We start from the raw sequence: 72089 nt of genomic DNA, 5'->3' as shown, positions 1-72089 counted from the left end.
GCCCAAATTATTACAGAAGAGCGCAGAGTCCTCACAAGGAGCTTGCACACTGTCCTCGACATTCACCAGCTTTTCAACCTTCACAAGTGTAACTAGATGGCTCGAGATCCAAGGATGTATAGCGAAGAGATTGTGCGGGAGTTCTACACCTCATATGTTGCCACTCTCCGTGGGTCGATCTCCAAGAAATCAAAGCCCTTAGACCAAGATCCTCTCACATCCACTATGGTCTAAGGTTGTCCGGTAGATATATCACAGGCTACCATCAACCGCTTTCTCTATGGGCCTACCAAATGTCACACTTGGTCACTAAACACAACAAAGTTTGATTATAGATGGGATATCGTGCGGAGCGGTGCTTTCCAAAGGAATACTGAGCAGCGAGAGGCTGTTATACTATGGTTGGCTCAGTATATCACTGCTGATGGCGACAGTGCGGAGTGGGTCCCCACACCACGGTTGGGTATCCAATAGGCCACATTAAATTTTTCGGCCAAGTTCTTCTGGTTGTTGGTGCGTAACAAGGTGTCGCTGACAAAAGCTGAGAACCAACTCACTTGGGACAGAACGGTCATGGTTGCAGCATTAGTAGCAGGAGTGGAGATTGACTTTGCCCGCATGCTGCTGACAGAGATTCACGAGATGGCATTCAAGACCTCCACTACTTACCCCTTTCAATGTTTGATTTTCCAATTGTGCAGGGACTCTGGAGTGCCGATCTTGGATTGTGATAGGTTGATCCACCCTACCGGGGCTTTGGATATAGGTCTCATCCGAGATGAGGCAAATATGGCGACACCTTGCAGAGAGCCCCAGGTTGAGGTACCTCAATTGGAAGCAGATCTTGCAGACACGGTGGGGCAGGAACAAGGCGGTGACCCCATTATACTAGATCACTCTGATACTGTCCCAGCCTCCTCTTCCCAGGCCCCTAGCATGGCTCCTAGTTCATCCCAGTCCACGCCACAGTTAGGAGCTACTGTTGTCCCATTGGCCAGAGTTCAGAAATTAGAGGCTCAGATGGCAACATTGTTGCATCACATCCAGCCTTGGATGCAAAAGTCTATAGCCGAGTTCGAGGCCAGAATGGAGCGAAGGATGGAGGGCATGATGGACCGGAAGGTCCAGACCGTTAGTAAGCGTCTTCATGCTTTTGAATTGCGAGTCCTCGAGCGACCAACCCCGGCTATAGACCTATCCTTTTTTAAGGCTGAATTAGCCAGTCTCCGGGCCGACGTTGATGCCATTCTTGCCACCCCTACAGTTGAGCCTCAGGCTACACCTATTACATTGGTTGGTGATATGGTATTATTTGCTTTATTCAGTGGGACCCCCGAGGAGGAGTCTGTGCCTACACATACCAAAGGTAAGAGGCACCGTTCTAGTCGCACTGAGAAGGAAAAAGCTCAAAAGAGACACCATAGGTAGGAGAAGAAAGCTAGGAAAGCCTTGATTTTAGATGAGGAGTTGCGTCAGCGGAGGGTGCATGAGAGTATTGCAGGGGAATCGAGTTCTACCCCAATTGTAGAGGTCTTGCTTGTTGTGAGGGACGTTGTGAGCACCTTTACTGGTGCGGTAAGAGTGGTAGAGAGCACTACTGAGGGTGGTATGATGGATGATGTGGGCACTACTGAGGGTGACCCAACTATTGTTCTAGCGGGCTACGGGAAATCGGACCCACCCGCTTGTTGATGATTCGCTGGTGCTATGCGCCACAGGTTTGCTTCACCCAATCAACTTTCTTTTTCTGCTTTTGTATAAATTGGGAAAATCACATCTATTTTTGTTGGGGGTGGGGTAAATGGATTGTAGTGATAGGGTGAAGTCTGAGTAACCCAACTCATAGATCCTCTCTGGGGTTTTCTTGCCTGTGTTCTTTTTCCCCAAGAGATTGTTTAATTTATGTTGAATCGGTACGTGTTAGGATCTTTTGTGTAGAAGCATGAAATAGAAAGAAACATGCTGGCTTAAAAAAATAAAAAATGATACCCATCAGATTTTGTGATGTGTGCTAGAATTTGTAGGTTACGATTAGCTGAATGTGTTGGCTCTGTGTATGACATGATAATGAATCAACTTAGATGACATGACTTAAGCTGAAACTTGAGTTGGGTAATATGATAATCTGATAATGAAACTATGTGCCAAGAGTGTGTGAGAATAGTTGAGTGTTCAAATAGTTTTTGTGCAAAACTAGAACTTTCCCGGTTAGTCCTGCTAAGACTCAACAATCTAGAGGTTAGGAAGTGATCATTGGCCATTGTTCTGATAAGTCAGCAAATTGCCTGAAAGAAGGATCCGACTAAATGAAACAAATGCTCCCTTTGATCCAAATACTTTGAGCCTAAAATAATACCATTTCTTTCTAAACCTCGAACTTACCTTCCTATAATCGACTATGTTGGCCCCGGTCCCTCTTTGGACATGTGCACCTCGACCTAGGCCAAAAGCCTAAGTTGAGAGTGGGTAATGTAAAAAAGTAACTTCAATCTTGGCCCTAACCCGACATCGGGTATTGTGCACCTCAACCAATGGAAAGTCTATAAGTTGAGGGTGGCTATGAAAGAGGAAACCAAAAGAAAGTGGGTATGAAAAGAGTTTGATGTTGAAAAAGAGAGGAAAGGATGTGACTTGTTGAAAGCTAAAAAAAAAAAAAAAAAAAAAAAAAAAAAGAGCTACAAATTTTAAAGTCACATCCATGGTTGAAGAAAATCAAGGGAAAGAAGGTAAAACGATAGGATGGCAAAAATAGGGAAAAAAGAGGTTGAAAGCCTAGTGTAATGTCAAGGAGGGTAGAAAGTCACTAAGAAGTACCCAAATGTACCAAACCTGACCCTGAGCCTACGTTACAAGCCAAGAAAGTCCTATAGTGATCCTAGAGTCTAGTTTGGACAGTCTAAGCAGTGAAAATAAGGGCAAGCCTATGGTACTGAGCACTAACTGTACTTGAAGTTATTTCTGAGTGTGAGTGTTGAATGAATCCTTGTACTCAAATTCATCAGTCATTGTGTGAAGGAAAAAAAATGGGGATTTCGTTTGAAGTAAGGGCACTTAGTACATTGTCGGAGAGTTGGTACCTTGGTGATAGTGAAAAAATGTATGTTGTGTGTTGGATGGTCAATCGTTGTCATGGTTTGATCCGCATGAATTAGCTTATCGAGTCTAAGAGAACAAATTTTGTACCCACAAAGAGAGTGGGGTAGAAAGCCATGTGATTGCTTGTGTTTGAAATGCTTGCTTCTATACAAGTGTCGTTTAGAGTCTTAGTGCGTTGCTTGGGGACAAACAACGAATTTAAGTTGAGGGTGTTGATATACCGTGAGTTTACGGTATTTCTAATACATCTCACTTACAAGTTGTGTGTGTCTAGGGCCTTTTTGGAATGGTTTTTATGTGTTTTTATCATGTTTTGCAGGAAGGACGTTTAGGCGCGAAAGTAAAAGGACAACTGAAATAACTGCAGAAAGGGCACCTACGGAGGTGATCTATGGACCGTAGGTCCAATGACGCTTCGTAGGTGATGGCCGTAAATTAGCAGGCAAGCCATGGAAGGCAAATCAGGGAAATCTGACAGAGTGTGGAACCACGGTGGCCATTGACGGTCCGTAGATTGATCTACGAACCGTACTGTTGATCCGTAGATTAATACTGTGAGGGTTCCAGTACCTGATTTTTAAAGATTCAAAGTATGGAGCTACGGAAGGGGATTGATTGATCCGTATTGCAAGTCCTTTGTTTGCTTCAGACAAGCTGGTTTTTGGAGGCTGAAATATTTTCTAAGTCCTGGCTGACGGAAGGGACTCACAGACCGTAGATCCATTGACGGTCTGTGAGTCAGTCTCGTGGAATGAAGACGCGTTCCTGAACATACTTTCCTTAATTTGTTCCCCTTTTAATTTAAGACTTGTTTTCTATAAATAGGGCATGTAAACCTCATTTTTGGGGGTTAGACTTTATTAGTCTTGTTTTACCTTGTGACTTGGAAACTAATTTTGCTACCCGAGCAATTCTTGATTTTCAAAGGTTCGTTTTAAATATTTTTTTGAAATTTGAGTTGAATTTCTGGGTTTATTTTTCTCAACTACGTAAGTTCCTAATTCTTTCATCTAAAACAATGAATTGTGTTCATATGATTATGGGTAACTAAACTCCAGAACTAGGGTTGTGGGATCCACGAGCGATTAACAAAGTATGAATAGTAAATATGCAATTCTGGAATAGTGTTTTGCATGCATTGATAATTCTTTCGTTCAAAAGTCTTTTTAACGAGTGCACACGCTAGAAATTGCCTTGTTGCTACTTTCCGGACCAAGGAGGTAATCAACAAGAAAAGAATTATCAACATAGATTTAGTGTGATACTATCTAATAGGCTAGTGTCGGTTGGTGCGAAGTAATAACTATGCCAAATATCGATTATGATGTCTAATGTGAGGTAAGGTAAGGGTTAGTAAATTATACACACGTAGCCGGACCAAGGTGCGGGGTGAAATTCTCTAGATGCCGGACCAAGGATTTCGAGATACCTAACTTATCACTTTGCATGTAATACACTAGGACATGATTTCTATTACTAGGATTACTGAGTTATCAACTTATGGTGAACACGTATACCCTAGTTAATTTTCTCATCTTGATAACAACAAAAAATGACTTTTGTTTACTGATTACTTACTGAATTCTTACTATTTGTTTCACAAATTCCCCCCTTTTTATTACTTGTTTCCGGAAGTACTTTGACTAAACAAATATATGTGTAAGTTAAAGTTAAGTCTAAACCAGTTTCCTCATGGGATCGATCCCAACCTACAAGTTGGGTTCTTTACTTGATAACGATCGCTTATGCTTCTTTAGGGAGGTGTAATTTGAGCCTATCATCAATCCCCAAGTCAAAAGTGATTTTATAATGTAGATGTAGAATATTTATTTGATCTGCATAAAACTCAATCGCAAATGGACTGTTATTTACATATGGAGATACAACAATATCTTGGAAATTCAAAGAATCACACTAGTAACCACTTCTTCAAATCATGCAGAAATAATATGGATCAATGAATTAAGTCGGGAGTGTGTTTGGTTGGAATCATGATCTATCATATTCAAAACATATGTGATTTTTCTTTTGAAGAGGATATTCCAGCCACCATATACGAAAATAATATATAGCTCAACTGAAGGGAGAATACAATCAAAGGAGATCGGACAAAGCATATTTCACCAAAAGTCTTTGTCACACACGATCTTCAACAAAATGGTGAGATTGACGTTCAAAGACCCATTCAAGTGATAATCTTGTAAACTTATTCACTAAGGATTGCCAACATCAATATTTGAGAAGTTGTTATATAAGATTGGAATGCATCATCTCCAAGATATCAAGTAAATATTTTATCAAGGGGAGAAAAATAAGCGTTGTACTCTTTTCCTTAACCATGGTTTTATCCCAATTGGGTTTTCCTGGTAATGTTTTTAACGAGGCAATATTCAAAGCATATTAAAAGATATGTGTACTCTTTTTCCTTCACTAGGATTTTTTCCCAGTAAAGTTTTAATGAGGCATATTATCTATGGACATCCAAGGGGGAGTATTATAAAATATTATAGTGTGGAAGTTCACTACACTAAGAAGTTACTCTCACCCATTATCTTCATCACTTTCCTACATTTTGAAGATAACCATAACCTCCATAACCTCCAACTTTATAGCCATTATTCTTGTAACCTTTCACTTCTATAACCTCCTCCATTAATGTCATGTTTATGACTAACATTTTGTATGCCTCTAAGTTACACTATAAATAGAGGCATAAGAGTTCATAATGTATACACTTGAAGACTTGGAATAATAAGAAAAACTCTCATCTCCTGTCTCCCTATTTTTATTGCTTTCATCTTCTATATTTCTCGTCTTATTTTCCTTTAGTTTTACAACAAAATAACATTTCTGGTATAGGAGAGGTGCAACACCACTTTATATATATATACACACACACACATACAAACTACCTTAAAAATATAACTCCCTAATTTGAATGCTAAATTACTATAATACCCTTAACTTAAAACACTCAATTAATTATTCTATATTATTTATTTATTTTTTATATCTTATATTAAAATCTCACACCTTTTCACATTCATGGGTAGTAAATTTTTCGAAGGATTGTGATATTTTCGATGAGTTATGACATTTTCAAAAAATTGTGATTTTTTACAGGGTTATGACTTGTCTGATAAGGCATGTTGAACACTTTTTCATACTATCCTTTGTTGTCTATAATTAGAGAGGTTCTCTCACACTTTTAAACTATTAATTTTGTCTAGGATGCCATCAACTCACCCTCTATCTACGGAAGACCCTGTTGTTTCACATTAATCAATGTTGTCAGCTGGCGCTCGAATCTATAGTAGGAAAAATTATATGCGGCATGTACCATGAGTACCAAACAACACGTACCCAATAGGCATCATAGGCCGACTAACTTTGGAAAAAAAATATGTAAGCGAGGAAATATATGGTAGCTAAAGGTAATATAAATGGAAAAATAATAGAAAGTCTAACTATACAACTCAATAATCTAGAAGGAAAGAAGTGGTAAAGTAAAGCAACTACCTAAAACTTAACTAGACCCTTATAATTCAAAAAGGTACACACGTGTGAAGTTGAAAGGTAAACAACCCAAACGGACCTGATAAGCCCGGTGAGTACATAGACGAGATAATGATATCCCTGTCTATGACTAAGTATAAACTGAAACTGAAATAGTCGACCCTGGCTCGAACCACGATGAAGACACCCTGAAGAACCAATAGAACCAAGATATTAGGACTAAAAAATTACTGATAAAAGTGTGCTAAGACTCAAACCGCGGCTAGAAAAAGTGTGCTCTAACCTCAAAACGCGGCTAGTGAAAGTGTACCCAAGCCTCAAACAATGACTAGTAGAAGTGTGCCTGGACCTCCAACTATGGATAGTACACTTTGTAAGATTCCATATTCACACATTCTTCATCATATGGGAATAAATAATAGAAAGAGATCTCTTTCAGAATCACAAGGGACCCACTCAAGCTAACAATGAATGTCTGATCCAATGTAACCAATAAGGCCCAAAATCACAACTGAAAAATGTTGGGGCCATAGCATAGGGAAGTTATGGATAAAAGTCCAAGAAGAGAAGAGTTGTCATTGAACTAAGAATTCATGCTACCATACTCACGTCTGATACATCGGTCTTCAAGAAGTTAAAACCATCCAAAAGGGCGTCATTGGATTTCTAAGACATAATAGCTCAAAATAGAAACTCTAAGACAATCACTATCCTACTCCTAGGCTAAGGCCAAGAATAAGTCACATTTAACATACACAAAGGATATAGCTACAACATGACATGATACATCGAAACAAACAAGATAAACATGCATTGTTGCCCCCAAAACTACCCCCAAAAAAGGTTAAGAAAAGATTTATATCAACCAACTATGAGACATGCTAACAAACCTTCCAAAAATAGCTAAAAAAATCTAAATAAAAACACAAGCTCAATCGAAGATCGGTAAGTTGTAGCAAACCTCAATGTCGATCGCGTGTGCTCCAAAATCTACTAAAATAAAGCTTTAACATGATGAATCACATCTGATTGTTGCCTCGCTAAAAATATGATGATGATGTCAATATGGATGTTTTGACACCCAATTCACAATAATTAAATGGGGGGGGGGGGACTATAAATTAGTCAAAATGGCATTGTTGGACCCATAAAAGGAATTCAAAAATTAACTCCGTCAATAGGTTCCATTTGTCTCAGGAAGCTCGTGCCTTGAAGATGGGCACAATTTGAGTACATATCAAGCCAAAATAGTTAATTCATAAATATGCGAGGGAAGGAAACTTACCGGCTTAAAAACGTAATCAACGAGCCTATATAGTTTAAAAAATGACCAAACATGATAAACTTCTATTTCTAAGGTTCAAAGTCAATTTTAGAGAGCTTTAAACCTCCATTTTAGGTGATTTCATGTGTCGTGAGTTTAGAATTAGAGTGTTTGGGGATTTTTGAGGGATATCAATTGGAGGTGAATTTCATCCTAAAAGGGACTTCGTAGTTTTTAATTTTGTTTTTTCTATGTCAATTGTTGCATATTGTTGTTTGTTTTCTTCTGAGCATTGAATTGTGTGTTAATTTTGGACACAAGCTCGGTCAATTAAATTGGACCTTTTGACATTGTCAATTTTAGGATTCTCAAAGAGGGTCTCATATTCCCTTAGTTTACCTGATTTTGGATATCTCTCCAATTGTTGTATTTTTGGTGTCAAATTGTTTGTTTTTATTTTTTAATTGTATCGTTAGTAGAATGGTAGTGATTGGAGGATATTTAGAAGGGAGCTCCAGAATCGTTATTTTTTAGCGTGTGCGATTTGCATTTAAGTAGGCTTCGACTTTTTGGTTTTTAGATTGAGCTTACTATTGTAAATTCATATTAAATTGCTGAAATTAGGGTTGGGTTATTTTGTTAGAAATCATGCTTTAGGCCTTATTTCCCTTTTTTAAAAGACTTGTGTATGATTATTCTTGTATGTGTTCATGCCTTACCTTTTGGGCATCTATTTCTAGTAAAGTTGTGATCTTGAATAACTTGTTATTGGCTTTAGTGTATGTTTACACTATTGTTTCCTGATACTTGTGTTTTGGAGCTAAAATTCTTTAGAATTGACATGACATCGCTACGGATTGCTTTGCTTCCTATAGGCTATTGTAGCAGAGTTTGGTCTTATAGTGTGATCCTTAGCTAGGAAACAACTTAACTCTTATCAACTTTTAATCCATAAATTACCCTTGTAATCGACTCAGGTATATTCATGGGTCAATTTAGGCTTTATCCAATATTTTATATCGAGTCTTGGAGTTACAGCTGGACGGGATCCTTGGCAATTCTGGAGGTGGTTATGTGATGTGGTTTGGATTAATACTGACCTAGCAAAGGAAAATTAGGGATATTTGAGTTCTTTTAAACGGTTCAAAGTACATGTACCCTTTTTTTTATCTTGAGTTTGAGTCCCTTATGTACTTACTTCTTAGCTAGGGTTGAGGCCCAAATGTATATCCTTTGTCACGGTTTGAGGCCCTGACTCATCTTTTGGCCTTGGTTTCAGTCTTGGCACACTTCTTTTTAGTCGGGTGTGAGTCCTAACTGGGTGGTTCAATTTGGTGTTCTTTGGTTTCCTTTGTGGTGGTTCGAGTCTCAAGAAGGCCATGCTAGTTCTAGATGTGTTCTCTAGTTCTTCTAGTAGTTCTTTAGATCTTCTATGTATCCTTCAGGCTTATGAGGTCTATTTGAGTTATTTTACTTTAAATTGCCCACGAGTGTACCTTTTGGGCTTATGGGGTCCACTTAGGTTTTAGATAGCTATTTACATCATTTTTTTGTTCCTTGCATAACTTGTTTATTTCTTTGTTTGGATTTTCTTTACTATATTCTTTTTGTGGCATTTAGTCTCTTTCCTTTCAAGTTTTATACTTTCCAAGGTCTGACGGCGTATAACGCCTACTGACTAAAATTTCATTTGGTACTCATATTACACTCGACAACTATTTTTCTAATATAGGTCCAAGAACTAGTCACCTGCTTTGATATCGAGTCTCCACAACCTAGGCTACATTGTACCGATTTTCTTTAAGAGGCCTTAGATCATATAAGAGTTATTCAGGTTAGGCTTAGGTTTACTCAGCGTAGGCGTAAGAGTTCTGTTCATCGCAGGTGTGGATATCTAGGCTCTTAGAATCTTCTTGAGGCCTCCTGTGGAATTTTCCTTTAAATGATTTTTAAGTTTGGGACCTACTTTTCATCGAGACAACCTTTGTTGAAGTTTCGACATCTTTGTTGAGTCTGTAAGAACAAATTTGTTGAGGTGGCCTATCTCCTTTGTGTGCACGGTGTTCTAAATGAATTTTGAGAACCATGCCGAGGATTTTCAAGTTGGGAAAAACCATCTGATGTGCTTTAGCTGGTGCAACCACTTTTGGTCTTCACGTTTGTAGGCTACATGCCACATCCACAGTGACCAATGGACCAGATCTCTATATTCACGGGGGCTTAGGGTTTTAATCTTTGCAATCGCGGTCCCTAGGCTATATTTGCGAAGGTTAAGGAGGTTGAACCTCTGCATTCGCAAGCCTAGCTCCATGTTTGCGAAGGTGTTTATTGTCTAGTCTCTTAAATATAGTCCACGCATGATCAACTTCTATTTGTAATGTTCAAAGTAAATTTTAGAGATCGTTACACCTCCATTTTGGGTGATTTCAAGTGTTGTGGGTTTGAAATTAGCAGGTCTTCAAATTGGAGTGTTCACGGATTTTCATGGGTGCATTGAGTGGATGTAATATTTGCCCCAAATAGGACTGCCTAGTTCTTTAATGGTGTTTTACTTCATGAATTGTTGCATGTTGTTGTTTGATTCCTTTCAACATTTAATGTTGTCCCATTCTGGGATACAATCTCAGTGAGTTATATTGGACCTTTTGACAAAGTCAATTTCGGGATTCACAATACATGTTTCAAACACTGATTTTTTTATTGATTTTGGGTCCATCTCCAATTGTTGGGTATTTTGTGTCAAAACATTCATTTTGATATTATGATTGTGTTTTTGATAGTGTGGCATTGATTGAAGGACATTCAAAAGGGAAAATCTCTGGAATCATGATTTTGGAGCACACACAGTTTGCATCGATGTAGTCTACGACTTTCTGGTCTTTAGATTTAGCTTACGATTGTAAATTCATGTTGACTTTCTTCAATTGGGGTTGTGTTGTAGTTGATCATGCCTATTTTGTTTGAAATAATTATTTAGGCCTTATTCTTAGTGTTTCAGGGATTTTTGTATGCTTATTCTTGTAAGAGATCATGCCTTACCTTGTGGTTGTCTATTTGTAGTTGATTTGTTATCTTAAATAACTTTTTAATAGCCTTAGACTAGGTTTATGCTACTATTTCCTTAGGCTCGAGTTTTAGAGATGACAGCTTACAATTGCTCTGACGTCACTTTGGATTGCTTAGCTCCTTGCAGATTATTCAGCTCTTATGACCTTTATATCCATAATTTACCCTAGTGACAGACTCGGGCGTGTTTTTGGGCTTATTTAGTCCTTATCCAACTATTTGGTATCAAGTCTTGGAGTTGGAGTGTGTCCATAACAATTATAGAAGAGGTTCAACATTGCGGCTTAGACCGGTTGTAAGTTGGCAAAGGAAAATTAGGGATTTTGGAGTACTTCTCCACGGTTCAAGGTCCATGCTTCTTGATATATTGGGTTCGAGGCCCTTGTGCACTTACTTCTTAGCTGGGTTAAAAGCCGTGGTATACTTCCTATTTATTCGGGTTCACAACCTAGGCGTATATGGAGTCATGGTTTGAGGCCCTGACTCATCTCTTACCCTCGTTTCTAGTCCAGACATACCGTTCTTAGTTAGGTTCGAGTGCTGACTGGTTCTAGGATGCCTTTACCGCTGTTAAAGTCCGTAGAAGGTCGTGACTGATCTATATGAGTTCTCAAATTCTTCTAGTAGTTCCATAGATCTTTTGTGTATCCATTGGGCTTATAGGGGTTTGTTTGGGTTATTTTACGTTTAATTGAATGCGAGCTTATCTTTTTGTCTTATGGAGTCTAGTTAGGTTTTAGATAGTTATTTACTTCATTGTACGTTCTTTCGATAGATTGTTTTCTTCTTAGTTAGGATTTTTGTTACTATTTTATTTACATGTCTTTTAGTTACTGCCTTTTCCACTTTTCATTATTGTTTTTACTTCCGAAGCTTAGTTGGCCTATAACTGCTATTGAGTACATGTTGTTTTGGTACTCATACTGAACTTTGCATGTGCTTTCGTAATGTTGGTTTGAGTACCAATTACCCGCATTGATATCAAGTTAACAACAGGGACTTTCAAAGGAAGGGTGGTCTTATGGCGTTCTGGATCATGCCTAACTCCTTCTGTTTAGTTTTTGCTAGTCTTTTGCTTTCTGAGACTAGTCTGTATATTTTTTGTGCACTTTTGGGACTTGGTGCTCTTTTGTAGTAGCTCTGTACACGTGACTACCAGGGTCTGGGTGGGATCTCTTTTGATATGTATGTATAGGGATTATGTTCTTATCTTCCACTATTTAGTTTAATGTTTTATATTTTATTTCCAATTATTTGTTGTATCTACCATGTATTCCTGTTACTAGGAATTCTGGGCAAGAGATTGGCTGATGTACTAGTCGGTTATAGTAGGTGCCATCATGACTCGAGTTTCAGTTCATAAAAACACGTGAGATACACACCCAGGAAAATCAATTTTCATAATGACTATACTTTTAATGTAGAATTGAGGGTCTTAAAGTTTTCTATCATCATTTGCAGACTAATTGACTATTCAAAAATTTAAGTTATTTCTTAGTATGTGTTATATTAAAGGTTTTTAATTAAGTCTTCATCCATATTATTAGTTTTATTTAAATATCACAAAAATTAAACACATAGACAAAGAACATATTTTCATAAAAAATATTCAAAATATCACAAATCATATGATCACTTGGCTATATTACATGTCATCTTTCTCATTACGTTGGTGATGCGGATTTATAACACTATTAGCCAAAATCATAGCTAGATTGTCTATAGGAGAAGATTGATAAGAAATGAGGCATAGGGCAGGTTCTTAGAAGCCAATATTTCTTTAATTAAGCTTATATTTTTTTTTTCCTTCCACTTGATTTTATGTGCATACATATATGTCAAAAAATCCCTATTTGGACCAAGACGAATATAAATGCTAATCATTGGTGTCATCCAATGATCTGTGAGAGAAAAGAAAAATATAAATAAAGCTTCTAGATCCAAGACCCATATAAAATGGGAAGTCAATTCTTCTCATTTCATCTTAATTAGATGAATATATTCTTGTATGGAAGAAGACGGGTCCATTTTGATCTGTTTTAGTTCTTCATATTTTCTTATCCCTTCCCTCATCCAAGCTCTTTAATCCCTTAAGGTATTTTTGATAGATCTTGGAACATCATTTCTAATGATTTCATAATCAACATCGGAATCGTTACTAGTTATTGTCCTTCGTCGACAAACTCTTCTATGTTGTCTTCTTTCTTGATTGTTAGTACCACTCACAATTTTACTACTTCAAGTCTGTCCCCGTCCCTTTCTAATCATTTTAAAATTAGAAAAATAAAACAATTAAAATATATATTCATAACCATATAATAGTTGTTAAAACAAAGTTGTTTCCACAAAATTATTTTTATCAGCTAGATTGGGAACATAGTTAAATATATCATTCCATCAAAGTCAAAACATTCAACATTTTATATATTCCTACAAGTCAACCTAGAAAACTATCAAATTGGGTAACTTCTTTTCACCTAAGCTATGAACAAGGTCTTTGTGGCCCTTTCAAATTCTCTCTTTAATAAACATTAATGAAATATTTTGTCTTTTGAAATTTTGGATAAATGAAAATAATCTTTTCAGATATCTTATATTTAAAGATAAAGATCTTATATGAGTTAAAAAAGAGCTAAAACTAAAAATTATAATAACAATGTAGAAAATAAATAGAAAAATTCAGGCTTTGATACGATTGAAAAATGAAATAGTAACACGACCATCAACTGTACCTGTTAATGATAATAGATTCTTCTCGAGAACCAAACCAAAAATTCTTGGCACCTCTTTGACAAATAAAAGATCTTCTTCTATTGATGAAAACAATATTGTGATGTTCATTTTTATGTAAAAACCATGTATATTCACCTATATTTATAGTGTGTCCGGTCTTGGCCATATTATAAATAGTTTGACTCATTGATTATTCTTAAGGATATTATATTTCTTATATTTATGTTAGTAATCATTAATGATTTAAATTAATAGATATTGTAACAGTTTTAATGACCCTTGACGTCATTTATGTATTTTTGCATGATTTTATCATTTTGTCACTTTCTTATACCTTCTCGAGTTCAACTGATCACAAAAGGTGTCTCAAACGGTGCTACACAAGACTCAATCATGAATGAGCACAACAAGACTCAAGTTACTCATGCAAAGATCAATTGTGTACTCAAAGATTTAAGTGGTGACACACCATTACCAAAGATTCTCATGTTCGCAATACTTGCTACTTGTGCAAGTTCAAGCTTAACAAAAAGTATCTAAATGACCTCACGTAAAGAATGATTCCATATTCACACATAGTGGTCTATTAATTCAAGATCAGGAATCAGATGCAACGCTCACACTCAAAAAGAGGAACATAATGCGTGTTTTCACCCATAGGTTTGAGTAAGGTCTAGGGTTCATCCAGGTTCTTCCAAAGAAAGGTAAGGCTCAAAGGGTGTTCAAAAGAGTTTCACACGCTCACGGGTAGGCCACAAAAGAGTTATATGTCAAATTTGGCTCACACTCTTTAAAGTTGCCTAAGATCATTTCAAGAGCACACCTTTCTAAATCAATCAGACTAACGGGGTAAATTCTGGGTTTATTCATGCATGGTTCAAAGTAAGATAATCACACAAGGCATCGACACTTAAGTCAAACAAGACTACACACTGTTGCTTCTGTGCAACAGTCATTACAAGATATTCAATTCGATAAATGACTAATCACAACGAGATGCAAAGAGTTCACATATTGTCTATGCAACTTCATTTGGCCTCGTCGTAGCCGTGCATTCATGTTCGTTCGATTGATAGCACTATTCAAGTCATCAATATTGATAGGGACTGAGACTTAAATTTTGCAAAAGAACAACCACTTTCAACACATGAGAGGTGGCAAAAATTTTCGAAAAATGAAACTTTATTTGGAAGGGTCAATTTTTTTAAAATTTAAAACAAAAGGGATCCATGAGTTCAAACATCCATAAAGCAGTATTTAATATAATTTAAAACAGAACAACCCAAATATATAGAAAGCATGAACACAAACAGAACACAAAAAATGAGCCTCACCCCACCACAAATAAAAACATTTATCCTCAAATGCAAATAAAAGTGTGTAAAAGTAAAAATAAATAAGATAGAGAGAAGTAAAAAAAAAGTCATGTCTATGCAATCTCTCTACTTGTCGGGGTCTGAATATGGGCATCAGTGCCCAGTACATCTATTTGGTCAAGGGTCTCAGTACTAGGAGTAGCCTCAAACGAACTAACAAAGCCATATCTGCTAGGAGCAGCAGTGGACATCTCAGCCAGCACTATCTGAGTTACCGACCGCACAACCATCTCCATAAGATTCAGCAAGTCTCTGAATATGTTGTCCTCTTCGGTTTCGCTCACTACCTCATCGTGCAATGCTATCTGCTCCTCATCGGTATCTGTCTCCGACTCTACATGTCCTGCATCATCCCTCTACACATCTCTGGTAGTAGCCAGAGGTATCCTCGAAGTCTCAGGAGCATCCCTGTCATATGCTCCTTGAATTAGTGTACTGAAGTCGGTAGCCTTCAAATAGGCTACGTTCTTCTTTAACTCTATCATTTCAGCTTTTAATGTTGAAACCTCGGGTGTCTCCCCTTGTCTGCTCTCACAAGCAGTGACTCCGACAGTCAGATCATCAATAGTGGTCCTAAGTGGGGCCAGTGCAGTCAAGATAGCATTGTCAATCATCCCTGGGATGGATCTCTTCAATAGCGTTGCCAACACATCTGCTGAATAGGCTAGTTTCCCCATCTTCAGGATCATTTCATGAGTGATACTGGTGGGCTGGGAAGAATAGGATGTACCTGGAGTCTGGGAAGGAGAAGAAGGAGCGGGTATACCTGAAGGCTCCGAAGCTAGAGTAGATAAGGGTGCCTCTGCTGGCAATGAGTCAACATCGACCTCTGGAGAAGTATCTGTCGGGGCTGCTCTCCTCCTTTCAACCTTCTCTCATTTGAAATCAGCATCTATACGCCGGATATCGGTTGAAAAAGACAGGGTGACCTTTATATCACTGGCAGGATCCCGGGGTACTCCGACACGCCGACATAACTCGATGATCAGAATAGGAAAAGGCTGAGATGTCTGCATCTACTTTGTTCTCATAGAAATCTCGTGTGAAACCAGCAGTCCAAACTCGATCTGCCTCCTAGCTATGATAAACCCAAGGCAAGCCGCCTTCGAATGACGAAGAATGGATTCGTTCTAGGATGGCATGATAGTGTTGTTGATGTAACCAAACCAGTACCGAGAGGCAATGTTCATATCCCTCTTCTCAATCGGTGCTCCTGCATCTATCCACCTTTGGGCAGTGTTAGAGATCATTCAAGCTAACCAACCTTTCAAATCATCCAAGGATGGAACAATAGGTAAACCCTGGTAGGGCAATATTGAGTACAGCGGTTGACCTAATACCGCATTAATATGATCGGTGTGACACTCCACCTCCTTTCCTCTAACCATTACCAACTTCACTGATCGGAACTCACTAGCCTTCTTCTTATTCTTTGGGACCAACTCTCCATATGCTAAGTAAAATTCCTGGACCAGGAATGAATGTAGGGGCCCCGTGGCCTAGTGAACTGCTCCAATATATGATATTTGAGTGTGTCAAGCACCTCAGCGTGGTTTCCTTCCAAGACCTCTACAGATAGTAACTTTTATTCTAGAATGGTTCGCAAACCATCATCTTTTAATCTATTTAGCAACCTAGGTGGAGGTAGAGCTACGGGGATTGTAGGGGCCACTGGAGGTGGTGCTGGAGTTGGTACTTATTCAGTGGTCGGGGTAGTGGTGACTGAAGGGGTTCCGGTAGATGTTGTCTGAGCTCTAGCCCTGAGTTCATCCCTTCGATTCATCAAAGCTTGCTCATCCTATGGCTCAGAAAAAGCTGGTTCAACATTTGTTCCCTTCCTAGCTATGTGCTTTTTTGTTTGCCTTTATCTCCCGATTGGAGGTCATCCCTTTTTCTCTTTGGAGGGTTTGATCCTGCTTCATTGATCGTAATGCCTTTAGAATTTTTCTGTGGTTGCTCAGTTTAATTGGTGCATACCACATCTGCAAAAGATTGAGAAAGGATAAGAAAACAACTTAAATTCAAGCACAATGACTTTCTCTATAGATAGATTCGTCGATCATGTTGGCGAGTCGCCAAACCAATTCGGCGAACTAAATTGAACTCGCCGACGGATTGGCTAAACAATTAAGGCAAGTCGGCGATACAAGAGTCCTTTCGGTGAATCGCCGACTACTTTCGGCGAGCAAGGGTTGTCTGCTGAAAGTTACAGTGCATAAGGGTCTCAGGGGTGGCATATAGAGAACGATCAAGAGTATTTTCGGTGAGTTGCCAAGTGCATTCGGCGACCCATGGCTTCTCGCCAAAAGGTAAAGTCTCATCCAATTTGACCTGATACAAAGGGAGAGATGGAGACATTGGGCGAACTGCCGAACGATTCGGCGAGCTCGACCCAGCTCGCCAAATGGTCCAACGTGCCCATTTTCAATCCATCTTCTCGAATTCAATCCCGTAAACCCTGAAAGCAAAATCAAAGCATGCACTAACGAAATTCAAACAAGACCCATACTACCCATCACCCCGGAACACTCAGATTTCTCCCAAACTTCCCGCACTTGGCCATCTGACGATATTTGCTCTTAAGATTGGTGCCACCCTCTCTATCACTGAGCAAATTTTTAACATTTAGCACAAACGTGGGCTACTCAGACTTCACCAAAACAAGCAAAACAATATGCAACCATGACCCAACTCATAAAAAAAATTAAAAGAACTAAGATTACGAGCATTCAACAATCAGATAGCACATGCAAGAATTTCGAATCAAAATAGGCATGTAATCATTCTAATCCTATTAGAGAGGCCCAACACACATCACTAAGAGACAATTATCGCAAATGATCACAAAACTTTCAACATAAATTAAGGGTTTTAGGGACTAACCTTTAATGTCTATCAAATTTGCTTTTGAAATGCTAGGCAGCAAGGAAATCCAACCCAAGCACTAATTATCAACTACTATACTAATGGTAAGAAAAAATCTAGGAAATAATACTTTTGGTGTGTTTTTGAGAAATTTGAAACGAGGGAAAATGAGGAGTTCAAAAGTTTTTGACCTTTTGCCATTATATAACCGTTCAGTTCTTGTGCATTTGGTGGTATTAGTTTCACACGCCGACCCACTCGATGGAATGCCAAGCGGTCATTTATTTCACCTTTTCTATAAAATAGTCAATATCTTAGGGGGTTAAATCGGCGTACTAAGTTTAGATCACCGAACAGGTTGGTGATTCACCGTGTTTTATAGGCTCTGTATAGCACTTGCATTAAGCCAAACGGCGGATCTAGTTGGGCTCGCCGACCAGTTTGGCAACTCGCGGAATGGGACTCGTACTCGCCAACCTGAAATTTTCCACAGTTTCCTCATTTTAACCTGCAACATCAACACACTATTATTTATAAAAGTAAAATCCTAAACATTTAAAACCTTGGGTTGCCTCCAAAGAAGCGCCTTATTTTACGTTGTGGCACGACGCGATTCTGATCTCATTCTCCGGTATTGGGGTTAGCCCTAGTATCACTAAACAGTCCAAATATGTCATTTGGGTGGAGATGTGACACTGTAAAACTCAGGAGTGACCTAATTAATTGAAGTGATCTAGAGTGGGATCCAATCATTTGATTCAACACTTCAATATTCTCCTTCATTTCCTCCAACAGCTCATCTTGCTCGGTGATCTTGTGGAGAATGGTTTGAAGTGTGTCCTCGACATAGTTGTTCTACCTGCATCTAGACTATTTCCTCTCATGGGGAGGTATGTTTCTCCCTTGATTCTTGCACTGGTTTTCCACCTCTGTTATTTTGGTGGCCAACTCGTGCAGCTGGGTTACCAGTACGGGTAATGTGAAGTCCTTCTCGACTTCTTGCTTCATCTCAGTCGAGTGCCTTTTTCTGCATTTCCTTCAGCTATCTCTAAACTTCCGCGCCTGAACACCTTTCCTGCAAAACATGATAAAACACATAAAAACCAATATAAAAAGGCCCTAGACACACACAACTTGTAAGTGAAATGTATTAGAAATACCGTAAACTCACGGTATATCAACACCCTCAACTTAAATTCGTTGTTTGTCCTCAAGCGACGCGCTAGAACTCTAAACGACACTTGTATAGAAGCAAGCATTTCTAACTCAAGCAATCACATGGCTCTCTACCTCCTCATTGTTTGGGTGCACAATCGTTCTCCTAGACTCGATAAGACAACTCATGTGGATCCCATCATGACACAGACCAACCAACTGACACACAACAGACACCTTCTCACTGTCACCCAGATACCAACTTTCCAACAATGGAACTAGTTCCCTTACTTCAAACGAAATCCTCTTTTAGCAAAAATTTGATTTCATTCATGGTACAAGGATTTATTCAACACTCACGCTCAGAAGTAATTTCAAATACAGTTCGTGCTTACTGCCATAAGCTTGCCCTTATTTTCACTGCTCAGACTCTTCAAACTAGATTCCAGGATCACAATAGGACTTTATTGGCTTGTAACGTAGGCTCAGGGTCAGGTGTGGTACATTTGGGTACTGTTTAGTGACTTTCTGCCCTCCTTGTCATTACACTAGGCTTTTAACCTCTTTTTGCCCTACTTTTGTCATATTATTGCTTTAACCACGGAAGTGACTTTAAACTTTGTAGCTCAATTCCTTTTTATTTCATTGCTCCTTTCTCTTTGAATAATTCACATCCTTTCCTTGCGTTTCCCCCAAATTTTTTTATTTATTTATTTTTATTATTATTTTTTTTTTTCACTCTTTTCATCCCTATTTTTTTTTCTTTCAGTTTCTTCTTTCATAGCCACCCTCAACTTATGAATTTTCCATTAGTTGAGGTTCACAATACCCGATGTCAAGTCAGGGCCAAGATTGAAGTTACTTTTTACATTAGCCACCCTCAACTTAGGCTTTTGGCCTAAGTCAAAGTGCACATGTCCAGGGAGGGACCGGGGCCAACATAGTAGATTATGGGAAGGTGAGTTCAGGGTTTTAGAAAGAAATGGTTTATTTTTAGGCTCAAAGTTGGATCAAAGGGAACAGTTATTTCATTTGGTTGAATCCTTCTAGGCAATTTATGGGTTTTTTTCAGAACAATGGCCTATGATCACTTCCTATCCTCTAGACTGAATTGTCTTAGCAGGACTAACCGGGCAAGTTCTAGTTTTGCACAAAACTGTTTGAACAGTCAACGATTCTCACCCACTCTTGGCACAAGTTTCATTATCAGATTTTCAGACTACCCAGTTCAAGTTTTAGGTTTAATCATGCAATCAAGTCGATTGTTACTATGTCATACTCAGAGCCAACACAATCAGCAACTCGTAGCCTACTTCTAGCATACAACCCAGAATCTGACTGGTATCATTTTTCCTAAGCCATCATGCTTCATCTGTATCATGCTTCTACACATACAATCCTAAGACATGCCGGTTCAACAAAAATTAAACAGTCTCTTGGGGTAAAAGAATACAGGCAAGAAAACCCCAAGAGAGGATACATGAGTTGGGTTACTCAGGCTTCACCCTATCACTCACGATCCATTTACCCCACCCCCAACAAAAATAGATGCAATTGTCCACAATGCATACATATACAGTAAAAGTGAATGGATTTGAGTGAAGCAAACCTTTGGCGCAAAGCGCCGGTGAATCATCAACAAGCAGGGGGATCCGGTTTCCAGGAGCCCTCTGGAACATCAGTGGGGGCACCCTCAGTAGTGCCCACCTCAGCACTCCTAGCACCTTCAGTAGTGCGCTCTATCAAACGTTTCGCACTATCAGTGGTGCTTGCGACGCCTCTCAGAATAGGCTGATCCTCTGCAACCGGGGCAGAGCTCGATTCCCCTGCAGTTCTCTCACGCACCCTCTACTGGCGCAACTCTTCATCTGTAATCGAGGCCCTCCTAGCCTCCTTCTCCTGCCGACGCTGTCTTTTCTGCGCTTTCTCTTCCTCCGTGCGATGAGAGCGGTGCCGCTTGCCCTTGGCCTGTGTCAGTGCAGGCCCCTCCTCGGTGATGCCACTAAATAGGGCATCTAGCACTGTATCATCAGCCAGCGCAGAAGGGCCAACCTGAGTCTCAACTGAAGGTGCAGCAGGAATGACATCCACATCACTCCGGAGGCTGGCTATGTCAGCCTGCAAAGCAGATAAGTCGGTGGCCGGAACTGATCGCTCGAGGACTCGCAACTCAAAGGCGTCAAGCCGCTTATTCACCGCCAGGACCTTACGGTCCATCATCCCCTCCATCCAGCGCTCCAATCTAGCCTCGGACTCGGCAATTGACTTTTGCATCCAAGGCTGGATGTGATGCAGCAGTGTGCCCATCTGTGCCTCTAACTTTTGTACTCTGGCCATCGGGACTACCATCGCTCCCAATGGTGATGTGGACCGAGAAGAACTAGGAGCAACACTAGCTGCCTGAGAAGAGGAGCCTGGGACAGTGTCAGTGTGGTCTGGGGTAATGGGGTCACAGCCCTGTGCCTGCCCCACAGTGTCCGCAAGATCTGAGCTCAAGGGGGGTACCTCAATCTGGGGCTCTCTGCGAGGTGCTGCCACATTCGCGTCATCCCTAATAAGGCCGATGTCCAATGCCCCTGTAGGGTGGACTAGCCTGTCACAATGCCAGATCGGCACTCCAGAGTCCCTGCACAAGTGAAATATCAGACAGGGGAAAGGGTAAGTAGTGGACGTCCTGAAAGCTCTTTCGTGAATCTCTACCAGCAGCATTCGGGCAAAGTCGATCTCTACTCCCGCCACCAATGCAGCAACCATCACCGCTCTGTCCCAAGTGACCTGATTGTCAGCTTTTGTGGGTGACACTCTGTTGTGTACCAACAGCCAGAAGAATTTTGCAACGAAATTCAACGTGGCCTTCCAGATGCCCAACCGTGGAGAAGCGACCCATTCTGCTCGCTTTCCATCTGCCGCAATGTACCTTGCCAGCCATAGTATCACATCCTCTCGCTGTTCAGCATTCCTCTGGAAAGTGCCACTCCGCACGATGTCCCAGCAGTAATCAAATTCTGACGTGTTAGGAGACCAAGAGTGGCATGTGGTAGGACCATAGAGAAAACGGCTAATGGTGGCGGGTGATATGTCTATCGGACACCCTCGAACCAAGGTGGAGGTGAGCGGGGCCTGCGCTAGTGGCTTTGACCTCTTGGAAATAGACCCGCGGAGAGTGGCAGCATAGGAAGCATAGAACTCCCGGACAATCTCCTCGCTATATGTCCCTGGGTCTCGAGCCATCCAGTCACACTTGTGAAGTTTTAACAGCCGGTGAATATCTGGCACAGTATGCAAGCTCCCCGTACGGACTCTGCGCTCCTCTTGAATCAATCAGGCCATTTTTTGTTTATCATTCACCATATTTGCATCCCTGTAGATTTGCCATTGACCTTCGACACACCACCTATTCAGCTCCCCTGCTACCGGAGCGGGTTCATCATTCCTTAGTGCAGGAATGGCCTCTGAACTAGTTGCCTCATCAGACGAGGCTGCTTGGTCATTTTCTCCAGACCCTATGGACGATTTGGCGTTGGACCCTATAGCATGGACAGACTCTGATTGTGATGATTGGGAGCCTGAAGCATGGGTAGACTCGGATCCGGACATGGGTCCCTCCGAACTAGAAGCAGCCCCAGTTGGTGACCCGATCAGTGTGTGCTCCTTATCAGACTGGGAGACAGTGACTACGTCGGGGATCACCTTCCGGGGGATGTTCCTGGGTGCTGCGCGAGAGGCCCTATGGTTGAGAGGCACATATGCGGGGTCAGAGTCGTTCTCGGTGTCCTCATCAATCAACCGAAAGCTAGGGGCAACCGATTTGGACTTGCCCCGTTTCGAGTAGGTGACCATCTTCTTGGGTGCCATCGTACCTGCAGGAACGTCATTAGTGCCAAAACTAACCATATGCGGCAAAAGAACTTATTTAGAGTTGGTAACGACCCAAACTAAGTCCACAAAAAAAATATGACAGATGCTACAGAAGTCATCCACGGAGGAGACCTACGGTCCGTAGACTTATCTACGGTCCGTGGATCTCTTCCGTGGATCAGGATGCCTGAAATATAGGTCGCAGATGAAAACCACAGAAGTGCAGAACCATTCGTAGATGGATCTACGGACCGTAGTCCACATCCGTGGTTTTACACTTGCTGAAAATTTGCAGGTGCAATCAAATGACGAACCCCATCTACGGTCCGTAGATGGATCTACGGCCCGTAGACGGGGTATCGTGGAAGCAATCAGTGCCAGGTATCATACATTTTTGGTATTTGGTTTCAACATTAACACAACCTAGTCATGCATATACACAATTGAAATATGCTAGTTCGTCATTCTTAAGATTCCTACCGATTATTATGCCCAACAATTTAGACTAGATGTGGAACCCTAAGTCGAGACTAGCATATAGTATTTACGATCACATAAACTCACATCACAATTAATGCTATACAATCACTATCTATCATTCCAAGGGCATTGTACTACTCAAGTTTATCATGCAATATCATCTAACAATTACCCAAGGTCAAGAACCACTCCCGACCCTCTATATTCAATCTATGAATTGAAATTCAAGGTGAAGAGAAAGTCTATTACCTTACAAGCAACAAAGAGTGGGGTGATTGCGTGATGGTACTACGATTTAGCAAGATCAAGGAGTCACCTTTTCGTCATTGACCAAACACCGTACCCTTTTTTATCAGATTATGGAGTGGGTTGATTATGGTATGGAAAGGGTGTTGGGAATATATGGAAGGGAGGATATTATGTGGTGGTTATGGAGTTATTTGGGGAGTTTAAAGGGTGGGAGAAACGGTTGTGGGAGCAATGGAGGGAAAGGAAATGATTTGAAACAATGGGGGTTAAGTAATGGGGGTCCGGGTTGGGTCAGTCAACTGTAAGGTGTGGACTCACGAGACCCCGTCTACGGTCCGTGAGTCGATCTACGGTCCGTAGATCAGGACCGTAGATCACAATTATACTACGACAATGATAAGGAATTACTTGGGATCTACGGATACCATTGACGGTCCGTGGATAGATCGACGAACCGTCGATGGGTCCCGTAGACCTCTGCACCAGACCATTTTCTGCAGATTTCTTGCATGGTGTACCTGCACATGAAGCAACCAATAGGCTATTTTTTTTTACATTTTCTGGACACTTTTTAGACACGGACCCTATATTACTTCTAGCTAACACTAAGAACTAAAATACTGAAACCCCTACCTACATTGATACAAAAACGCAGTTAATCAAAGAAAGCTAAACTACATAATGTACGACAGAACCCTATTGTTGGCTAGATTTTACATTTTGGGTTGCCTCCCAAGCAGCGCTTGATTTAACGTCGCGGCACGACGCAGGTATCTTGATTATTCAAACTTCATCAAGATTGCAGGCCTCAATCACTTGTTCCATCCTTATTTTCAAGCTCAACCGCTCCATGCGAGAGCACTTTTGTGAGCAAAATGGCCCAGTCCACTTGGACTTGAGTTTGCCTAGAAACAAGCGCAACCTAGAGTTGAACAGCAGAACATGATCACCAACCACAAATTCTTGCTTTTCAATTCGTTGATCATGATACCTCTTTATCTTCTCTTTGTATAAGGCTGAACTTTCATAAGCTTTTAGGCGAAACTCATCAAGCACTTTCAAGTCGTTCATCCTTTGATTAGATGCAGTGCCCCAATCCAAATTTAACTTCTTCATTGCCCACATAGCTTTGTGCTCTAACTCTACTGGTAAATGACAAGACTTCCCATATACAAGTTGGTAAGGCGACATACCTATGGGGGTCTTGTATGCAGTGCGATATACCCATAGAGCATCATCAAGCTTCCTTGACCAATCAGTTCGATTGGCGTTCACAGTCTTCGCCAGTATCTGCTTTATTTCTCTGTTGGACACCTCAACTTGACCGCTAGTCTGTGGATGATAAGGAGTGGCTACTTTGTGACGGATGCCATATTTCTCAAGTAGTGTTTTGAACAACTTGTTACAAAAGTGAGAGCCTCCATCACTAATAACAGCCCTTGGTGTACCAAATCTGGAGAAGATATTCTTTTTCAGGAATGCGGTGACACTTTTACTTTCGTTGTTGGGGAATGCTACCGTTTCCACCCATTTCGATACATAATCAACCGCGACCAGAATATATTTCATCCCATATGAACTCATAAATAGGCCCATGAAATCAATGCCCCATACATCAAACAATTCGATCACCAATATGGGATTCATAGGGAGCTCTTGTCTCTTTGAAATTCCTCCATCTCTTTGGCACCGATCACAAGACTTGGCGAAATCATGAACATCTTGGTGGATGGTAGGCCAATAGTACCCACACTGCAAAATCTTATGTGCAGTCCAAATACCACTATGATGCCCACCAACGGGTGATGAATGACATGCTTCAAGTACACTCAGCATTTCAACTTCAGGCACACAGCAACGAATAATCCCATCAACACAACTACGATACAAATAAGGTTCATCCCAAAAGAATTTCTTCACATCATGCATCAATTTCTTTCTTTGGTGAAAAGACAAATCGGGTGGCGCAATGTCGCTTGCCAAATAATTAGCAAAGTCTGCGAACCAAGAAATCAAATCATTAGATGCAGCCAATACCTGTTTATCTGGAAACGCATCATTAATTTCAGCCCCATCTCCAAGCTTTAGCATGGCCTCTTCCTCTAATCTGGACAAGTGGTCGGCAACTTGATTTTCGGTTCCCTTTCTATCTTTTACCACAAAATCAAACTCTTGCAGCAACAATACCCATCTGATCAATCGTGGTTTTGCATCCTTTTTCGCCATCAAATACCTCAATGCAGAATGGTCAGTATGCATGATGACCTTAGTACCAAGCAAGTAGGAGCGAAATTTTTCGAATGCAAAAACCACCGCAAGAAGTTCTTGTTCGGTCACTGTATAATTCTTCTGGGCCACATTCAGAGCTTTGCTAGCATAGTAAATAGGGTGAAGAATATTTTCACGCCTTTGACCCAATACTACACCAAGCGCTACTCCACTCGCATCACACATTACCTCAAACGGTTGTTCCCAATCTGGTGAAATAATGATAGGTGTTGTAACCAACTTTTCCTTCAACTCTCCAAATGCTCTAAGACAAGCATCATCAAAGCAGAACTTATTCTCCTTCTCGAGCAGTTTGCACAAGGGATGTGCAATTTTTGAGAAATCTTTGATAAATCTCCTATAAAAACCTGCATGCCCAAGAAAACTTCTAACACCTTTTACAGAGATAGGTGGTGGAAGCTTTTCTATTACCTCGACTTTAGCTCTATCAACCTCAATACCTTTCTCTGAAATTCGATGACCCAACACTATACCTTCTTTTACCATGAAATGACATTTCTCCCAATTCAGCACCAAGTTGCAGTCTTCACATCTTTTGAGCACCTCGGCCAGATGTTTTAGACAGTGATCAAACGAATCACCTACCACTGAAAAATCATCCATGAACACCTCAATAGTGTCCTCCACCATATCAGAAAATATCGACATCATACATCTCTGGAAGGTCGCTGGAGCATTGCACAATCCGAATGGCATTCGTTTGAACGCAAAAGTCCCATATGGGCAAGTGAAGGTGGTCTTCTCTTGGTCTTCTGGAGCTATAGAAATTTGATTGTAGCCCGAATACCCATCAAGAAAACAATACCAACCCTTGCCTGCAAGTCTATCTAACATCTGATCCATGAATGGTATAGGGAAGTGGTTTTTCTCAGTCCACGCACTCAACTTGCGGTAATCCATGCAAACTCTCCATCCAGTGACAGGCCTCATTGGAACAAGCTCATTTCTTTCATTTGGAACCACAGTTATACCACCTTTTTTAGGTACACACTGCACCGGACACACCCAATTACTATCTGAGATGGGGTAAATAACTCCCGCATCCAGCTACTTGATGATCTCCTTTTTGACTACCTCTTGCATAGGTGGATTTAATCTTCTCTGGTGCTCAACACTGGGCTTATGATCTGGCATGAGTTGGATTTTGTGAGAACAGATACCGGGGGGAATCCCAATAATATCTGCAATAGTCCACCCAATCGCTCGCTTGAACTTCTTTAATACAACGAAACACTCTACTTGCCTTGCATTCAAATCTGCTGCAATGATGACCGGCAAAGTATTTTCTTCGCCTAAATATACATACCTCAAGTGCGGTGGTAGAGCTTTAAGCTCCAATTTCGGTGCCTCCACAATAGATGGTCTTGTGAGTGGGGACTCGCGATTCTTCATGTCTAGCTCATACTTCTTTGGTTTGGACCGGTATTCACACTTATCAAGTGTAGCTACCAACTCATCATATTCTTCAATACCATCACTACTAAAATTCATCATGACTGCTGCTAGTGCCTCAACACCTAATCGCTCTTCAATTTGCACTTCTGACCCACTGTCCACTCTATAAGTTATAGCAGATACTGTTTGTAGCTCACCATTCTGCTTCATGGATCTACAGATATTGAAAGTTGCTTCTTCATTATTCAGTCTGAACTTCATCTGTCCCTTTTTAATATCAACCAACGCACACCCTGTGGCAAGAAATGGTCTCCCAAGGATGATGGGAACCTCAAAATCAACCTCACAGTCAAGGATCACAAAATCCGCCGGAAAGATGAAAGACTCTACTTTCACCAGCACATCATGGAGCACACCTATGGGCCTCTTCACAGTTCGATCAGCCATTAGTAACTGCATTGCAGTGGGCTTTGGATCCCCTAAACCCAACTTCTTGTAAATAGATAAAGGCATGAGGTTTATGCTAGCACCAAGATCACACAATGCCTTAGCAAAGTGTAATAACCCTATAGTACATGGGATCGTGAAAGCACCAGGGTCTTCCTTCTTCTGCACCAGAGATCTTGTAGCAATAGCACTACAATGCTGCAATCTATCATCATCTTCAAAACTCACAGACCTTTTCTTTGTCACCATATCTTTCATGAATTTTGCATATCCAGGCATTTGCTCCAAGGCTTCTATCAAAGGGACATTGATAGAAAGCTGCTTCAACATAGTGATAAACCTGCGATATTTCCCATCTTCAGTCTTCTTCACTAACCTTTGAGGAAAATGTGGTGGAGGTCTAGGTATGGGAACCACTTTTTGAGGTACCTCCACTTCTTGTTCTGTCACAACCTCTAACTCCTCTCTCACTTTCAGCACATCATCTTCTTTTCTATTCTCAACTTCTACCACAGACGGCATAGGTGAATCTATGGTTTGCTTACCTCCTCGAGTGGTAATTGCCATATAATGCCCATCATTCTTTGGATTCTGAATGGTGTTGCTAGGAAGAGTGCCAGGTTGATGCGGGTTCACTGTAGTAGACAACTGTGTCATCTGTTGCTCTAGATGTTTTATTGACACTGCATGGGCATCAACCTTTTGACCAATACCAGATAAGTCGTTTCTCATCTCCTTCACATTCTCATCAGTAGCATCAAACCTTCTCATTATCTTCTGCAGCATATCTTCAATACACGTCATATTACCTCCAACTTCCCTAGCACCAGATTCCCAATTTTGAAGTGGAACATAGGGTCCAACCCGGTCGTTTCTATTGCCATAGTTGTTCCTGTTGTAGTTGTTGTCGCGATTGAAGTTCCCATCTCGGACATAGTGACCCTCTCGGTTGTAATTTCCATAGTTCCGACCTTGGTTCCCTTGACCTTGGCGCCAATTTTCCGTGTTGGATCCTTGGGCGTTTGGTCGGAAACCCCCCGTCTGATCATTCACCGCATAAGTGTCCTCTTCATAGTAACACTCCTCAACTGGTGGTGGAGTTCTAGTTAAGTAATTTACAGCATTTACCTTTTCTGCTCCTCCACTCACATGCTTCAATACCAACCCCAACTCTGTCCTCATTTGAGCCATCTCTTCACGAATATCATCTGCAAAGTTAACACTAGCATTATGAACAGCAAATGTGTTTCTCTCGGTATCTGACCTTCTAGTGCTCCACGCTTTATTGTTGCGAGAGATCCTCTCCAATTTTTCAACAATCTGTGTGCGTATGTACAATCACCATATGAACCTCCAGCAATAGTGTCAAGTACAGCTTTATTGTTATCATCCTGTTCTCGATAGAAATATTCCTTCAGTGACTCATTATCAATACGGTGATTTGGGACACTTCTTACGAAAGCAGTGAATCTGTCCCACGAGTTACTCATAGACTCTCCAGGTAATGCCACAAAATTGTTGACCCGATCTTTGTGATTGAGCTTCTTAGATACTGGATAGTACTTTGCTTTAAATACCTCTGCTAGTTGGTCCCATGTGAAAATTGAGTTATAAGGAAGCTCTGTGAACCATACTGCAGCATCACCTGTCAGTGACAGAGGGAACACTCGTAACCCAATGACGTTCATATCCAAGTCTGGTCTGCCTACACAACTTTTGCAAACCACCCTGAGCTTGGCTAAGTGAGCATGTGGATCCTCCGATGGCGATCCTGAAAATAAGCCTCTTGCTGTAAGCATCTGCATCAAACTACTAGTCACCACAAATGTGTGCCCTGGAGGTAGAGGAGGTAGGATGATGGGTCCATCGGAATCTGCTATGTCGACGTTGCCCCGATAGTTGTCATGGTGTTGTGGGCCTAGTGGACCATGCACTCTCATTGCATCTCCCAATTGATTTTCAGCTAGACCCCGGTTTTTCCCACCGACTACTCTTGACTGATGTAACTCAACTGCTTCATCTAGATTTCCTCCGATAGGATGAACTGGAAGTCCTTGATTGTTCATTCTCCGCAAAGTTCTGTTCAACTCTGGATCGTACGGAGTAAGTGGCTCGCCTTGGCTCCGTGTACTTGGCATACACTAGAGTCTGAACCTGAGAGAGACAAAAACAAAGAAGAAAATAAAATTAGGAAATATTTGACTAACGTTCAATATTGTAGTTAAAACTAAATCTAAAAGCCAGATTCCCCGGCAGCGGCGCTAAAATTTGATACGCTCAAATTACACCTCCTTTCAGAAGCATAAGCGATCGTTATCAAGTAAAGAACCCAACTTATAGGTTGGGATCGATCCCACGAGGAAAATGGTTCAGACTTTACTTTTAACCAACAATTATATTCGATTAGTCAAATTATTTCCAGAAACAGGTAATAAAAAGGGGGTTGTGCTTGTGTAAAATAAATAGTAATACGTAATATTGTAATCAATAATTAAACTCAACTTTGGATGTTATCAAGATAAGAGAAATAACTAGGGTATACGTGTTCCCCATAATCTCATAACGCAGTAAACCTAGTAATAGCAATCTTTTTCTAGTGTAATACATGCAAAGTGATAAGTTAGGTATCTCTAAATCCTTGGTCTGGCATCTAGAGAATTTCACCCCGCACCTTGGTCCGGCTACGTGTGTATAATTTACTAACCCTTACCTTTACCTCATATTAGACATCATAATCGATGTTTGGCTTAGTTATTACTTCGCACCAATCGACACTAGCCTATTAGATAGTATCACACTAAATCTATGTTGATAATTCTTTTCTTGTTAATTACCTCCTTGGTCCGGCAAGTAGTAACAAGGCGAGTTCTAACGTTGGCCACCGTTAAAAAGACTTCTAAACGAAAGAATTATCAATGCATGCAAAATACTAGTCAAGAATTGCTTATTTACTATTCATACTTTGTTAATCGATCATGGTTCCCACAACCCTAGTTGTGGATTTAGTTACTCATATTAGCAAGAACACAATTCATAATTGTAGATGGAGAAATCATGAACTTACGTAAAGAGAATAATAAACCCAGAAAATTAACTTGAATTGCAAAGCCAAAATCTTCAAAACGAACTTGGGAAATCAATAATTGCTAGGGTTGCAAATTAATCTCCAAAGTTACAAAGCAAAAATAGAATAATAGTGTCTAACCCCCAAAAACGAGGTTTACATGTCCTATTTATAGAAAACAAATCCTAAATAAAAAAGGAAACAAATTAAGGAAAGTTTTGTTCAGGTACGCGTCTTCGATCCACGAGACTGACTTACGGACCGTCGATTGATCTACGGTCCGTAAGTCCCTTCCGTCACTCGGGACTTAGAAAATATTTCAGCATCCAACAATCAGCTTCTCTGAAGCAAACGACGGACCAGCAGCACGGACCGTAGATCGACCTACGGTCCGTCAATCCCTTCCGTAGCTCCATACTTAGCATCTTCAAAAATCAGGTACTGGAACCCTCGCAGTCTCACTCTACGGATCAACAGTACGGTCCGTAGATCAATCTACGGACCGTCAATGGGCACCGTGGTTCCACACTTGGTCAGATTTCCCTGATTTGTCCTCAACACATTCCTGCTGATCTACGGTCATCACCTACGGACCGTGAATGGACTTACGGTCCGTAGATGACCTCCGTGGATGCCTTTTCTGCATTTCCTTCAGCTATCTCTAAACTTCCGCGCCTGAGCACCTTTCCTGTAAAACATGATGAAACACATAAAAACCAATATAAAAAGGCCCTAGACACATACAACTTGTAAGTGAAATGTATTAGAAATATCGTAAACTCACGGTATATCATTGTGCTTATTGAACAATGCAGCTCCCCTATCAAAAATAAGTTTCCCACCAAACTAAAAGATTCGGGTAGCTTTACGGTTCAGATCACTATAGCGCAGAGCATTCATGCGTGAGGATTGTTTGATCTAGGATCTAGTATAAACTTGATGCCAATTTCGTTGTATAAAAATCTGGAGTTGGGTAGTCCAAAACCTACTACCATTATCTTACAGTTGGCTGATAGATCTGTTACTAGGCCTGAGGGTGTAGTAGAGGATGTCTTAGTGCAAGTGGGATCGTTGATATTCCCAGTAGACTTTGTTGTGCTAAATTTTGAGCCAGATCCTGAGGTCCTATTCATCTTGGGGAGACCTTTCTTGGCTACTGGGCGTGCTATGATAGATGTAGCAGCTGGGGAACTCACTATGCGGGCATATGATAAAGTGGAAGTGTTTGATGTGTAAAAGGAATTAAAGATACCAGCTATATTGCATCCAAGGACCCATTAGAGCGAGTGTTGGTAGGAGATGATATCTATGGGGATGTTGAGGCACAGGAAATAGTGCAATTTCTTGATGTGGCACTTGTAGGTACATTAAGAGATTGATGGGAACCTTTAAATAGGGTGTTGGGTCCTCCACCCAAACTCTCCATTGACGAAGCACCCCAACTGGAGTTAAATATATTGCTAGCCCACCTCAGGTATTTATTTTTGGGTGAAAATAAGACCTTACTAGTTATTTTGTTTGCAACATTATCTGATACTCAGGTGGAAGCAACATTAATCATCTTGAGGAAGAGAAAAGTAGTCGTGGATTGGCAAATATTCGACATTCAAGGAATTACTCCCGCATTTTGCATGAATGAATTCTACATGGATGAAGGGCATAAGCCAAGTGCACAGCATCAACAGGGACAAAATCCAGTGATGAAGGATGTTGTGAGAAAAGAGGTGATCAAGTGGTTACATGCAGTGATCGTGTACCCCATATCAGATAGTAAATGGGTAAGTCCAGTATAATATGTTCCCAAGAAGGGCGGAATGACCATGGTAACTAATGAGAAGAATGAATTGATCCCCTCAAGGATAGTAACTAGGTGGCGTATCTGGATGAACTACAGAAAGTTGAATGATGCCACTAGAAAGGACCATTACCTGGTGCCTTTTATTGATCAAATGTTGGATAGATTGGCAGGTCAGGAATATTACTGCTTTCTGGATGGCTACTCAGGGTACAATCAAATTGTTATTGCACCAGAGGACTAGGAGAAAACTACCTTCACTTGTCCGTATGGCACTTATGTGTTCAAGCGCATGCCATTCACATTATGCAATGCATTGTCGACATTTCAGAGATGCATGATGGCAATCTTTCGTGATATGGTGGAGGATTTTATTGAACTGTACATGGATGACTTCTCGTTGTTTGGTAAGTCTTTTGAACTTTGTTTGACTAATCTTGACAGGGTCCTTGCTAGGTGTGAAGAAACAAATTTGGTGTTGAATTGGGAGAAGTGTCACTTTTTAGTTCGAGAGGGAATTGTGTTGTGGAACAAAATCTCCAATAATAGGCTGGAAGTTGACAAATCCAAACTGGAGGTTATTGAGAACTTGTCACCAACCATTACAGTGAAGGGAGTTAGAATATTTCTGGGACATGATGGATTCTAGTGGAGATTCATAAAGGACTTCTCTAAGACTGGAAGACCCATGTGCAACCTGTTAGAGAAAGCGATGAAGTTTGTATTTGATGAAAACTGTTTGCAGGCATTTGAGCTATTGAAGAAGTAATTGATACAAGCACCTATTCTAATTGCTCCAAACTACGAGCTTCCATTCGATCTTATGTGTGATGCCAGTGATATAGTTGTTGGGGCAGTGCTGATAAGATGTTTCAATTCATCTACTATGCTATCAAGACACTTGATGCAGTTCAATTGAATTATATTATCACTGAGAAAGAGATGTTGGCATTAGTGTTTGCATTTGATAAGTTCAGGTCATACTTGGTAGGAACCAAGGTTGTAGTGTAAATTGATCATTCCATAATCCGATATTTATTTAGTAAGAAGGATGCCATGCCGAGGCTAATTAGATGGATTCTGCTATTGCAAGAGTTTGATCTAGAGATAAAAGATATGAAGGGAACTGAGAACCAGATAGTTGATCATCTGTCTAGATTGGAGGACTAATCTCATGTGAAGAATGAGGGGCAGATTCACGAAGAGTTTCCCAATGAGCATTGCTTGCCTTGGACCTTGCTCAAGTGCCTTCATATGTCGACATTTTTAATTTTTTGGTGAGTGTTTTATTTCTTGTTGGGGCATCCACACATCAAAAGCGGAGGCTGAAGTATGATGCACACTTCTATATATGGGATCATCCCTTGGTATTCAAGTAGACACCTGATCATATGGTGCGAAAGTGTGTAGCTGAACATGAAGCGGTGCAAGTGTTGTAGAGTTATCACTCTTCACCATATGGTGGACACCACGGGGGTGAATGCACTACACATAAGGTATTGCAATCTCGCTTCTTTTGGCCTAATCTTTTTAAAGATGTTGCTATGTTTGTGAAGGGTTGTGATCAGTGTCAAAAAATGGGCAGCATTTCTAGAAGGCATGAGATGCCATTGAGCAATATACAGGAAGTTGAAATCTTTGACGTCTGGGGAATAGACTTCATTGGACCATTCCCATCGTCTTGTCATAATCAATATATCCTAGTGGCAGTGGATTACGTGTCCAAGTGGGTGGAGGTAGTTGCATTACCATCCAATGATGCATAGGTGGTAGTGAACTTCATCCAGAAACACATCTTCACCAAGTTTGGAACTCCAAGGGCCATATCAGTGATGGAGGTACGCACTTTATTAATAGTTCTGTGTACAACTTGTTGGCTAAATATGAGGTAAGACACAAGGTAGCTACAACGTATTAACCCTAGACTAGTGGGTAGGTGGAAGTGTCTAATAGAGAAGTCAAGCAGATCCTCAAAAAGACTATGAATTCCCAAAGGAAAGATTGGGCTAACAAGCTAGATGATGCTTTGTCAGTATACCAAACTGCATACAAAACACCGATAGGGACTTCTCCTTATCGAATGGTGTTTGGAAAAGCATGTCACCTCCTGACTGAATTAGAGCACAAGGCATATTGGGTGATCAAAAAGTTAAATTTGGATGTTGAATTAGCTTGAAAGAAGAGGATAACGCAGCTGCATGAGTTAGAAGAATTCAGGCTCCACGCCTATGAGAATGCGAAGCTTTATAAAGAAAAGACCAAGAGACGGCATGACAAGCATATTGTGTCACGCACCTTTGAGCCTACTGCTAATCAATTCAAAATTGAAGTTGTTCCTCGAAAAGCTTTGGTCTAAGTGGAGTGGACCTTTCAAAGTTGTGAGGATGACCTAACATGGTGCGGTGGAGCTAAGGAACAAGGATAAGAGCACTACTTTCCTTATGAATGGGTAACATGTCAAACACTATTTTGGAAATGATGTTGATCGTGAGTTTGAAGTGCTCACATTGAATGACGAATGAGTCATGAGATGGGTCGTGCTGTGGCGTTAAATCAGGCGTTGCATGGGAGGCAACCTGACCTCTTGTAATAGTTAGGATTTCTATTCTTTTGTTTTGTTATTTCAATTAATAGGAATTAGTAAAAAAAATGATAAATAAAGAAAAAAACAAAAATATGAGTCGTGCCAAGACCAAATATAAGACGCTGGACGGGAGGCAACCCATAATAAATGTACTAATGGGTTTTGAGCTTAAAATGTGCAGGAATCAAGAATTTCGTCCCATGCCGCATTGTGGAGAGGGTTTTTAATTTTGACTCGCTTGGAATTAATTTTCCAAGTCGAGACAGAACGGTTCGTGAAGTAACCGCATCGTGGAGGCAGGCCCAAAACTTGATTTAGACGGTAAGTTATTTTGTACGTCAACAAGAAGGCAGCTCCGTAAAGGAGCCGCGTCGCGGAGCGAGGTACACATTTTTGCCTCTCCTGGAATAAATTTTCCAACATGAGGCAGAGGAGTTCGTTCCAGAGCCGCATCGCGCCCCCATGTAAGAACTCTCGCTTTAAATGAAATGGGTTATACCTATTTTACATTAAAATACCTGACCCAATCCCCTTTTTAACCCCTAATTTCTGTCCCCCAAACCCATTTCACTCCAAATTCATGTGATATTCCCCTCCCCTTGGCTTGTGCGAATTCTCCCATTCTCCTTTGTATCACGAAGCAACATCCATTCTTCTCCCCTCTGATTTTTCTGCATCTCCATGACGTCAGGTACGTATTTTCCTATTCTTGTCAGTGAAAATTAGGGCATTTTGGAATGTAGAACTGTGTGTCACTGTTTGCGTGATCGTGTGTGATGTTTCGAATATAATGGTCGTGTTAAGAGTGGTGTGTGTTGTGTTGCTCTGGGTGTTTTTGAATTCTTGAGTAGAAAATCTATTATTTATTGTTGGGGTTTGGAATCGGTCAGGTTGTGTGTTTTTCATGAATGTGGGGGATTTCTTGAACATGTTTGGCTAGAGGAATAAGGCAATAGTTTGGTTCTAATTGTGGAAACTTTGTAGTTCTTATCCGGTATTCGAAGTCTGAGTAGAAATTACCTCTAATTGCTAGTGTGGGAGTTTTTGTTTCATCTTTGAAGGGGATAGAACATCTTATTCAGATTATTGAAGAGTTTGTTGGTTTATTGATGTCGTTTCCATCATGATAGCTATGTGTAGTTGCATTCTTAAGTTGGTATAGTCATTTAGGAATTAAAGGGTGAATGAGCATGCGTTTATAAAACGTGCAAGTTTGTTTGTGGATTAGGTCATGTGTTTCTAAAGTGTCGTGTGGGTCTAAATATTCATTTTGAGGTAGAGTTTTTGTTTTAATGTTGATGTATATGTGTACACCTGTGGGAAGTCTGAGTACCTACGCTGGAGACTGTATAGAAATAAGTGTGGGGTGGTGTCTTCACACCACCATTTATCAATGATATGTTGTTGTGTGGGATGAACTATATTCTGTTTGTAGGAAATCATGTTAACCTCACAAAGACCGGGTAAGGATGTTGCCACTTCGAGCTAGAGGAAGTGTGTTCAGTTTGGGGTGAAAGCTATAGTTACGGAAGGAAAAGTGTGGTGGAAGAAGCACACGGAAGCGAGGTGTTTTTCTGATGTGTGCATTGACATGGACAGCTTGGCATGGGAGTTCCCACAAATGCTAAGGCGTATTCGTGAGTTGCGTATGGAGTTTATCTTTGCAGAGATGGGAGAGTGCAACTTGCACATGGTATGCAAGTTTTATGCCAACTAGGCGCCGGACGTAGATCTCACTTTATGACTGTGCGGGGAGTTAACAAGCCTATCACTCCCGTGGGTATCAATGATATATTGGGTACACCATACGACACTGATCATCTAGTGCTTACAGAGCTAAACATACGCCCTCCGTATTGGGCCATTAGACATACTCTGTGCGGTCCACTGTCCATGGTCAAATGGACCAAGAATAGCGGAAAAAGATATCACCAATCTCTTCCCTATGTTCACATGCTTTGGGAGGCGTGAGTCTGGCTGAAGATTGTCATGAATTACTTGATACCAGGTCTCCACTACACAGATATTACCTGGGACAGGATTTTCTCGGTCTATGCATTGATGACGGCTACAGAGTTGAATATCAGAGTGTCCTGAAATTGGCGATGCACGAGGGCTGAGTTCATAAGGGGCACATGTATCCTTTTGGTGGCCTTATTACCAGAATGTGTCATGTTGCAGGTGTTTCGGAAGAGAATGTGGATTACATGGCACCATTATTCCCAGCACCCATAGATATCACGAGGACTAAGGGGCCCGACACTGAGTTTGGGCCAATTCTCACCACTGTCGAGCATCATAGGAGGGATGAGATGATTAAGGCCATGATGTATGGCCTCGAGATGCTGCACCACCAGAATGGTTGCCTGGCTTCCATTGACATGCAATTGGGAGATATTGAGAGGTGTTATCCGCTGAATGCCCACACCAAGGCCTTACTTGTCATTGGTCCTGAGTTTCGTGAGCCAGTCGATAGTGACATTCCGACCGATGAGGATCGCTTGCATACTAGCTCAAATGTGGAATCTGAATCAGCTGAGGAGGTAGACCCCAGGCAGGCCAGTGATGAGGTCCAAGGGGGTGATGCAATGGAGGACTGATCAGGGAGTGTTTTCACCTTACCTTTTGAATTATTCTATTTTTTGTAAAGCACTGGGGACAATGCTAATATATAATTATGGGGTGAGGGGTGAAAATCATACCTGGTCTGTATATATCTTTATTATTGTTGAACGTTGTTAGATTCTGTTTTGTATTTTTTTTGTTTTATTTTGGGTTCCTTGGAAGTTGTTTTCGGTTCTTTGGTCAAGGAAGTCCGCTTGAACTGTGCAGAATAAAAAAATATTTTATCTTTTTAGGATTGAGTAAGTAGTCGTAGTTGAGTCACGTTGCCCACTGATAGATGGATGATGACCGCCTTAAGGACAATTTCATCATTGAGTCTTTGGTTGGTGTGTGCTGAAGCTGAAATTCCGAAAGGAAAATGTATGAAAGCATGATTTGAAGTGGATATATGGAAGTAGTTGAACTTTTTGTATTTGTCTTGAATGATTGAAATTTAAGATTAAATTGGACCTTGTGTATGAACTGATTGTGTGTTGTGATTGATCCATTCCTAAATAGAACTTGTGCCATGAGCGGTGAGTTTTTGTGTTATCCATGTAATACATCTAAGTCTAGAACTTGCCCGGTATGTTATTGAAATGAAATAAAAGTGGTGTTGTGTTTAGAAGATGATAATAGTCTTTCTTTGAACTCTCTTGAAAATTAGCCTTTTTAGTAATACCATCCCTAGTATAGCCCAATTAAGCCATTTTAGCCTTGATTTTGTTCTAACCCACAGAAGTAAGTCGAATCCCTTTTATTGATACCGTTAGTTTTGATCCCAAATCCCTAATGCACTGAGTTAGGAGGAAAAGTTAAAACGACAGAAAGAGTAAATAGGGTGGAAATGTTTAGTTTGTTGGGGAAGAGAGAAAAGAGGTAGTGAAATGATGCCCCATGAGTTTAAATCTATGATTGGCCCTGGTCCTTAGGACATTGTGCACTTCGACTAAGGTTAAAACTCAAAGTGGAAGGTGCCTAACTTGGAGAATACCTTAATGATGGCCCTAGCCCTTACAAGGGCAATGTGCACCTTAACTCGAGAGAGATCTCTAAGTCAAAGGTGGCTATTGTTGAGTGTAAAAAAAAGAGCTATAGAAATAAATGGGCGAGTGAGAAATAAAGGCAAGGTTGGTAATATTAGTGGAAATCTATGAAGAAAGAGGGGGCTGAAGAAAATAAATAGTTGTGAATGTAAGAAGGAAATTAAATCCGGTGCATTAGGGAGGATAAGTCACTAATTTCATCTAAATGAATCCTCCCTTACCTCAAGCCTACATTACAACCGGAACAAGTCCTATTTGATTTTGAGCATAACACACTTCATTAGTGGAGATGTACATAATGAGCAAGCTTATGGTTCTCAATGCATGAATGTATGATGTTTTTGTTGAGTGAGAGTCTACCTTGTTTGCATAGTCCTTAAAAGTATATTCAGTTTGCTGAGTTGAGTGTGTGGACTATTTTTTGGAATGAGGGGCACTTCTTGTATGAAATATAGGTGATATGTAAAGGTGCACATGTTGTTGAATGCGTTGGGTGCTAAAAGTTGTCAAGTCAATTACAGGAGTCGTGCATATTTTGAATGAAATCATTCCTGTGTTAACTGGCTACAGATCCTTGGGAGAATGTGGCGGATGCACAAATACCATAGTAGAGAGTCTAGGTTTAAGAGTAGGTACTAAGTTGTTCTAGTACGAACAAATCTCTAAGTGTGGTGTAGTGATCGTAGGCATACTTATATGCCTAGAAATCTAATAATGCCCGTATTTAAGCTAAGTTTGAATTCAATGTGTGTTTGTTTATAGTCTTATCGATTCTTTTGGTTGTTTATGAGCTAACCAACATGATTAGTTATGTAGGTGAGCTTAATTGGAAAAACGAGCACGAAAATGGACAATGGGGAACACAAGAGATCCGAGTCGAAAATAAGGAAGGAAGAAATAAATTCTAAGGCATATGTCGCGGAGAGTAATTGCATTTGGCTCGAGAAATAATTTCCAGGCAGAACATTAGGGATTTTAAATTTGGTCACGGAAGTTGAATTGAGGCAGAACCCTCCGTGTAGCAACCGCATTGCGGAGAGGATTGTTTTCTCAAGGATCGAATCGCAGACATGCCTCCGCGTCGCGCTCCTGGTTGCCAGATTTGGCAGTTTCTACTTTAGTATAAATAGGTTAATATTTTATTTTATTAAAAAATTCTTTTTCTGGGTTTTGTCGAATGATGACTTGGAGAGCATTTTTATCATTTCTTAGGGTTCTTTCCTAAACTCCTTTACTTTTGATCTCTTTATGCTTATTAAACATTGCTTGAACGAATCTATTGTTAGGAGTAGCTAAATACCCTAGTTTTAGGGTTGTGGCTACATGATGATTGTAATTGAGTTTTTATTGGGTTAATATTGATTATCTTATGAATCTTTCTTATGACTTATTTTTCGTATTTCGTGCCTAATCACCATTGAAATAAATATATTGTCCGAATTGAACTCGGGAGAGGAATAAGGGGATAGAGCGTGGGGCATAAGGAGTATGATTTACTCTTAATAATTAGGGTTAATTTGTATCTAGGATAGGGATATACCTAGAAACCATGATTGGTCACTATACATGAAGAAATCGTAATGCTCAGTACTTGGTCCAGCCTATCCCTGCTCAACGATATAGTTAGGTTGTCATTTATCGTAGCCGATTAGAGGTCCGGATACCATAATCATACATTTACCCCTGTGATCATTGATTCGATAGGTGATTAACACCTATTTAAACAATATAATTGCATTAATCTTGAAAAGAGCTGCAGCCTTGGACTTTACCCAATCATTGTTTGAAACCCTTGAAATTGAATCACGTTTGTTTAATTATGTTTAACTTTTAGGCTACAAAATAAATCACTCTTGAAATCTTGATAACACTTGTGCTTAGCTGAATCTATTGGAACAATCGAGATATCTGATCTTAAGTCTTTGTGGGTACGATACTCGGCTCTTTATAAGAGCCACTTTAATACTTGAACGACCACGTACACCTGCGTGTGTGATTTGGGCGCAACACATGCCATTTGGACTATGTAATGCACCAGCAACTTTCCAACGGTGTATGATGTCCATCTTTTCAGACATGGTGGAGGACACTATAGAGGTATTCATGGATGACTTTTTAGTAGTAGGTGATACTTTTGATGATTGTTTGTTTAATCTTAGCAGGGCTTTACAGAGATATGAGGAGGCCAATTTAGTTTTGAACTGGGAGAAGTGGCATTTCATGGTCAAGGAAGGCATAGTCCTTGGTCACAAGGTGTCGCAAAAGGGACTAGCGGTAGACAAGGCCAAAATCGAGGTGATTGAAAAGTTGCCTCCACCTATCTTTGTGAAGGGTTTTCGAAGTTTTTTAGGACATGCCGAATTTTATAAGGGTTTTAACAAGGACTTCTCAAAAATTGCACATCCTTTGTGCAAGTTTTTAGAGAAGGAGGTGACATTTGCTTTTGATGAAACATGCCTAAAATCCTTTGAATGCTTGAAGGAGAAGCTGATTACTGCACCAGTGATTATTGGCCCAGATTAGGCAGAACCATTTGAGGTAATGTGCGATGCTAGTAGTACTGCCTTAGGAATTGTGTTGGGGTAGAAGCGCAACAAGATGTTCCATCCGATCTACAATGCTAGCAAGTCATACCGAAGCACAACGAAACTAGAGAGTCACTAAACATGGACTACTGGTTGTGGTTTATGACTTTGAGAAATATAGGGCCTACTTGCTGGGTACTAGAGTGATAGTCCACACGGATCATGCAACTCTAAGATATCTCATGGCAATGAAAGATGTCAAGCCAAGGTTGATCAGATGGGTGTCGCTTCTAAAGGAGTTTGATTTTGAGGTTAAGGATATGAAAGGTTGTGAAAGCCAAGTGTCTGATGATATGTCTAGGTTTGATGCTGGAAAGAAAGAGGAACTTGAGCTAGAAATCAATGATTCATTCCTAGATGACCAGGTATTAGCTGCAACTCTAGATCTTATTCCTTGGTTTACTGATTTTGCTAACTTTCTTGTTAGTAACTTGATGCTTGAGGGGCTGACATTTCAACAAAGAAAGACGTTCCTATATGATCTAGGTAAGTATTTTTGGGATGAGCCCTATTTGTACAGGGTGTGTGCTGATAATATCATCAGGTGACGCATCCCTGAAGCCTAGATATTGCATATTCTAGAGGCCTGTCACTCCTCTCCTGTAGGTGGCCATCATGGCGGCACTTGGATAGCCCACAAGGTACTTCTGAGTAGGTACTACTGGCCTACAATTCATCAAGATACAATGGATATAGTACGGAGTTGTGATGTGTGCCAGCGCAAGGAGCCATCTCTCGACGCCACGAGCTACCCATGACACCTATTATGGAGATGGAGTTATTTGATGTGTGGGGAGTTGATTTCATGGGCCCATTTGTGAGCTCATATGGTAGAAGAATATATTGGTGGAAGTGGACTATGTGTCCAAATGGGTTGAGGTAGTTGCTCTGCCTGAGAATGATGGCAAAAGTGTTGATGGCTTTTTGAAGAAGAATATCTTCTAAAGGTTTGGCACACCCAGAGCTATTATCAGTGATGGAGGTTCCCATTTTTGCAACAAGGTATTCAGTGTTCTTCGGGCAAAATATGGGGTTAAACAACACAAGGTGGCCACACCTTATCACCCGCAGAGCAGTGGCCAAGTGGAGGTATCAAATAGGGAAATAAAGGCTATTTTGGTAAAAATAGTGAATTCAAACAGGACAGAATGGGCTAGGAAGTTAGATAATGCTCTATGGGCATATCTGACCGCTTTCAAGACGTCTATTGGTATGTCTTCATATCAGTTGGTGTTTGGAAAGGCATGTCATTTGCCGATTGAACTTAAGCATAAGGCACTCTGGGCTTTGAAGAAGCTGAATCTTAGTTGGAGTGTAACGGCAAACCTAAGACTGGATCAAAAGAATGAGATGGATGAGTTCCGGTTGAGAGCGTATGAGAGGTATGCATTTTACAAGGAGATGATGAAGTTGTATCATGATAAGCATATCGAGAAAAGAACCTTCACTTCTGGTGACTTAGTGTTGCTTTTCAACTCCAAACTTCGTCTGTTTCCTGGGAAGCTGGGATCCAGATGGTCTAGGCCTTTTAAGGTAACTTAGGTGTTCCAGTTGGGTGCTATTGAGCTTGAGAATGACAATGATGATAGGTTCAAGGACAATGGTTAGCGAATCAAGGCATACTTGGGTGTTCCTGAAGAACTGAAAATAGTGGAGGAATGTAAGCTTGATGAAGTCTGAGTAATCAAGTAACCTGCGTCGCGCCGCGAGGTTAAATTGTGCGCTGTTTGGGAGGCAACCCAAGACTGTAATTGTAATAGGTAGTTTATATTTTATCATTTTTCTTCTTTATTTTATAGAGTCACTGGGTGTTAAGGCGTGTAGGAAATATTTGGACTTCAAATTGCAGAACTGGTGTAGGAAGCCCTTCACGGGCAGTCCCACGGGCCGTAATACCCTTCACAAGCAACTTCACATCCCATCACAAGCACCAACTTCAGATGAGGGCCACTGGTTATTGCAAGAAAAATTTCACGAGAGGGTTCACGGTCCGTCAAGAGTTGTACGAATCATCTAGCCTTTTGTGAACCTTAGGTAAGTTGTCCCTAACCAAATCATGTCCATGGACGTCACTACGGACCATGGAGCCCTTCACAGGCCATCGTAGATAACCCAGTAGTACAATAACCTGACACGACCCGCGCGCATAGAGAAATTGATTTTTGAACGTTTTTATGTAGTTCTTAAAGCGCCAAGGGTCAGTTTCTTCCTCTTCACTCTCATCCATAACGGTTCCTAAAGCTATTAAATGGTTTTTCATCATCCATAAATGCTAAATTCAATAGAGAATCAAAACCCTAGTTCTATTTTGTAAAGATATTGGAGTTGAGTTCATCATCTCTCTTTTGGGTAGTAATTTTACTCTAAATTCAAAGTAAGTTTCTCTAAAACTTGTTATAAGTTTGAGAATTATCTAAAACCAAGTTAGATTTACTTTGATTTAGTTTAATTTACCATGATTATGTGATGAATTGTTGTGTGTTCGTTTAAATTGGGTGAATTTGGTTGTTGAGAGTTATGGGTTGATGAATTCTGGCATAATTAGTGTGAATGATTATACGCCTGTATGTTTGAGTCCTATTTGTAAGTATAAATGGAAAACGTATGAGTGTTGTGCTGAGAAATTAGGGAGAAATTGTTGAAATTGCATGATTATTCTCATGGGTATGTCGTTATGATCCTAGGGAGATATAGATTATGTTTGATTTACATGGCGATTGATAAATATGGTAGATTGGTTGGACTCATGTGCTAATAGGACTCGTCACTTTGTGATAAGGTGAAATTGGGCATAGGTTGTTGTTGGAATGAGAGGAGCACTGGAAAAGGGTTAAGACAGATAAAACTCTCTGGTCAGGTGGCTAGAATATTCTCCAAGTGCGTTGTTCATCTAGTCAAACTGATGAAACTGAAATATCTGATAAATTTCGGGGAATGATTTGATATAAGCCACCATTACTATAGTCTCATGTATGATTGGTTTATTCTTGAAGCCGCCATACTTGTTCACAATTCCATTATTAAAGAAGTCCTCAGACATGTCCACAGTCCACCTAGAACGGAAATAGTCAATCAACTATTGTCTCGCTATGGGATGAACTTCATGGATGTTAACATATTGGATCATGATTTCATCGGTGGTGATCTATTCAACCTCTCCCACAACACCTGCCTCTTCCTCTACTCCAGTTTTAGCTTTTATGTTTCCTGCAGGTGGAGATGTGGTTGCATCCTCCTAAGAGTTTCTAGCAGACTTTGCACTCCCTTTCGAACCCTTATCAGATAAAACTCTCTAGAAATTTCTAGTACTTGAGGTCCATTCAACTCAAATACGGTTCAGGGTAAATCTATAGATATATCTGAGGCTACTATCAACAGGATGTTGCATGGCCTAGAATACACAACACCAGTGTCCATTGGCCTTTTTTAGGGCAAACATCGTGTAGTCACCAGTGAAACTGAGATGGAGGTTGATAGTTCTTAAGAGCGGGTCTTGCACTGGATTGCAAGGCAAATTGCATTAGAGGGGGAGAATGCAGGTTAGGTTACGGGAACGCCAGTACGTACTCATCACTAAAGATTTACTGTCTTTTCCATCCAAGGTTAAGTGGGCTGTCATCCTTGCACAATTGAGACCTACAGGTAATGATAATACCTTTTCTCCCTTAATGGTTTCTTTGGTAGCTTGCCTCATGGCTGGTCACCCAGTAAATGTGGGGTGGATCATAGTGATCGAAATGAGAGACAAGGAACTAAATGAGAGAGCCAAACTTCCATTTCCCTATTTGATAGGAAAATTATGTCGACAAGCAAACATTCCCACAAATAAGCTAGTGGACAGATGGGGTGAGGCATTCAGACTCACCCAGACATCCAAAATCAAAGAAGTTGCTAACTATCTTTTTGGTGCGAAATCTGGAGCTGTGAGTTATTTGGTTGTTGTTCCTCACATACAAATTGACATTCCACATGCAGATAAAGGGCCAGAGCAGGGGGAGTCATCACAACCATCTACAGAGGGACTACCACCGCCAACTTCAGCCTCACAGGCTCCAGGTACTTTTGTCACTATTCCTACTCTATTCCTTGAGAAATTTGTTGCAGATCAGAGCCAAACCAGGACTTTAGTCGAGCAAATTGTACACTGGATGCTCCAGCTAATAGAGCCAGATGTGTTAGTTGCAGAAAAGAGGGTTAAAGATGAGATGCGGAAGGAGATGGCTGTCTTAAAAGACAGGATAAATGGTTTGGAGATCCTTGTCTAGGATCGGTTGCAAGTTGTAGGGTCAGTCAGTACTGAAGAGTTCAAGACACAATTTGCCGAGATGCTAAATTGGTTGTAAAGCCTGTACAGGTTCCGACTCCGGTCATGCCAGAGTACTTGATGCAAGTGCTCAGTCACGCATCTACCACTCAATCCCTTGACGACCTTTGGGGGAACTCCTTAAAAGCAAATCCAGTAATTGAAAGAAAAAAGATAGAGAGTCTGATGAGGAGCTGTCGGCTGACCTGTCCAAAGAGGAAAGAAAGCAACAAAAGAAAGTCTGCAAGGCATCAAAGAAGCAAGCAAAAGAAGAAGAAGCACTTCCGCTACAACAATGAGATGCAGTGTTAGTTGGTGCTTCTGACATCAGAGCACATGTCGCAGTTAGTGGTAGCTAGCCTAACCCAAAGCTGGTTTCTTAGAGTGCACCCGTTGATAAGGGTGCCGACGCTGATCCGGCTATTGACGCTTAGTGCGCCATAGCTATGACCCCTCCGCACAACCCTATTTTGTTTTTCGTCAGTGACTTTGAGGGCAAAGTCTTCTCTTTTTGGGGATGGGGTGGTGAGCAACCTGCTATTTTTAGCTGCTAGAATGAATGGAAGTTGACTCTGTGTTTTTTTTCCTAATAAATTATGATTGTTATTTTTGGATTTTGATAAAAAGATAAATGTTTGTTTGTTGGGTTGGACAACAACTATTTTTGTGTGAAATGAGGACCTTAATCTTAAATTTGATTGTTAGGATCTTTAGATGACATGTTAGGTACTTACAAGTTGAACATTGCTGGTCTGATGAATAAATTGGTGAACTAATAAACTGGAAAATGTAATCTTGTGTCATGTGTGCGTTAGGTTTGCTTGAAGTTTAAAGCTAGGAGCAGAAACTTGAACTTACCCAAGTAGTCTTGCTTAAATCTCAGAATAACTGAATAGGAAAGGATTAGTAGGCCATTTTTTCTAATCCATTAAAAAGCCAAAAATAAAACAACCAAATAAAAATTTTATCACTTGAACCCGATTTGAGCGTGAAAATCAATTTTGTTCTTACCCATTAAATATCATATCCTTGGGTCTCCAACGAAATGATGTCACAATTTAGGCCAAAAGCCTAAGTTGAGGGTGATTGCAACCCGAGCTGAAATAAGAAGTGAAAAAGAAGGTTCAACCAGTTAGCTGAAAGAACAAAAACAAAAAAAAGAAAAGAAAAAGAAAATAATGGTTGCTGGGATGTACTAAAATGAAGTAAAAGAGTGAATCGCTCAGAAAGAGTTGTGTGAAAATGAAACTTTGGAAAACCAATGGACTAGTCACTCACAAACCCAAATATCCATTCCCTAGCCTGAGCCTATGTTACAAGCCGATAAAGTCCTATAGTGATCCTATTCCAGGTGTTTGAAAGATAGAGCGTAGAAAGCAAGGGCAAGCCTATGGTCTTTTGTTGTAGTGTTAGAAGTTCTTTGAGAGTGTGAGCGTAGAACTTAGTCCCAATTATCATGACTGAAGGACTTTTTTGGTGTGAGGACACAGTGATTGCATTTGATAGTAGATTGTGTTAGCTGACCGTACACGGGCGTAAGCATGGTCGACTATGAGTAATGGGATGTCTTAGATTGATCATTGCATGTTAGACTGATGGTTTTGGATACAATTTGTGATTAAGATGGTTGCTGCATAGTTTCATAATTGTTTGAATGTCTAAGGGCTGAATGTATTGTTTTTCTCATCACTTGATGACAAGTAATGGTTCTAAGTTGAGGGTGTTGATGTGCCGTGAGATCTTGGCACATTTGACTCTTGAAAACTAAGGATTAATACTAGAATCGAGTGTATTTATGTGGATATGATGTATTTGGTAATGTTTGTACAGGTAAAGTAGGTGGATGTGAAGGAAGAAAGAAAATAAGAAAATGCAGAAGAATTGTAACAAGTAAAGACCACAGATGACCTCACGGGCCATGTTCTTCACTACTGATTGTGAATAGGCTCGTGGAGTTGGAGCAGTGATCAGGCGTCAAAGAGTTAAGATGAGAGTTGACTAAGTGAAGACCACAGGCACTTATACAGACCATGGTCATTGTCACGAGTTGTAATTTTTCCTATGGTGACTTTCCAGTGTAGAGGCATTGAAGACCCATGTTTGGAGAAGTGTAAGTGAAGACAACAGGCACCTATACGGACCGTGGTCATTTTCAAGGGTTGTGGTGTTGCCCATGGTGACTTTTCAGTGGAAAGGCATTGAGAACCCAAGTTTAGAGAGCTGCAAGGAAAGACCACGAACGACTTTTGACGGACCGTGGTGGCACCCGTGAAGATGCACGACAGATCTGTCCTACTTCGAGTAGGACTCTTTTTAGACACTTTATTTGAATTAATTAGGGAGTTTTTAGTTTTTATCTCATCTTATCTTGAATGAGGGTCTAAGTTTCAGATATTGTTAGTTTTAGTTTTTGACAGTTAACATTGAATCAAGTTTCGAAGTTGGATTTCCAGTTTTGAATTATCAAATGCTTATCGATTTTGCATATTTTACTAAGTACTTTATTATCATGTTTTCATTATATAATTTTGTATGTTTACGTGAAATCATGAGTGACTAAATACCACAACTGGGATTGTGGGATCTATGACGTAAATCTAAGTGTCATTCGGTTAGACAAATGGAAGGCGATTTGTATTTGCAAATTATAATTTAGCTTTTGTTATTCATGTATTCTAATGAGTGAACACATTAGAGTGTAGCCTGTATGTATCATTTGTTCGAGAGAAAAATGATTGTTGGGAAAAAGCTTAATTAACCTAATGAAATGGAGTCAAAGTGTCATGACCCAGGGGTACACCCTAGACGTAACATGGCGTACTTAACCCCAAAGGGATCTCATACAAGCCCTTAGCATACCATAACATAAGCTAATAGAAAAGTACGGAAATTTAAAAAGTTAATCCATACAATCGAAAACATTTTCATAAAGCAAGCGGGAGTCTTTACTACACTTTTGTCTCAAACCATCTACTAAAAACTCTTGAATAAAACTCTTGGGACTCAGCCCATATAAAGTCTAAAACATAAAGAAACGACATAAGGAAATAACAAGTTTGTCCTCGAAGCTTTGAGGACTCACCAAATCTTCAAGTCTTCTAGCTCCCTAGAAACCTAGCCTTCAAAGGAACTCAATCTCTAAAACCCTACATTTGATTAGAATGTAGGCAAAGTCTCTACTTAGACATTCATATTTACATACTTCAACCTTTGGTCATTTAAATTGCAAGAGAACTACTTCACCTCAAAGCATACTTGTACAAGGGAAGAATAGCATCACATAATACCATCCAAGCTAAGTACCACTTTTTGGTCATTCTTGAGCATAGTCCACATTCATAGTCAAACTTAGGTTTTCATGTCATGGACATGTCTTAGGCTTTCATAAGTAGCTTCAAGTTATACGTTGTGCAATGCATGAGTAGCATCCCATACTACTACCCACAGTAAGCACAACTATTGGCCATCATACTAATCACCTTAGGATCTTGTTACTTAGCTTAACTTTCATGACCAAGGGAAACTTTAACCTCTCGTCAATACTAACAAGGAAGGCAACTATGGCACAACCCCATCTCAACATACAACTTATCAGAAACACATTCTTGGTTAACCCTAAGTCATACTTGTGCAAGGCATGAGTGGCATCCCATACTACCAATCATACTAAGTATAACCTTTATCTTCTTATAATCTTGCTTCTTGGTTTGGAACCTAGTTCCTCTCTTGAACTCTAGAACCCTATGAGGTACTCTCTTAAGCACATCTTAGTCCTTTATTAGGTTGAACCCTATGAGATACTACTTTAAGCATGTCTAAATTTATTATTACTTTTGCACTCTATGAGTTACTTTATTAGGTAGGTCTTAGTTCAATTATGCTTTTGAACACTATGAGATGCTTCTTCAAGCATATCTTAGTTCATAGGATATGGAGATTGCTACTAGAACCCTTCACTCAACTATGTGAAGGCTTCCATCTCATGAGACCTAACTTTGGGAAAACTCACACTCTACTATGTAGGAATTCCCTCTTTACTTGGATAGTCCTCACATCAACAAGGTGTGGTTCTCCTTTCAACTTGGAGCTCGAACCCTACCTTGTGTGACCCTCCATTCTCATTGTAAATATCCACTTGAGGGCAAGCATGCACCCCAAGATTTATACCATTAAACCTTGATTAACATTCATGTCTCATGGAAGAGATTTCCTTGACAACCAATCCATGTTCAAGTGATCTCATCACTTTATACTTTCAAGCATTCATAAGGTAGGTTAGGTGATTATAGGCCTTTTACCATAATTCTACCTATAAGACTCCTATTCATCACATTAACCCTATCTCGAAACTCTAGTGATTCGGCATTCATGATTACAAGCCTTACTCTCAAAATCCTACTTCATTCTATCATCATTCATATCTAGGTCACAAGACATTCAATCACATTCTTCATTATTAGGTGATTCTTAGTCATAATTCATCCTACAAGTTAAATCTGAAGCCTCACAAGTCGACGCCCATCATATTCAAATTCATCAATTTAGACTAGGTAACCACAAAATTCATATAAATTCATCATAATATCACCAATCAAAATTAAATTAACCATAAACAAGTAGTATCCAGCCTATTGAAATCATACCCAAATATTGCCACACTTTGGAAGAAACCCTAGCTTAGACTAAGGTTCTTCTTCACAAATTTGGGGGATTTCTAAGGGACTCTATGGGTGCAATAACCCATAGATGAATAAGCTAAACATAACTTTAATCAAATCCCAAACACAATCCTTCAACAATGTAGCCTTTGTTCTTGACCTTAGCTTCAAACTCTAGCTTCTTCTTCAATAGAGGTTTTCTAGAGAGAGAAATATTTGAGAGGGGAGTAATTTGGGGTTTTGATTCTAAATGACTTAGTTAGGGTGGTAAATGACTTAAAATACTATATATAGGTGTATAAAACCCATATAAAATGACCCCCATATAATACTAACTAAATATGAATTTCCTATTTTGACCCTCAACTCGGCAGCCTCGTCCAGGGACTACGACCAATATGACGGCCCGTCAAGGGCACCACAACCTGTGGTCCCTTGGCCAGTAGCCTCCCCAACATGCCATGCCTCCCATGAGGCAAAGTCATGACCACGAGACCTTCCACGATCCGTGGTCAAGACCATGAGTCGTTGTGATGGTCGTGGTCTTAAGGAAGTAGCTAGGCCTCAAGGCATTGCCTCCCACAATTTTAAGGGGGTTTCACGGGTCCCTTCACGGACCGTGGTCATGAAGGTTGTCGTGAACCTTGGGCAGTGCTTGGCCAAGGTTGGGTAGGCTTGGCCTTTGGATTAGTCCTTTCCCCCTAGGCTTGGCACTTGCCCTTACTACCCTCAACCAAACCCTAGGTGGTCTTCTATACAATGAGGTATAACACGTGCCTTGATGTTTAACCACTAAACCACTCATTCTAAGAATGGGAAGCCTCATCTACAACTCTAATCCTCAACATCAAACCTTAGAACCCTAGCTTAAGGATCTAGTTTAGTCTAATAGTTTTCGGTGAATTACAATATCTCCTCCTTGGAACATTCATTCTCAAATGACATCACTAAACATTTCTTATAGGAAACGACTCTAGACTAGTAGCCCATAATGCATGCAATACATATAAATGCACACAACCAAAGAGAAAAACTTCAACTCCAAGCTAAAAGAACTCAATGCAACACAATGGAGTAGGAACTACATCTACCAATCCATTATGCATGAAATTTTTTATTTAACTCATTTTCCAGGAGGAATTACCATATCCTAACGATAACATGCTCAACACACGCTCATGGAGCCTAAATGCAATTTACTTTGAAAAAACATTTATTCTAGGAGGAATCTTTCAACCCCAAACTAAAGCATGCTCACAACTCATCTCATGAAGTCAATTAGGCAACTCATGCTCAAAGCACTACAATATGAGGTAAAACAATGCACATAAATCATTTCTACCAATACCTAAGCTTTTCATGAACATGCATAAAATTAAATCATGGAAACACATAAACACACAATAACCTTACTCGCTAGGCATACTATCTCCCCCTTGGGAGCAAGCCTCTACAGATTTTTAACAAAGCATAAACAATCAATTAAGAAGCTATTACATACCGGAAGCCACATGAAGATCAGTCTTGATCATCCCTAGCTTGGAGGTTATAGAACCTATTCTTTTCTTGGGGCTCCTCATCAACACCACTAGAGTCAACTTTCTTTCCCTCTCTTCCTTTTGTCTTTAGAACCAGACAATCTCTCATTTTGTGCCCACTCTTCACACACCTATAGCTACCATCCATGCCAGCTAGGCACTTACCATAATGACTTCTCCCACACTTGGAGCAAGTAGTCTTAGGCAATGGAGACCCACTACCTTTATCTTGGTCAAACCTAGGGGTGTTGGAAGAATCTTTACCAGAATACTTTTGTTTAGACCTAGGCCTACCTTGACCATCAGACTTAGCATTAGAAAATTCTCCCTAATTGGAGAAAATTCTCCCTCATTGGACGTAGCTCTCTTCATTTACCTATTCTTTTTCTTAAGCTTTGACTCTTTTATTTGTTGGAAAAATACTATGAGATGTGAGATGTCCAAATCATTGTGGAGCATTACCGCACAACATTCTTGTTCTACTATGTCGGACACCCCCGTCATGAACCTATTCATCGAGTACCTTGGATTTGCTGCCAATGATGGAGCATACTTAGACAAAAGAGTGAATTTCAAGGCATACTCATTAACATTCATGTTACCTTGCTTAAGATTTATGAACTCTTCCATCTTAGCCTCCCTCAACTCCCGAGGAAAGAACCTATCAAAAAAAGCCGAATTAAATGCTTCTCATTCTATTGGGCCTGCTTCTACCGGTCTAACATCTTTCCATTGCTCATACCTTATTCGAGCAACATCCTTCAATTGGTAAGCGGCTAGCTCTGCTCTATCTCTCGAAGTCACTCCTATAATGGCAAGTACCTTGTACACCTCTTCTATAAACCCATTTGGATCCTCTTCCACCTTGGAGCCATAGAACTCCGGAGGGTTCATCTTTAAAACCTCTCTTACTCTAGAAGTATCCATCCCCCTTATAGGGTTTGCCGGAGCCACAACATCTCTATTGGCTTGCTCCATTAAGTCTTGAGCCAACAGTTACATAGAAGCCCTAAACTCCGCAAGAGTGACATTCTCCACTGGAGGGTCATTTGGAGCTTGAGGAGGAGATTGGGGTGGAACTTGGAGAGGAACCTATTGCTCTCCATGGCCTTCATCATCCCTCCTAGCATTAGCCCTTGTATTAGCCATACCCTGAAAAATCAAAGGGCACACATTAGAAGAAGGACCTACTAGATCTAAACTCTATAGAACGACTTAGAGAATGAAAAAATGAGATTTCCTAATCATCCAATAGCTTCCTATTCATAAATGTGGCTCGATTCACATTTATGAACAAGATTCTACTAGACGTGGTTTGAGAAAATCCTAGAACCTACCTTGTGCTCTGATTACCAAGTTTGTCACAACCCAAGGGTACACCCTAGACGTAACATGGCGTACTTGACCCCGAAGAGGTCTCATACAATCCCTTAGCATACCATAACATAAGACAATAGAAAATTACAAAAATTTAAAAACTTAATCCATACGATCGAAAACATTTTCATAAAGCAAGAGAAAGTCTTTACTACACTTTTGTCTTAAACCATCTACTAAAAACTCTTGAATAAAACTCTTGGGACGCAGCCCATATAAAGTCTAAAACATAAAGAAACGACATAAGGAAATAACAGGTTTGTCCTCAAAGATATGAGGACTCACCAAACTTCAAGTTTTCTTACTTCTTAGAAACCTAGCCTCCAAAGGAACTTAATCTCTGATACTCTACATTTGATTAGAATGTAGGCAAAGTATGCATTAATACAAAATGTACCAAGTATTAAAGCTAGCACCACATCATAATAGCATCTCAAAATGGTTAGTCAACATAAGACATAAGCATAAGAGATAATAACATAATCATAGCATAATCTCCAACATAAGCATCATATAGTCACAAGTCAAAAAAATACATAATAATGAGCATAGGAGATACATCATGTTCATAGCATAGTCTCTACTTAGACATTCATATTTACATACTCCAACCTTTGGTCATTCTTATGGCAAGACAACTACTTCACAAACCACCTCAAAGTATACTTGTACAAGGCAAGAATAGCATCCCATAAAACCATCCAAGCAAAGTACCACTTTTTGGTCATTCTTGGGCATATTCCACATTCATAGTAAAGACTTAGGTTTTCATGTCATGGACAATTCTTAGGATTTCATAAGTAGCTTCAAGTTATACTTTGCGCAATGCATGAGTAGCATCCCATACTACTACCCACACTAAGCACTACTATTGGACATCCTACTAATCACCTTAGGATCTTGTTACTTAGCTTAACTTTCATGATCAAGGGAAACTCTCACCTGTAGTCAATACTAACAAGGAAGGCAACTATCGCACAACCCTATCTCAACATACAACTTATAAGAAACACTTTTTTGGTTAACCCTAAGTCATACTTGTGCAAGGCATGAGTGGCATCCCATACTACCAATCATACTAAGTATAACCTTTAGGTTTTCATACTCTTGCTTCTTGGTTTGGAACCTAGTTCCTCTCTTTAACTCTAGAACACTACGAGATACTCTCTTAAGCACATCTTAGTCCTGTATTAGGTTGAACCCTATGAGCTACTACTTTAATCATGTCTAAATTCATTATTACTTTTGAACTCTATGAGTTACTTTATTAGGTAAGTCTTAGTTCAATTATGCTTTTGAACACTATGAAATACTTCTTCAAGCATGTCTTAGTTCATAGGATAATGAGATTTCTACTAGAACCCTTAACTCAACTATAAGAAGGCTTCCATCTCATGAGACATAACTTTTGGAAAACCCACACTCTACAATGTAAGAGTTCCCACTTTACTTGGATAGTTCTCACATTAACTACGTGTTGCTTTCCTTTCAACTTGGAGCCCGGACCCTACCTTGTGTGAACCTTACTCTCATTGTCAATATCCACTTGAGGAATGCCCCCCATGATTTACACCATTAAGTCTTCCTTAATACTCATGTCTCATGGAAGAGATGTCCTTGACAACTAATCCATGTTCAAGTGATCTCATCACTTTATATTTTCAAGAATTCATAAGGTAGGTTAGGTGAGTATAGGACTTTCTCCATAATTCTACCTATTAGACTTCTATTCATCACATTAACTCTATCTTAAAACTCTAGTGATTAGACATTCATGATTACAAGCCTTACTCTCAAAGCCCTACTTCATTCTATCATCATTCATATCTAGGTCACAAGACATTAAATCACATTCTTCATTGTTAAGTGATTCTTAGTCATAATTCACCATCCAAGATAAATCACAAGCCTTACAATTCAAGACCCATCATATTCACATTCATCAATTTAGACTAGGGTAAGAACGAAATTCATATATATTCATTATAATATCATGAATCAACATTAAATTAACCATAAACAAGTATTATCCAACCTATTGGAATCATACCCAACTATACCCACACTTCGGAAGAAACCCTAGCTTAGATTGGGGTTCTTCTTCACAAATTTAGGGGATTTCTAGGGACTCTATGGGTGGAAAAACTCATAGATGAATAATATAAACATACCTTTAATCAAATCGCTAACACAAGACTTCAACAATGGATCCTTTGTTCTTGACCTTAGCTTCAAACTCTAGCCTCTTCTTCAATAGAGGTTTTCTAGAGAGAGAATTATTTGAGAGGGGAGTGATTTGGGGTTTTAATTCTAAATGACTTAGTTAGGGTGGTTAATGACTTAAAATACTATATATATGTCTATAAAACCCATATAAAATGTTACCCATTTAATACTAACTAAATATGAATTTACTATTTTGACCCTCGACTAGGCAGCCCCGTCCAGAGACTACAACTAGTTTGACGGCCCGTGGTGGTGCCCGTGGTCCCTTGACCAGTAGACTCCCCAACTTTCCATGCCTCCCATGAGGCTAAGTCATGACCACGAGACCTCCCACTATCCATGATCAAGAGCACGAGTCGTGCTGATGGTCATGGTCTTGGGGCAGTAGCTAGGCTTCAAGGCCTTGCCTCCCACAATTCTAAGGGGGAATCACGGGCCTCTTCATGGACCATGGTCATGACCAATGGTCGTGAAGGTGGTCGTAAACCATGGGCAGTGCTTGGCCAAGGTTGGGCAGCTTAGGCCTTGCCTCATTGGCTTGGCACGTGCCCTTGCTACCCTCAACCAAACCCTAGGTGGTCATCTATACTATGAGGTATAACACGTACCTTGATGTTTAACCACTAAACCCCTCGCTCTAAGTACGGGAAACCTCATCTACGACTCTAATCCTCAACATCAAACCCTAAAACCCTAGTTTAAAGATCTAGTTTAGTCTACTAGTTTTCGGGGCATTACAATATCTCCCCCTTGGGAACATTCGTCCTCGAATGACATCACTAAACACTTCTTATAGGAAACAACTCTAGACCTGCAACCCATCTTTCATGCAATACATATAAATGCACACAACCAAAGACCAAAACTTCAACTCCGAGCTAAAATAACTCAATGCAACATAAGGGAGTAGGAACTACATCTACAAATCCATTATGCATGAAATTCTTTATTTTACTCATTTTCAAGGAGGAATTAGCACCTCCTAACTATAACATGCTCAACACACGCTCGTGGAGCCTAAATGGAATTTACTCTCAAAAAGTATTTATTCTAGGAGGAATCTTTCAACCCCAAACTAAAGCATGCTCACAACTCATCTCATGAAGTTAATTAGGCAACTCATGCTCAAAGCACTACAACATGAGGTAAAACAATGCACATAAGTCATTTCTACGAAGAACTAAGCTTTTCATGAACATGCATATAAGGAAATCATAGAAACAGAGAAACACAATAACCTTACTAGCTAGGCACACTATCTCCCCCGTGGGTGCAAGCCTCTACGGATTTCTAACAAAGCATAAACAATCAATTAAAAAGATATTACATACCGAAAGCCACATGAAGATCACTCTTGATCATCCCTAGCTTGGAGGTTATAGAACCTATTCTCCTTTTGGGGCTTCTTATCAACACCACTAGAGTTAACTTTCTTTTCGTCTCTTTCTTTGGCCTTAAGAACGGGACAATCTCTCATTTTGTGCCCACTCTTCCCACACCCATAGCAACCATCCATGCAGGCAAGGCACTTACCATAATGACTTATCACACACTTGGAGCAAGTAGTCTTAGGCCTTACCGCCTTGGCTTGGCACTTGTCTTTGCTACCCTCAACCAAACCCTAGGTGGTCTTCTATACTACGATGTATAACAGGTGTCTTGACGTTTAACCACTAAACTCCTCATTCTAAGTACGGAAAGCCTCATCTACGACTCTAATCCTCAACATCAAACTCTAAAACCCTATCTTTGGGTTCTAGTTTAGTCTACTAGTTTCCGGGGCATTACTCAAAGTTCAAGTCCAAGAAGAAAGAGCTTTAACACTATTATCAGCGAGAGTAAAAATTGTTAAAACTCTAGGACCGAGAGGACTTGAGTGAAAATTATCTAATTAGACTGAGATGTGTTAGATATATTTGACTCGCCTGTATTTTGTAGAGACAAATTGCCTGAAACTTAATTACGGAAGAACATTAGATGCAACATTATGGGGAACACACTCCTAGTTTTATTCAATTATAAATAAAACATTAAAATCAAGACTCTGTTAATTGTTAACTCCAGATTTGGCTTAACAACGTTAGTTACTAGAATTTTACCACTAAACCCAATTTACTTTCTACAATCTTTCTGTTTAGGAAATAATAACAACATTTGGGTAAACTCGACAGTGAATTTCTTTACAGAAATGATTTCACTGTCGAGTTTACCCAAATATTGTTATTATTTCCTAAACAGAAAGATTGTAGAAAGTAAATTGGGTTTAGTGGTAAAATTCTAGTAGCGAAGGTTGTTAAGCCAAATCTGGAGTTCACAATTAACAGAGTCTTGATTTTAATGTTTAAGGATATATTTGTGTCAAAGTATAATAAAAGGGTGTATTTGGACTTAAAATATAACGGGAAGGGTATATTTGGACCCAAAGTATAACGAAGGGTATCTTTAAACTATTTCCAATAGTATAATTGTTTATTTGACCCTTTTCCGTTTAAAAATATATCTACAAAAACCAATAGACTCTAGGTAAGGGTTCAAGTGATTCCATAGGAAAGGTATTAAGCACCTTTCAAAATCCACAATTGTTGATACCGACTAAATTCATTTTTTTCAAATTAAGGAGGAGATAAAAATATTGTATGAGTATATAATAAACATGAAATATAAAAAAAGAATAAAGTAAATCATAATATAAGAAACAACCTAATTTTGTCTAATTCCAATGATATCCACAATAATGAATCCAAAAATAATATTCGAACTTCATTCGATTACCTTCTTTGGAAAGCAACGTTGGGTACCTATAAAGACACTTATTAAAAGTGTTATTAATGGATGAATATGAATCAAATAAATAAATATGAATATTAACTTAAAAGTAAAACTCGTCTTATGAATATGGGAAGCCTTGAAAATCGATTAAAATTTCTTGATCGGCCAATTAAAACGTACAATATATATGAACTTCAACTTAATTCTCCGTCTTTTAAATTTGGAGGTCTTCAAAAACTAACTGAGGGATTTTTTCATTGGCCAATTTTAATAGAAAATATTTCTAAACGCAAAATTATTCTCATAAATTAACAAAGATAAGATAAAACAATATGTTAAAAAAAAAAACAAATAATAACAACACAAACAAAATATTAATGACAACCAAGTGATATATAAAAAAAAATTTAAATTTTTTTAAAATAAAATTAGAAATTGGAAATATTTTTTTAAAAACAAACTTAAATTTTTTTCGGGGGGGGGGGGGGGGGGGGGGGGGGGGGGGGGGGGGGGGGGGGGGNGGTGAGGGTGGGCTAAATAAATTAAAGATTGAAGTTGAAAATATTTTTTTTTTTCAAAAAGCTTTAAATTTATTTATTTATTTCAATAAAAAGATGTTGGTTTTTTTTTAAAAAAATAATTGTAATTTGAAGTTGGAGAAGATTTTTGGAAAATGTTTTTCTTAATTTTTGAAGGAAAGTCATTTTCCTTAAATTTGAGGAAAATGAGTTGATTTGGAAATATTTTCTAAAACATTTTATCCAACCAAACATGAGAAATTGGAAAACATTTTCCTTCGTACCAAAGACACTCATAATATAACTCATTGGAAAGTCATAAGTGAGTAAAATAAAATGTAGCAAAATTGCTAAACACAATAGAGATACGAATACAAAAGAGAGTATGAAATCAATAAGAGAATAACTCAGTGCATGAAACAAAATTAAATCTATCTTAAAAAGAAAAACATAACAAGCTTAGAAACACAAATTCAAAAATGACAATAGATTTATGTATTAATCAACACTTAAATGAAAGTTAAATCAATTAAGTAAAGAACTTGGATTTGCTAATGATCCAGGTTCGCGGTAGTAAGAGTTGCAGCAGCAGTAAGAGTTGCAGTGGCTTACGTTGTGGTTCACGGAATATGGAGCAATGCCAAAGTTTGTCAATTTCTGATCAGATCTGGTAGTATCCCATCGTGAGAGAGATAGGTGCGCAGCAGTTGGGTTTTGGTTTACCCCGACAAGCCTTTAGTTGTTGGAGCTCATTGGTTCATGGAGAAATGAGGAAATCTGGCAAAATCTTGGGATTTTAGTCATTTTTCTTGGTGATTCCGAGAACAAATTCACCGAAGTTGGTGCAATTCCTGCCTAGACTGGTTTTAGCTGGTACATGGGGGTTTGGCATCTGGTTCTATGGGATGTTCTGGTTAAAACTTGGAGCTCTTGCTGGTTGTTAATTTGCAAAGCCTCGTCGGAGTTCATGGTTGTTGTTGTTGGCTGCGCTAGAGGAACTTGGACTAGTTCACCGGGGTTCGAGCTTCTAGTTTCTCAAAGCTAGAGATCGAAGCTTGCTGCTTCATGATGCTCCTCCATTGGCTATTTTACTGGTGACTGGTTTGGGGTTTTGAGTGGTCAGTTAGTGAGGAGATCTGGTAATATGTGCAAGGAGAGGAGAGGTGGTTGGGTGTTGTTCCCTGTAAAAGAAAAAGAAAGATCATTTGGTATTGAAATGGAAGTGTTCTGGTTGTAGTGGTTGTCATTGGTTGCCACCATAGTTACTAGTAGTGGGTGTGTATGAGGAAGATCATAGAGGGTGGGGCATGAAGAATAGCGACCAGGGAAAGACGACCGCTTGTTGGAAGCTCTAAAAATGATAGCTTTTTCTTTACTTTTTTTTAGTTTGGGTTCCCTTCTTTTTTTAGTTAAAATTGGGGTTTTAATCTTTTACCATTTTACCCCACATATAATATAATGGATCAAAGTGTCAATTTAAAAACATAAGGACAACTCCCACACATTCCTAATAAATCATTAATGCTTAATAACATAATTGTCACCTCCACTCAATTAAAATAACTTGAATCACTACCATTTAGTTTTCAAACCTTATTGTTACCCTTAATTCAAATTCCGAGTCTGTTTGGGTGGAGACTGGTCGGAGCTCCGGCGAGCATGTCACTGAAGAAAGATAATGAATAGTAGAAAAGTAAAGTAAAAAAAAATTAAAATTGCACCCTAATTCTAAAATTTATTCACCACCCCCTTAATTTTGTGACTAAGGAATGACCGAAATAGGAAATTTAAAAATCACATTTGTACAATACTATTGCCTCAAAACTGAGGGCTCAAAACCATGTGCCAAAAAACATTTGTGTATGCATTATTTTTTTGTATTCTAATGTATTTCTAGATTGTGCCAAAAAAAAAAACAAAATGAAAATTAGAAAATGTAACAAATAAAATGAATTTCAACAAATGTAATGAATATAACCAATGATATGCAAAAAAAAAGCAATTTAACAAAAAAAGAATAAGATTAAATCAGGCTGAGACAATATAAACAACATAGTCAAATGTCTGTGAAAAAAATAGTGTATTCAAAATTAACTGATAAAAATATTAAGAATTTTAAAAATAAAGATAGTAATTTATAAATTGCATTGGATAGTAATAAAGATTTTTAACAAATAAAGTACTTAAAGTATTAACTTTAAAAATACCAAACCGAAATTTGATTTCAACTACTTTCCCTTTTATTTGATTAGGATCGATGAAAGAAATCCTGGTCAAACAAGGTTGACGAACTGTAATGACCCAATTGGTCATTTTTGGATATTTTTTGAACGTATCATTTTTCCCCTTCGACTTTCAGCCCCGAGTTATTCTTGATTAAGTTTTTACAATTGGTTTCAAACTTTGAGTAAAAAGTTTAGAATTTTGTAAGTTTTATTTTTGAAAGGCAAAGTTGCTTAAAAGTGGATTTCGATATCTTTTGGAGTTCCAAGTGTCAGAATGGAATTCTCTCGATTCCATTAGTCCCAAAATGTAGAAACTGGTCTGAGTGATTCATCAATTTCAGATTTAGAGTCATTTTGAGGATTTGAGGTCCTAAATTGGAAATTGTTGAGTTTTAGCCTTTAGGTTAACTTTGGTCAATATTTGGGGTTTGAATGCTCGGATCATATTTTCAAGGGTATTGTTGGTTTACAGGGGATGATTCTTTTCCTAGGTGTGGTCTTGGTTGAATTTTTGGATGTCCCAAGTGTGATTTAGCCTTTTTAAATGTCATATTCTTTCCTTGTGACTTTCACAAGTTTTGGATCATGGATACCTCAGTTTTGTGTTTCGATGGTCCCATTGAGTCCGGAACGTCAAGTACAATTAATTTGCATATATAGTTTGTGTGTACCGTGTTTCGAATGAATCCTGAGGGTCATGTCGATGATTTTTGTGGTTGTTGGTTTTTTGTTACCTGGAGTGCCTCGCGATTGCGAGAGGTTAATAGTTTTTGCAAACCTCACGATCATGAGGAACATGTCGTTTTTGTGAAGGACCAGGTGAGTTGACCATCGTGATCATGAAGGGTTTGTTCGCGATCGTGAACTTCAGTTTTGCAAACACCGTTTCGCGATCGTGAACTTCAGTTTTGTAAAGACCGTTTCGCGATCGTGAAGGCTGAGGATTTTGTGGGGTTCACTTTTACGAACCAATGGTCACTTTTTTGACATCAGAAAGGACATGCCATTTTGGGGGTTAAGCCCCATTTCTCATTTTTGAGTTTGATAAAATCCTTGGAGATGATTTTGAAGATATCTTTTGTACTAAATCATTTAGGTAAGCTTTTGTGATCCTAAAAAAAAACTTCTCTTTGATTATTTATGGATTTTAACATCAAAACTTAGGATTTTGATTGGTTGATAGCAAGATTTTTCAAGAACTTGAGTTCTAAATTAAAATTATGATGATGTACTGAGTTTTATCCCTTTCTCGAAATGATTTTCACCAATGACTTTCAAATACCTTGGGTAATGGTTTCAAGTCAAGATTTTTGTTGTTAAACTTCAATTCCAAAATTGGGTTCTTGAGTTGATTGACCCATTTATTTCAAATGTCTAAATTGGGAGTTGTTATATTTGGGGCCTTATTGTGGTTACTTTATTGAAATAGATCGTGGGGCATTGGATAGAATTCCGAAGGAGAAAACTCAAGATTCAGATTGATTAATTAATTGCATTAAGGTAAGTGATCTCTTAACTTTGTAAATACATTTCCCTTCATTTTTTGTGTTGGGGAGTAATGGAATTGAGAAAGGGTTCATTGTTCCACTTGATTAATCTTAACTTATAAAATAAACCATTTAAAGACAACCAAGGTCTCTCGAATGAATTCTACTCTTTATGTTTTGAGATGCATCGAGGGAAAAATCTTTTCAAAAGGGGATTAATGAAAAAGGCATAGTATTGATCACACTACTTTGTGAATTGCTTTGTTGTGGCCCCTATGTGATTGATTGATTAAATGTATTGGTGGCATGAATGTGGACTTAAATTTCTTGAACTGCTATCTCTTTCTTATCGTGTGAAGTTTCTTATTTGTATTGAGTACTGAACATTGTGATGATATATGTGATATAAAGCCGAAAGGAAATGGTTGCAGGTAGTGAATTGATATAAAGCCGAAGGGAAATGGTTTCGGCTAGTGATTGAATATAAATCTGAAGGGAAATGGTTCCGGCTAGTGATTTGATATAAAGCCGAAGGGAAATTGTTCCGGATAGTGATTTGATATAAAGTCAAAGGTAAATGGTTTCAGCTAGTGATGTGATATAAAGTCGGAGGGAAATGGTTCCGGCTAGTGAATTGTTTAAAGCGAAAGGGAAATGGTTCCGAAAGTTAATTTGATATAAAGCCTAAGGGAAATGGTTTCGGCTAGTGATATGATATAAAGACTAAGGGAAATGGTTCCAGCTAGTGATATTGTGTCGAAAGGAACTAATTCCGGCAAGAGTTTTCATTACTGTGATTTAATGCCTTTTGATACTTGTGACTGAATTACTTGTTACTTGTGATTGATTTACTTGTTACTTGTGAATTGGCATACTTGATATGTGTTGGTTGTTGAAACTATGACTATTGAACTGTATGGTTAAGCCTTGTGAACTATGCATTGTAAAACTATTAGGTTTACTGATTTCTATGCAGGTTGTAATTGTAGTTAGCACCTAAGATTTAAAAAGGCATGAAAATTCAGTTTTTAAGAAATGTGGTGTCAGTTCCTATGGTGCCATCCACGGCCCGTGGAACGACCCACGGACCGTAGACGAGGTCTGTGGTTGGCCAGTTAGTTTTTCCAAAATTTTCAAGTTCTAATACTTTTTCAACAGTTCACCAGGACGATCCGTCATCCAATTTATTAGTCGTAGGTGGGTCTCGTAAGTGAGCCCCATACTTAGAAAAAATTCAGGATCAAAATTCAAGATCCATGGCCGGGATTAACGGACCGTCGTTGGACCTACGGTCCGTGGAAAAGGTCTGTCGATCAAAGCCTCTAATCATCGGCTTAGATCAAAACGTCGCCCGAACAGGACATTCTGTGGTTTAACCAACGGCCCAATGGTCTGGCCGTCGTTGGTGCCGGCAGTTAAATTTTTAGGGGCTTTTGGGTCTTTTCCTAATTATTCTAGCCTAATACTATGTCATTTTACCCTTCACCAAAACCCTAATATAAGCGTTTAACCCCCAAATGTCCCCAATTAAAATCGTTCTCTCAAATTCATAAAAGAAGAACAAGTCTTCCTCTCAAATATTTCTCTCTCTAGAAGTTGAAGAAAGCTGGGGTTTGCAAGCCAACTCTCTAATTCCACCATTGAAGTCAAGATTTTGGCATTTAGGTATGATAGTTTTCATTCATGGAGCCCAAATTCTTCAATTTACAAAGTTAGAATTCCCCAATTGAGTTAGGGTTTTCTTCCATGTCATGGGTTCCTTTTAATTATGGATTTATTTAAATGTTTTATGATCTATCAAGCATGAATTGACATAATTACATGATTTTATGATGAATTCCCATGAACCCATGCCTAACCCATGTTTTCTAGATATTGATGATTGAAAGTGAATTTTGAACCATGAAAGGTGAATTGTGGAATTATCCATGTTCTTATGAAATTGATGTAGATATTTCAAGGATGCATTGAGAGTGAAGTAGCAATGTTGTTGTTATTGTTGTGCTGTTGAAAGTATTTCTCATATAAACATGAAAGCATGATTTGTGAAAATTTTCTCACATAATAAGGGTTCTTAAGGTTTAAAGGACTTCTCACCTAAAATAAACCAATGATAAGGAGATATTCTAATGATGAGGCAAGAGTCTATTACCCATTCTCTCTAATTGAGAGACAAGAGGTAATTACCCGTGTCACATGATGTAAGGAGAAAGGGCAATTACTCATGTTCCTTTAAGAGCTAAGATGAATATGATTAAGGGCTATTATGTGGAAGTTAAGCTCAGTACCGAGTGGACAAGTGGAACTTACACGTGTCCTATAAACTATGTGCCAACATAGGATTGTCGAGATAGACATTTGCTAGTGGTTCCACATAAGCTAGAAGTTCATGGTCATTACCTTGGCAAGTAGGACAACTCTTTTTTGATGGGGGGCAGACATTGGATTCCATGTTACTGGCTCACATGGTCTTACATGTCGGTTAAGTCTACTTATAACAAGCAAGCTAAGATAAACTAATATTACTTCAAGAAGTATATTACGCATGTTTTTAACATAATGTTCGCTTGCATTGATCATATTTTACGCTAATGTTTTCTACTATTCAAGATTTATGTTTTAGCTCGATCAGTGCATTCTCATGAAAATGTCTCCTTTTTAGCATAACTTTATATGTTTTTATGCATGGCTATCATACTTATTACATGTTTGTACTAACGTATATTGTTGCCTACATTTTCCCAAATGAAGGGTCTGGCAGTCAGGGTTACCAGTTTTCTTGCTAGAGTTCCTTGAGGAGATTTCGAGCTTTGGTAAGTCCTCATGCTTCGAGGATCGAACATATATTATTTTTAGTATTTCCTTACCTTTTGTTTTCAAACATGATCTATGGGCTATTCCTAGATTCATTCTTATGTACTAGATGACTTTGAGACGATGTTTAGATTTCAGCTTTTCTCTATAAAACTTTTATATATTGAAATTGTCTTTTAATCTTTTTCTTCTATTTCTTGTATGATGAAAGCTAAGTGGCTTGTATGGAGATTCTCAGGGTCTTATACGTCATGTTATACCTTGAGTCTACCATGGGTCGTGACAAACTTGGTAATCAGAGCACAAGGTTTAGAAAGGTCCTAGGAAGTCTCATAAGTCATATCGAGTAGAGTCTTGTTTATAAGTGTGAAGCGCGCCACATTTATGAATGAGAGGCTATAAGATGTTTAGGAAACTTCACTTCTTTCATCACTCTAACGTTGTGAGATAGATTTTAACACTATAAAGTATCTCTCCTAATCATTATCTGATGCTCTACATGAGATGGCTACTCAAAGATCTTATGCTAGAAGAAATGTGAGGGAGAATGCGAATCAAGAAGCTCCTCCTCAAGCTTCGGTCGACCCTTTGGCTGAGCAAGTGACTAATGTAGAGTTTAGGGCTACTTTTTAAGTATTTTCTCAAGCCTATAGAGAGGTTGTGGTCCCCGTGAACCCAAATGTGGGTATGGCGGCATCTAGAGTAAGGGAATTCACTAGAATGAATCCTCCACAGTTCTATGATTCTAAGGTTGAGAAATACCCTCAAAAGTTCATTGATGAGGTTTACAAGGTGTTGATGATCATAGGAATGACGCTGGTGGAAAAGGAGAAATTGTCCGCTTATCAACTTAAGGGTGTTTCTTAAAGATGGTTCAACCAATAGAAAGAGGGGAGACCGGAAGATGTGTTTCCTCTCTACTGGGATAAGTTCAAAGTTGTGTTCCTTAATAGGGTCATTCCCCTTGAAATGAGGGAGGCAAAGGTTCTCGAGTTCATCAACCTATGTCAAGGAAGTATGAGTGTGAAGGAATATGCGTTGAAGCTCACACAATAATCTCGATATGATCCTAGTATGATTGTCGATCCTAGGGAAAAGATGAGTAAGTTTGTTTTGGGTGTGTCCAAAATGGTGGTTAAGGAATGTATTACTATATTTGTCAATTATATGGACACTTCTCATCTCATGGTTCATGCTCAACAAATTGAAGAGGAGAAACTTAAGGAAAGGTCCAGGGAGGCAAAGAGAGCTAAGATCGGTGATGGTAACTTCTCACATTCAAGGTTTGATGGATATGGTCGTTCTAGGTTTTGACAAAGGTTTTCTAGTAAAGGCTCCTCCAATGCTCCTTCTAAGTTCAACAAAGATAGAGTGTCTAACCCTAAGACGCAAGGAGGAAATGGTAGTTGATCTTTATTGCCTACTTGTGCTAAGTGTGGAAGGAAGCACGAGGGCAAGTGTCTAGCTGGTTCCAATGCCTTTTTTGGTTGTGGTAAGATTGACCACAAGAACAGTTTGTCCTTCAGTTACTAAGAATGATAGAGATAATCATCGAAGGGTTCAACCTAATCCTTCATCTAGTCCTAGTGGAAGTTAGAATCAAAATGGATTTTACGCACTTCAGACTCCTAGTGAACTAGAGGGTTCTCCTAATGTCCTAGTGGAAGTTAGAAGCAAAATTGTTTATGCACTTCAGAATTTTCTTTCTTGACGCCATCTATGGCTAGGAGGTTTGATATTCTTCCAGAAATGTTGTTAGATCCTTTTTTTTGTCTCTACGTCTGTTGGTTATTCTGTTGTGACTAAAAGGGTCTATAGAAAGTGTCTTGTCTCCTTGTCCCATAGAGTTATTCTTGTTGATCTGGTAGAGCTTAATATGCTAGATTTTGATGTTATTCTTTGTATGGATTGGTTACATGCATGTTATGCTTCAATTGATTATAGGACTCGTGTAGTCAAGTTTCAGTTTCCAAATGAACCCGATTTAGAGTTGAAAGGGGGAAATTATATTCCCAAGGGTCAGTTTGTAAAGCTAGAAAAATGATTGCGAAGGGTTTCACATATCATCTAGTTAGGGTGAGGAATGTGGATTCCAAACCCCCTACTCTTGAATCAATCCTCATGGTTAATGAGTTTTCAGAAGTTTTCCTAGATGATTTGCTTGATATTCCTCCTAAAAGGGAAATAGACTTCGGTATTGACCTTCTCCCAGATATGCAACCTATCTCTATTCCTCCTTACCGAATGGCTCCAACAGAACTAAAGGAGTTGAAAGAGCAATTGAAAGATTTGTTGGATAAGGGTTTCATCCGACCGAGTATCTCTCCATGGGGTGCTCTAGTTTTCTTTGTTAGAAAGAAATATTGTTTGCTCCGTATGCGTATTAGACTACTGGCAATCAACATCGTAACTACTAAGAATAAGTACCCTATCCCAAGGATAGATGATTTTTTTGACCAACTTCAATGAGTGAATTACTTTTCCAAGATTGACCTTCGGTCGGGTTATCACCAATTGAGGGTGAAATAAGATGACATTCCGAAGATGACTCTTTTTACTTTATATGGTCATTATGAGTTTTTGGTAATGTCATTTAGTTTAACTAATGCTCCGGTGGCATTTATGGATTTGAAGAATAAGGTGCTTAGACAGTACCTTGACATGTTTGTGATTATATTCATTGATCATATATTGATTTATTCGAGAAGTGAGGATGATCACATCAATTATTTGAGGATTGTGTTTCAAGTCCTTAAGGACCAACAACTCTTTGTGAAGTTTAGCAAATGCGAGTTTTGGCTAAGGTCTGTGGCTTTTCTTAGTCATATTGTTTCAAGTAAGGGTATTGAAGTAGATCCTAAGAAGACGGATGCAGTTAAGAGTTGGCCTAGACCTCTTACCCCTTCGGATATTAGAAGTTTCTTGGGTTTAGCTGGTTACTATTGAAGGTTTAGAGGGGTTTTCTTCGATTGTCTCTCCATTGACAACGTTGACTCAAAATAAGGCTAAGTTCATATGGTCCGAAGCATGTGAAAAGATTTTACAGGAATTGAAGTACACACTTATTTCTGCTCCGATGTTGACTTTACCATAAGGGACTGATGGTTTTGTTGTTCATTGTCATGCCTTGAGAATTGGTTTAGGATGTGTGCTTATGCAAAATGGAAAAGTCATTGTCTATACTTCAAGGTAGGTTAAGATTCATGAGAGGCATTATCCAACCAATGATCTCGAACTAGAGGAAGTTGTATTTACTCTTAAGATCAGGAGACATTATATGTATGGTGTTCATGCCGATGTTTATACCGACCACAAAAGTTTGCAATATGTGTTTAATGAGAAAAATCTAAATCTTTGCCAAAAATATGGATTGAGTTATTGAAGAATTATGATATGAGTATTCTCTATCACCTCGGAAAGGAGAATGTGGTGGCGGATGCTCTTAGTCGATTATATATGGGAAGTGTTGCTCATACTGAGGATGATAAAAAGGAGTTGGTTCGAGATATTCATAGTTTGGCCTGGTTAGGTGTTCAGTTAGTAGACTCTACCAAAGGTGGGGTTATGGTTCACAAAGGGTCAGAATCATCTTTTGTGGCGGATGTGAAAGCCAAGCTAGGTCTTGATCTGACTTTGGTTGGATTAAAGGGAGCGGTTCTTCAAAAGTTTGTAGAGGCTTTCTCCCAAGGGGTAGATGGTGTACTTAGATATCAAGGTTGTTTGTGTGTTTCTAATGTTAAAGACTTGAGGGAATAGATCTTGTCAGAAGCCCGTAGTTCTCGATATTCCATTCACCCAGGAGCCACCAGGATGTACCGTGACTTGGGGGAGATCTATTAATGGAATAGGACGAAGAAGGATATTGTAGGATTTTTGGCTAAGTTTCCAAATTGTCCACAAGTGAAAGTTGAGCACCAAAAATCGAGAGGTTTATCCCAAGACATTAGCATTCCTACTTGTAAGTGGGAAGATTTGAATATGGACTTCATCATTTGTTTGCCTCGCACCCAGTGTAAACATGACTCCATTTGAATTATAGTAGATCGAATGATGAAATCGGCTCATTTCATTCCCGTCAAGATTTATTTTTCAGCTGAGGAATATATTATGTTTTACTTGAGGGAAATGGTTAAGTTGCATGGAGTGCCTTTATCCATTATCTTCGATCGCGGTAGTCAATTCACTTCTCTGTCTTAGAAATATTTTCAAAAGGGTCTTAGTACTCGTGTTAAGTTTAGTTCGTCCTTTCATACAGAAACTGGTAGGCAAGCGGAGTGTACTATCCAAACTTTGGAAGATATGTTGAGAGCTTGTGTGATAGATTTCAAGGGTAATTGGGATGACCACTTGCCTTTGATTGAGTTTGCCTACAACAATAGCTATCACTCAAGTATTGGTATGGCTCCATTTGAAGTATTATATGGTAGGAGGTGTAGATCACCTATAGGCCGGTTTGAAGTGGGAGAACTCTTCTGATAGGCCCTGAGTTAGTACATGAGGCTATGGAGAAAGTTCGGCTTATTAGAGAAGGTTAAAAATGGCTCAAAGTCAACAAAAGTTTCATGTTGATGTTAAAAGAAGAGATCTTGAGTTTGATGATAATGATTGGGTCTATTTGAAAATTTCACCCATGGAGGGTGTAATGAGGTTTGATAAGAAAATGGAAGCTTAGACCCCGATATGTAGGCTCATATCAGATTTTGAGACGTATTGGTAAGGTTGCTTATAAACTTCAATTACCTAATGAATTGGCATCGGTGCATCCAGTTTTCCATGTCTCTTTGTTGAAGAAATGTATTGGTGATCCGAAAACTAAAGTCCCCTTAGAAGATTTGGGAGTTAAGGAAATTTTTTCTTATGAGGAAGTACCGGTTTAGATTTTAGACCGACAAGTCAAGAAGTTGAGAAATAGACAAGTTACTTACGTGAAAGTTTTGTGGAGGAATTACTAAGTTGATTGTACTACTTGGGAGGCTGAGGCCAATATGATATCCCCTTATCCTCATCTCTTTCCTTCTACCCCTACTCTAGTTTGAGGTATTGAGCTCCTCATGGTTTACTCTTTTGGTGTCATGTGTCTTACATATTCTCGGGATTTCCTCATTTATGCATGTTCATAAAAAATCTTACGTTTTGAGAAAATGAGTCAACTTGATTGATCTCTAAATGTTTTGTGCTTTGAGTATGAGTTACATATAGACTTCTTGATATGTTGTTTTGAACATGCTTTAGCTTGGAGTTGATGTTTCCTCCTCGGATATGTGGATTAAGTGACTGCATTCGTGTTGAGCTGTTAGGTTTAAGTTCTTACCCTTCTTCTGATGTCTTGAATCTCATTCGAGGAATAATGGTCCCAAGGGAGAGATAATGTAGCACCTCGGAATTAAAAAGGAAGGAAAATTCAAATTTTAAGAAATATAGTGCTAGTTCCTACAGTGACATCCACGGCCCGTGGCATGACCCACAGGCCATAGACCAAGTCTGTTGTTGGCCAGTCAGTTTTTCAAAAATTGTCAAGTTCCAGTACTTTTTGAACGGTACACCAGGACTGTAACATCCCGCTTTAGAAAGAAACTAGAAATAGAAATATCAAATTTGGAAAGCTTGGAAAGTTTTGCTAAGATTACGTTTTGGGTCAACTTCAAAGAACCATAACTCTCAGTATAGGATGCGTAAGGTGTGCTATAAGATGTCAAATGAAAGTCTTTGAATTATCTTTCCAACGCCACCGAGTTTGCTTATTGTATGAGGGAGATATTCCCTTTCAAAGTTGGATTGTCTAGATAAGGAAAGTTAACCGGATTTTAAAGGGGTATTTTGGTATTTTTATTACCCAATTAATTGAATTCATTTTTAGTAATTTATTTGGGGTCTAAACTGATTTGCTTCAGCTTACGCTCCATAAAATTACGCTAGGGTTTTGAGAAAAAAGAAAAAGAAGGGAAAAGAGGAGAAGAGAAGAGAAGAATCCAAGGATTCATCACATTCTTGAACTTTAGCTTCTGGATTTTGCCTAGGGGTATTCCTTACGAGGTATGTGAGATCACATAGTATTGGGTTCGTTTACCCACGCGCCAATCATTATTTATTTTAGCATATTTACGTTCTTGAAAATAGAGTAATTGAATTATTGATGGATTTTGTTGAAGTTTCTATTAGTTTCTTGATTGTTGAGTTGTTGAGAAGTTCTTGAGTTAGTTTCATGAGATTTGAGGTTGTTTATGAGTAGATTCTTGTATACTTTGGTTGGGTATTCGAATCTAAGTTTTTGTGGAGGGAACCAATAGAATCTAGACGAATTAGGGTCGACAAACAAACAAGAAAATTTGTCAAAACTATGGGGAAAATGGGTGGGGCAACGCGCCACTCAGAGCACCCCACATCAGTGTCTGAAATTTGGGCTCTGGGCGCCACGCCACTCAGAGTGCCCCAACCCAGCTTATGTAGTTTCAGGTTTGGCTCCCGCTGCCACTCATTATGCCAGGGTTGCCAGGTCTTCTACGCTTTCTCACTTCTTTCCGTTTAAGTTTCCTTGAATCGTACCTATGATTTCTAGTTGATTTCTACACTCTAAGGTATGTCTAAACATCATGATATGATCAATAAACATGAATCATAACCTTGAATTTGTAAATTCAAATTCAAGGAAGGTTAGGAGCCAAGTCTAGAGAGTTCTTAAAGACTTTTCAAAAGTCTTTTACTAATCC

At 39.4% G+C, this 72089-nt stretch overlaps 1 protein-coding gene across 1 annotated transcript; it reads right to left on the bottom strand.

Moving 5' to 3' along the window:
- Window positions 1-51946: 51946 nt before the first annotated feature.
- Window positions 51947-52944, bottom strand: LOC125863705 (uncharacterized). Its single transcript, XM_049543733.1, has 3 exons — window positions 52709-52944; window positions 52490-52627; window positions 51947-52205 (listed from the first exon to the last, which is right to left on the bottom strand). The coding sequence occupies exons 1-3, from the start codon at window positions 52942-52944 to the stop codon at window positions 51947-51949; spliced, it is 633 nt and encodes a 210-aa protein (XP_049399690.1).
- Between the last annotated feature and the right edge of the window lie 19145 nt (window positions 52945-72089).

Source organism: Solanum stenotomum, chromosome 5 (genome assembly GCF_019186545.1).
Source record: "Solanum stenotomum isolate F172 chromosome 5, ASM1918654v1, whole genome shotgun sequence".
NCBI lineage: Eukaryota > Viridiplantae > Streptophyta > Magnoliopsida > Solanales > Solanaceae > Solanum > Solanum stenotomum.
This window is presented reverse-complemented; position numbering and strand designations above follow the sequence as displayed.

Coding starts and splice junctions, on each gene's coding strand:
- LOC125863705 (XM_049543733.1), bottom strand. CDS start 52,944: ATGGAGCAAGCCAATAGAGATGTTGTGGCTCCGGCAAACCCTATAAGG. Junction 52,628..52,708: donor AAGGATGTTGCTCGAATAAG/GTATGAGCAATG, acceptor TTTTTTTGATAG/GTTCTTTCCTCGGGAGTTGA. Junction 52,206..52,489: donor TCATTGGCAGCAAATCCAAG/GTACTCGATGAA, acceptor CAACACCCCTAG/GTTTGACCAAGATAAAGGTA.